The sequence below is a fragment of the Nomascus leucogenys genome, chromosome 12 (assembly GCF_006542625.1).
Source record: "Nomascus leucogenys isolate Asia chromosome 12, Asia_NLE_v1, whole genome shotgun sequence".
NCBI lineage: Eukaryota > Metazoa > Chordata > Mammalia > Primates > Hylobatidae > Nomascus > Nomascus leucogenys.
Window position 1 is genome coordinate 80,419,400 of NC_044392.1, and position 60,948 is coordinate 80,480,347.

At 41.7% G+C, this 60,948-nt stretch overlaps 1 pseudogene; it reads right to left on the reverse strand.

The window, feature by feature from the left end:
- Positions 1-37,418: 37,418 nt before the first annotated feature.
- LOC100596269 lies at positions 37,419-38,404 on the reverse strand (annotated as a pseudogene).
- Positions 38,405-60,948: the final 22,544 nt, after the last annotated feature.

Sequence of the window (60,948 nt, forward strand, 5' to 3'; positions counted from 1 at the left end):
TATATTCCGAGGCACCAAAGCCAGGTAAGGGAGTCCTTTATGGAGGAAGGAAAAGAAAAAAGTTGATTCTGAATAAATTATAACTCCAAACATATAATGATTTTTTTTTTTTTTTTGAGACGGAGTCTCACACTGTCACCAGGCTAGAGTGCAGTGGCGTGATCTTGGCTCACTGCAACCTCCATCTCCCGGGTTCAAGTGGTTCTCCTGCCTTAGCCACCCAAATAGCTGGGATTACAGGCGCCCGCCACCACGCCTGGCTGATTATTTTGTATTTCTAGTAGAGAAGGGGTTTCACCATATTGGCCAGGCTGGTCTCGAACTCCTGACCGAGTGATCCACCCGCCTCAGCCTCCCAAAGTGCTGGGATTAGAGGCGTGAGCCACCATGCCTGGCCATGATATTTTTTTCTTATGCAAGAATAAGAGCATCAGGTATGCAGGCAAGTAATATGACTATATATTTTATATTAAATTATATGACACTATATATAATAAATTATATTATGTTAAATATATTATAATATGGTATGTTATCTGAAACTCCTGTTGGCCTACCTTGGATCTCCATGCAACTGCCATGGAAGTTATGTAGAAAGCAAGGCACAAAAGGAGAACGTCTTTGCTGCTCCACAGTGTTCATGGAGCCTGTCAACATAGGTTCTCAGTCACAGTGCTCCCCACATGGGGCATGGCTCACAGAATAAAATTTGAGAACTGTGAACAGGAAAATCTGAGATCTGGAGGTCATCTGCAGATCGTGGCTCAAGATATTAAGCTGCCATGAGAAAACACATAGGGCTGGTCTGTGGGTCCTTATTCATAACTGTATATAGCCAGCGTTTGTACCTCACCCTCGTGTAAGAGTGAGATCTACCTTCTTGACAGCCTGGCATTTAATCCAGGCTGGCTTAAAAAAAAAAAAAACAACTTAGTAACCAATCAAATGTCCATTTTCTGGGAAATAGATAAACAAACTATGGTACATCCGTACAATGAAATACCACTTAGCGATTAAAAAAACAAACTACGGATTCACACAACAGCGTGGATGAATTATGTTCAGTGAAGGAGGTCAGACAGAAAGAACTACATACTTCATAATTACATTTATACGAAATTCTAGTAAAAGCAGAATCACAGTGACAAAAGGTAGATTGGTGTTTGCCAGGGTTGGGGAAAGTGTTAACTGCTAAGCGGCACAGGGAAACTTTTGAGGGTAATGAATATTTTCTATGTTTTGATTATTTGGTGACTTTTTATTGTGGTAAAATATATATATAGCATAAAATATGCCATTTTAACCATGAAGTGTACAGTTCGGTTACATTAATGACATTCATAATGTTGTGCAACCGCTATTTCCATAACTCATCACCCCAAACAGAAGCTCTGTGCCCATTGAGTAATAACTCCCCAGTCCCTCTTCACCCCACGTCACTTTTATTGGCTGTAAATTAAACCTTAATAAAGCTGATTCCACAAAATGTACTGTCTCTCTCTAGTCCCTGTGATAAATGTCCTCCTCCGAGGTGGGGTCATTTTATGGAGCAACCCCCTCTGGACTTTCCTCTGTTCTCTGGACCTGAGTGCCCAGGTCCCTGGCCGTCAGCCTCCCTTCCCAGAGCATCCAGATTCTACACACCCATGGTGTCCCCCGCATGTTTGAGGACTTACTCTTTGGCCCTTGTTCTGACAGCAGGCATCCTTTCCCTCTCTCCAGCTAATCATCTCTCAGTTAGTCTTTTTACCCAGCCCCACCTACCAACGTCTGTCTTTGGCAACATTACACAACACACACACACACACACACACACACACACACACCATATCTCTTCAGTCTTTTTACCCAGCCCCACCTATCAGTGTCTGTCTTTGGCAACAGGTACACAACACACACACCCCATAACGACAGCTTTTTCCTTCAACAGTGTGGCATGGCCTGTTTTGTGTCTTTTCTACTTCCAGGCCCCTAATCCTCTTACCTTTAGCATTTTTCCCTCCCTCACAAGTCAGCTAAGTCCAACTTGGACTTCATACTTGTATTCTTAAACAGTACAGACTGACTTAAAGGCCAGGTAAAGAGAAAGACATTGAGTTTCCTTTTAAAAGACGGGAATCCTTCTTATGTCATCCTTTCTATGACACTCTACTAATCATGCACTTCCAAGGACATGGAGCTGGCATCTTCCCAGTGTCCTGTCCCACTGATGTCCAGCAGTGGCCTCAGATCTGACTTGTTGGTCCTGTTGTCCTTTCGGGTGAGAAAGTAAAATGCATCTCTCCCTTTTGGCTCCCCTTCTCCTCCTCCAAAAGATATGTAACCAACCCTTTCTCTCTCATTTTTCTCCACACTAAGGACAAGGGTGGTCCTTAGTTAAAAACAGCATCCTGGCCTGGCATGGTGGCTAACACCTGTAATCCCAGCACTTTGGGAGGCCGAGGTGGGCAGATCACCTGAGGTCAGGTGTTTGAGACTAGCCTGGCCAACATGGCAAAACCTCGTCTCTACTGAAAATACAAAAATTAGCCAGGTGTGGTGGCATGCACCTGTAATCCCAGCTATCGGGAGGCTGAGGCAGGAGAATGGCGTGAACCCGGGAGGCGGAGCTTGCAGTGAGCCGAGATCGCGCCACTGCACTCCAGCCTGGGCGACAGAGTGAGACTCCGTCTCAAAAAAAAAAAAAAAAAAAACAAAACAAAAAAAAACAACAGGCTATAAAGAAATTATCTGACCCACCTTGTTTGAGTCATATGACCCCCCCATTCCAGACAGGGTCCTGCCCCATACCCAGAAGGAAGGAATGATGCTCAGGAGGCCAAGAAGAATCCAGACAGACAGGCTTTGCTGGGCGTCCCCATTCAGTCTATTAGCATTGGATCATACTCTTTTCATCCAGTCATATTTCTACATGGCCGTCCCTATTGTGGTGTACCTAAGCATAAAAATGGACAATTTCTCTTGTATGTTTGAGTCTTCATTCTGAAGGTGCCCATATATACATGTTAAATAGACGTGTATGCCTTTTTTCCAATTAACCTGCTTTTTACTAGTTGATTTTTTCAGAGAACCTTCAGAGAAACAAGGGGAAAACTCTCCCTTGGCCTCTGCAGTGGCTGGCCTTCAGCCCCAGCTTCACTCGCCAGCTCTGCCACTGACCAGTCACTGGCCCTTGGCAGTTCCCTCTCTGTGCTTCAGTTTTCTCTTTGGGAAATGAGGATTATGGTAGAGATTTTTCTTTGTGGTGCAAATGCACATGTGACAAAATTAGAGCAGCACCTAGTGTGTAGAAAGCTTAGTTACCAAGATGGTGGGCACTTCCATTTACAAACCAAAGTGCTGCTGCTGTGAGGAAATAGCATAAATATAGTTTATGTTTTCTTTGGCTGGCCAGCTTTAACTTTTTGTGGGTTTTTTTTTTTCTTTTTTGAGACAGAGTCTCACCCTGTTGCAGTGGCGCCACAATCTCGGCTCACAGCAACCTCCGCCTCCCAGGTTCAAGCGATTCTCCTGCCTCAGCCTCCTAAGAGCGTGCCACCACACCCGGCTAATTTTCTGTATCTTTAGTAGAGACGGGGTTTCACCATGTTGGCCAGGCTGGTCTCGAACCCCTGACCTTGTGATCCACCCTTCTCAGCCTCCCACCTTGATTTCCATTTTTGAGGTTACAATGAGACTTTATTGTTATTTCTCATATTACTTTATATTTGTAAATTAATAAAGCAAATTACATATATTTGCTTTGAAATTTGCTTTATTAACTTACAAGCAAAATTAATAAAAGTGATTTTTATTAATAGCCATGATTTTTCAAAGAATCACTAATAGCTATGACAGCAGGAAGAGCAATTCCTGGAACCAGAGGTGTTATCCTGTATCTGCTGCTTCTCCCAGTTCTGTAACATACCACAAGAGGGCGCGAGAAGATGCCTTTTGAACACAAGCAAGCCCCAGGCTGAAAGTTTTGTTCTTTAAGCGGTACCAAAATAGGCACAAGATGATGCTAATAGATTCCTTTTGAAAACCTAAGTGGGCAGTCTCGGTTTGGTTATTTAAATTATATAAAAACTAATACTGCAGTTGTCACTTTAATTAGAACAATACAATTCACGAGGTCAAGGGCAAACTTTTCAGTCCAAACATAGACCAAATATTCTCTGTTCTAGATCTAATCATAGGAAAGGTCTTGGAGTGAAAGTTTCTGTCTCTATTAATCAGTTTTAACAAAAAATATATTTTAAAAAATCATACTTAACAGGTGGCGAGTTAGCAGCCCTATTTCACAGAAAGGATGGAGTTCTTGGGATCTGCTCTAAAGAGCCCCTGCCTTGAGGAATGACTGTGAGGGGGGAGCTACCTTGGGGAGTTCTGGTTTCTTTTCATTACAAGTTTACTCCTCAGCAAATTAGAGACTTGCTAGAAGAAAAGTAACAGGGCATCTCTGGAGTCCTAGATTTTGTTCAAAGAAGAGCACGAAACATGATTTTAGACAACAAAAATGAAAGAGCAAGACTTTGTCATGTCTTTCCCTCTGAGCCTGAACTTACCTTCCCGTGGGGCGGGATGGCCCCCAGCAAGTGGAGAAGAATGAGGCTGAGGGACACATTCAAAGCAGAATGGATGCATAGCTTTTAACAATATGATACAACAGCCTCAAGAACAGGAACCTGGGGTCATTCAGATGTCCTAACAGGAGGAATCAAATAGTGGCAGCACCTTCAAATCGGTCAGTTCCTCAACTATTTACTTTCTCTTTTTGTATTTATGTAAAGAACAGGCTTGAGAACTATCATGCAGTAATGAAGTAAGGAAAAGCTCTGAAGTCAGGAATGAAGGAATCCCACTTTGTTATGTCAAAATTGCCAGAAGCCTAGACTAGAAGCAGGAGGGGGAGGAGAAAAGAAGCTAAGAGGAAGAAGGAGGCGATCAGGATTGAAAAACCACTCTAACCAGCAAGGTCTTAGCACCCTCCTACTCGGAACTCATATAATTCTCAAAACAACTCTACCAGTTTGGTGCTTTTACCTTCACTTGACAGATACAGAAACTGAGAATGTGAGAAGGTAAGTCACTTTTTCAAGGTCACGCAACTAGCAAGGGGTGGAACCAGGAGTCAACCCAGATAGCTAAGAAATGCCAAGTATGTGGAATTTTAATAAAAGCTGACAACAAATCATCCAGAACCTTTCATATTTACTCTGTGGCAGTTGTTGTCAGAGGAACATACAGAAAACAGGTAATTTGCTCTTCATTGCTGTGACTGACGGGCAATGACCACGGAGGATACAGATAGGACTATAGTCTCTTCCCAGGGAAGGGAGTCTGGCTCCTCTCTGGAGGGCCAGGGATGCTGGGTGGTTTCCAGTGTAGGATGGAAGAAGCTACTTCCACGCTCCGGGCTGCGGCCTGCCCAGCAGAAACTGCCTGGTTCCCTCCAAGGTGGTAGTTTCCCTCTGCTGTTTATTGATGTGCTATAAAAAGTGCTTGTAAACAACGCAAGTGCATGAACAACTTAATTAAAATCATTAAAGTAATAGCTTGTGAAAAAAAGTAGTAAAACTAATTATTATAAAGTAGCTGTGTGGGAGCATGAAAATTGCTGACATTCTTTAGGTCTAAGCTGCTCTATTTGGCACAGAAAACACAGACAGTTTAACTATATCCTCAGAAGGGATCTGAGGTTCCCCTCTCCCAACTTAGATTTTAACTGTCCTGTTTCTCAGTTTTTAATTTCCTCCTTGGCAACAACCACACGCGAATGACCCTCCAGTGGTTCTCACTCCGAGTTGTCCCTTCTGGTCAAGCATCTGACTTTTTTTTTTTTTTTTTTTAAAGGGAGTCTTGCTCTGTCGCCCAGGCTGGAGTGCAGTGGGATAATCTCAACTCACTGCAACCTCCACCTCCCGGGTTCAAGCAATTCTCCTGTCTCAGCCTCCCAAGTAGCTGGGATTACAGGTGCACCCCACCATGCCCAGCTAATTTTTGTATTTTTAGTAGAGACAAGGTTTCACCATATTGGTCAGGCTGGTCTTGAACTCCTGACCTCAGGTGATCCGCCTGCCTTGGCCTCCCAAAGTCCTGGAATTACAGGCGTGAGGCACCGCGCCCAGCTGCATCTGACTTTTTTTTTTTTTTTAACTCAAAGAATTATAAAAATTTAGAATCTGAGAAGCTCAGTGCTGAAGGAAACTGAAAACCTGCTGGTAAAATTATCTGTAGGATGCATGGCTCCCTTTGCAAACGTTCCCAGAGCGTTGCCACTTGATGGTTATCCAGCCTTTGCTGGAGCCCTTTCAGTGAGGACAAAATGACAGCTGTGGTAGCTCTGGCTGCTGTCGAGCGCCTTTTTGTTTTAAGTTACACTCAGTCCTTTTAGTGCCTGAGCATGACTTAATCTCTGCTTCGAGGCCATAGTGAATAAGGAAACTGCCCCTTCCAAATATTTGAAGGAAGAGCGCTGTCAGCTCATGCCTTCCCAGTGTCTGATTCAATTGCCAAACCAGCCAGGTGTTCCGCGCACAGGAGTGGAGCTCCAGCTGAAAGGTCCCACAGTTTACCTAGGCCCAGCCATGTTTACCTGAGATGGGCAGATGCAGCCCAGCTGAGAGCAGGGTCAGAGTCAGCTGAAAGGAGCCACAGTCAGAGCTGAGGGAAAATCTGAAAGGGGCCGGGCGGAGACCAAACTACACCGGTCGCGGTCAAGAGATCTTTATTGGAGGTATCGAGCGGCACCATGCAAGGAGGAGGAAGAAAAGAGAGAGAGGGCAGCTGGTGTGCTGGGTTTTATATCCCTTGGGCCTACGTGGATTGGGCTAGGGGCGGGCCCAAGGGAAGGCGGGAGATGCTTCTTTCTGATTGGCCCTCCTTTGGCGGGTTCAGACAGTGCCCGGTCAAGGAGGGGAGAAGAACCGGGAACCGGCCCCATCTTAAGGTACGGCGCCATTTTAAGGTACCCCATGTTACCTAACAAAATCGGTGAACATCAAGCCCAGACCTAGGATAGGGAACAGAAGAAGGACATCAAACTTGCTAGCTCAGAGCGTCAAAAGTAGAGGAGAAACAGAAAGAAGGGTCCAGAAAGGCAGTTCAGAACTAAGACCATGAACGGTCAATTTGTACAGGAGTTCCCCTCTCCAGGGTGAGTCACGCACATCTCATGGCCATGCAGGGCAATCCCCTCTGTCAAACAAACACCTGGTAGTTCTTCAAGTATTCATTGTGTGACAGGCTTTTGCTACTCCCTTTATTAGCCATTCTATAATCTTTCAGATCATTTCATAGAATAACTGGTCATTAGTAGGTGGAACCCAGCTGACACTTTTGGGTGATAGAGTGAGAGGTGCTTAAAAATATATATCAGAACACAGAGCAGACTTTCTTTGCTCAGGAAAAATCACTTTAGTGGACTCTCTTAATTATGTAAACATTATTTGATATAGGATGGGAGTTACATCGAATTACAACACTGCACAGCCAATAACTTAAAACCAAATATGGGATATCCCTGTGTTTAAAACTCACCTGGTCACTCTTAACCACTTATATGTAGAGTTCCTTACAACATTTCCACTTCATTTCACTGCCCTGAGCTCCTCCTTCTCACTTCTCTTCTGGCTTTCAGCCTTCAATTCTTTTTTTTTTTTTTTTTTACTTTTATTTTAGGTTCAGGGGTACGAGTGCAGGTTTGTTATATAGAGAAACTTATGACATGGGGGGGTTGTTGTACAGATTATTTTGTCACCTAGGTACTAAGCCTAGTACCCAATAATAACTTTTTTTTTTTTTTTTTTTGAGACGGAGTCTCGCTCTGTCGCCAGGCTGGAGTGTGGTGACATGATCTTGGCTCACTGCAACTTCTGCCTCCCAGGTTTAAGCAATTCTCCTTCCTCAGTCTCCCAAGTAGCTGGGATTACAGGCATGCGCCACCACGCCCAGCTAATTTTTGTATTTTTAGTAGAGACGGGGTTTCACCATGTTGGCCAGGATGGTCTCAATCTCCTGACCTTGTGATCTGCCTGCCTCAGCCTCCCAAAGTGCTGGGATTACAGGTGTGAGCCACTGCACCCAGCCTTAATATTTTTTTTATCTTCTCCCTCCTCCCACCGTCCACCCTCAGGTAGGCCCAGTGTCTGCTGTTCCCTTCTTTGTGTCAGAGTTCTCATCATTTAGCTGCTACTTATAAGTGACAACATGTAGGATTGGTTTTCTGTTCCTGCATTAGTTTGCTGAGGATGATGGTTTCCAGCTGCATGTTTCTGAAGAGGACATAATCTCATTCTTTTTTGTTCAGACTTCAATTCTTTTTTATTTTTTTATTTTTAGAGACAAGGTATCCCTCTGTCATCCAGGCTAGAGTACAGTAGCACGATCTTTGCTCACTGCAACCTCTTCCTCCTGGGTTCAAGTGATTCTCATGCCTCAGACTCCAGAGTAACTGGGATTATAGGCATGCACCAACATATATGGCTAATTTTTGTATTTTTAGTGGAAATGAGGTTTCACCATGTTGGCCAGCTGGTCTCAAACTCCGCCTGGTCTCAAGTGATCTGCCCACCCTGGCCTCCCAAAGTGCGGGGATTACAGGCATGTAATAGCTTTCAATTCTTGATACTTTTCTTATACAAATTAAGTTAGCTTTGGAGATTTCATCTTTCATATCCAAGGTCTTTTGCTAAACAAAGGATAGTCCTCTCTATGAACAATTCTATTTCCATCTTTAAAATTAATGGTTTTAGGCCTATTACATAAATTTTCTGCACTACTTGTATAGCATTTTAGAATCTTAATGCTAAAAGTAAAATTAGTGCAAGAGAGGTATTAATTGATAACTGAGTCTATTTGTGTTTTTGCCAAAGAATGAATAGATGTGTGTCCTCTAAGATCCTTCTCATAACTGTCTATCACTTTATGTATGATTTCAGCTCAATATAATTCAACAGTATTTATGGAGTCCCATTTAGTTCTAGAAACTATACTAAGTCACTCTGGGAGATTGCAAAGAAATGAAATTAGCTTCTGCTCCTAAGAAAAGGATATCATTGGCCGGGCGCGGTGGCTCACGCCTGTAATCCCAGCACTTTGGGAGGCCGAGGCGGGCTGATCACGAGGTCAGGAGATCGAGACCATCCTGGCTAACACGGTGAAACCCCGTCTCTACTAAAAATACAAAAAATTAGCCAGGCGAGGTGGTGGGCGCCTGTAGTCCCAGCTACGTGGGAGGCTGAGGCAGGAGAATGGCGTGAACCCCGGGAGGCGGAGCCTGCAGTGATCTGAGATCGCGCCGCTGCACTCCAGCCTGGGCGACAGAGCGAGACTCCATCTCAAAAAAAAAAAAAAAAGAAAAGGAAAGGATATCATTTACCCAGAGAAAAGGCAGGACAAAATGCAGATGACAGTGGGGATGGAGAGCGATAATCAGATAGTTTTAAACATGTTTCAGTAGCACTCAATAAATATTTTTGAGTGGATGAATAAACGAATGAAAAGGCAATGGTGTGAGAATTTCAAAAGGCATTTGGAAATTCCAGCCTCAGAAGGATAGTCAAGGAATGACCTGCAGAGATATGATAAATAATGGCCAGGTGCACTGGCTTTTGCCTGTAATTCTAACACTTTGGAAGGCAAAGGCAGGAGGGTCAGTTGAGGCCAGGAGTTCAGGACCAGCCTGGGCAACATAGTGAGACCCTGTCTCCACAGAAAAATAAATAAACTAGCCAGTCATGGTGGCATGTGTTTGTAGTTCCAGCTACTTGGGATGCTGAGGGGAGAATCATTTGAACCCAGGAGGACGAGGCTGCAGTGAACCTCGGTCAGGCCACTGCACTCTAGCCTGGGCAACAGAGCGAGACTCTGTCTCAAAAACGACAACAATAACAACGAAATGATAAATCATGGGCTTGAAGGTTTACATGAGGTTGTTCAGAACAGTGTGAGAAACTGAACAAGCCAAGTCTAGAATCCCTGGAGATACTTACAGGAACAGCCTGAGCAAAGAAAAAGAAGACTATAAAGAAACCATCAGAAAAGAGAAAACAATGTGTCAATAGAGGTAACACAGAACCACAATAAACTAGAATAGAATAAGATGGAGAAAAACTTTCTTCTTTGGTGGCCATCAAACCAGCTGCTTCAGCAGAGGAAGGGGGAGTAAAAATCAGAGAGAGGGGAGTTTCGTTTATGCAGGGAAGGAAAGAAGTGGGTGGTGGTGGCTCTGCACATTGGAGGAAGAAATGCACAGAGCCAGAGAAGACTTGAGCAGGGCTGGAGGCTGGCAGGAAGGAGTTACTGCAGCTGGGAGAGAGGAATGGGCTTACTGACAGAGCACCAACCTGCTGGAGGTCAACCGTCAACTGCTGAATCCGTAACAGTCGGGTTCTCTGTTGCCAAAGAGGTTTTAGCCTTGGAAAGAAATGGGGCACTGTGTTCTCAGAAACAGCAGAGGGGGCTAAGAAGAAAGAGTGTGTTTTGAGGGGAGAACAGGGAAATCAAGAGTGAAACTGTCCTTCCCACCATCTCTTAGAGTGAGAGAGCCAGGTAGGGCTGTTGTCCTTAGAGAGTGTAAAAGTTTTGAAAAGGCAGCAGAAAGTCAAAAGAGATGACCCCAAGGAAGTGAGGAAGGCGAGTGTTCTCATCTTTGGACTGACTACAGTTCATTCACAGCAATAGCTAATATTGGAGTTCTTATTTTTTCTAGGTGCTTGAACACAGAACATCTCACTTAACTCTTAGCACAGTCCTTAAGGTAAGTTTATTAAAATTCCAATTTTGAGATGGAGAGACCAAAGCACAGAGAGGTCGGGGTGGGGGTGGGGGAGAGATTATACCACTATGGAGCTAGGCTTCAAACCAGGTTGTCTCACTCCAAAGCCCATGCTCAGATCTCTCTCCTACTATAGGCTACCTCATCTTTCCCAGCACTTCTTACCAATATTATGCTCTCTCAGCCCTGTTCCTGATTCCTCAGCCCTATTTCCCGCTCCTGGCTGTGGGCCTTCTCAGAGGCTCTTCTTGTATCAGAAATATCCTGCCTGCCCAGCAAACCATTCATTCCAAAACCTCTTCAAGGATTTCTTCATAGGTACTATTTCCATGATGACTTATTTGCTTAAATGAATCTGAGATTGAGATGCTCTTGCTCACGCATACAATGCATTGCAATTGTACAACGCACGTGTGACAGATGCCACTAGCTTTCCGGTCATTGGATGCCTACGCTAATGGATACTTATGCATCTACGCTGATGTCAGCACATCCAGGGGGAGAGGACTGTTTAATCTGCTCCAATTCTTCCTTATCAGTCTGTATTCTATGATGTTAGTTAACAAATGCCATTTGCAGAATATCATGATGTTGCTAATAGGTGTCCATTTATTCATCTTCTCTATAAACTGTAGTATAGTGGCCAAAATTCAAAAGCCTAAAAACTTCTATAAGGATTTTATTCAGGAGGTCACTTTTCCTAAAACTTGATTGTTTTGTCTGCTGAACTCATATATTTCTAGGTATTTGGTAATTCCACCTTGGTTGCTTTATCTATACTTTAAATATTTCAATTGCTCCCGAGTTGCAAGGCTAGCATTTTTCTGCTTCTTCGGTAGTCCATTTTTTTTTTTTTTTTGAAAGGTACTAGATTTACTTGGCTCTGATTTCCCCAGGTATCTTTGTGATTCCTAGGAGCCATCCAAACGCTGCATGAAGGTAGTATTAATCTCTGCAGCTTTTTCTTCCCACTCAGGAGTTATCTTTTCTTGAGTTAATTTATTGGAAGAGAATTCCTCATTGTTCTTAATTTATCACTCTCTGACACTGTTTCCATTTCTGGTACATTTATTGGCCTCATGAAGGCAAGACCAAAAAATTAAAGTAAAATAAATTAAAATAAACCCGAGTTTAATGTTTCAAGTTCCCGGATGCTCCTCCTTACCCACAATCCCTTTAAGATATTTAAAGAATCTTGTATTGTTGAGGTGTCTTCTAAGGCTGCCTTCCATCACTGTCTACTTTACATTTCTTTTTTCAGTTCACTTTTAAAGCTTCTTAGTATTGTTTCAAATGCCCCCACCCTTTTCTTCTTTTTAAGTGTGCTGGTTTTATAAACCAGGAACCTTCTGTTTTCCCATGGTGACATTTAATCATTATCTTCTGTGTGATGCTTCTTCATTTATTAGTCTGAGCAGTTAATTCATTTGCTGGACACAGGATTTATAAGAATCTTTAATTTGCCTTATTATCCACTTTGTTTGCTCAGTCAGCCCTTTGTAATAGTATCATGTTTTTCTACTCCTACTTAGCATCTTCATTCCACTTCATTCTATGAAATCAACTCTCCCCCTTCTTTTGAATGACTTAGCTGCTGTGGTCTATCTTTTTTGCCTTTCTCTCCATGATTTTAGCATCTTGGCTGATTAAAGAAGAGCTTCCTCTTAGCTTTCTGCCTATTGACTTTTAGGATTGAAGTAAAAGACAATTTAATTTTGGGCTCATGGCATATCTTCTCTTGTGCCCATAATCATGTGTGACAAACTCATTGGCTTAAAATAAGCAAATTCTTATTTTCATAAAACAATCATACTTTTTTCTATCATTTCCTACTAGTTATAGGACATTTCATCCCCTTAGGTCATCTCGATAGTCATCAAAATTATTTTTAAACACTTTTACATGTTTTCCTTTAAAATAGTTCATTTTCATGAACAATTTCTTCTTGGTCTTAAAACATCTGCATTTGCTGATACTTGTGTTTTACATGTTCCTTCTTATGTTTCTAATGGAAATATTTTGCTAATCTATAGAAGCTTAAACTTCTGTCTTTTTTGGGGGGGGTAACTTTTTCTAAACTAATGTTGCAGTCATTCTTATCTAGAATTCATCATATTCGTGGCACAGTCTCAAATAACTTCATGGATAAAGATAGCTGCCTTGGAGTTAGACACTCCGAGGCATGAAGGGGTTAAATTATGAGCGCAGCGATGGCGACCTAACAAGAAGGCGGTAATGGAACCCAGAGAGGCCAGCATTCTTAAGTCACTTCTCCCATCCCTCTCACCCCGCCCCCGCCGGTTCATCTCTTTTGTTGCTGGCTAGTTTCCTCTGATTGTAATTCATTCTGTATTCCTTCCTGCCCCTCTGTCTTGGCTAATTGTTCTTTCCCACACTACCGGGTTTTAATTTCCTCAAGTTATCGCCTTATCACCGGAGTTTACACTTCCTCAGCTCTTTTGGGCCTGTCTCCCGCTCACCACTGACTTTTGGTGACACTTGCCCGACCGCTCAATTTCCACTGTACCTTAGTTTGCCGATCGCTGAAGTGGGACTGTTATTTCTCACACTTCTCCCAAGGCAGCTGCATCAGAGTCCAGTCATTTTAGGACAGTTTTGCCAGTTAAGAACTCTGTCTGAGCTCTGTGGTGATTTTTCATGGACATTCCAATGAGTTCCACTAGCAAAGCTGGAAGCTCCAACGATATGCCATCATTCTCTTCCCCAGATCACTACATTCCCCCAAACAGCCTTTTGGTTCTGTTTACCCTTATTTTTAACTTTGAAAGGAAATCTAGCAATAAAAATTCTATTTTGCTCTGAGTGGTACATTCACTGACAAGCAATTTTCTCCATGCTTTAAAAGTTGAAGTGACATTTTGAGCAAACTCACTATCTCAGAAAATGTCTTCACGACATGGTGCTGACCTAGGAATCCCATCAAATGCACAGACTCATCAATTTTCTTTACATTAGGTTCAGAGGAGAATCTTAATTTTCTAAAACTACAGTCCATGCCTTCTAAAAATCTCTTGTCATTATCGCATTGTGAGGGGAGGGAATTCGATATTAAATACAGACCACTTTGCATTAATTCCAGGGTGTCAAGAGTTAAAGGGAACACACAAACCCAGTGTTGCTATTTTGTTTTATTTTGCTCTTACGGGATGAATCCTTCCTTTTCCTCTTAGTGCCTGGGGCTGGGGAATGAAGTGTCCTCTGCCTGAGGAGGTGGAGTGGAGGCCTTCGTTTTAAGACCAGGGTTCTGATTACACCTGACAGGGCTGAAACTTGATGCCCGCAGAGCTTACTGGTATCTTATCTTCTTCCACCAGCCAGGATTACCGCAGGAATGTAACAGAAGTTGTCACTGATTCAGTTTTTATATGCTTAGTATGTAAACAAAAAAGCAAAAACAAAAACAAAGTTCTTTTTTGCCCTCCTTGAAAGTAGCTCGAGAGAGAGTTCTTTCCATCTTTTAAAAAATAATGGTCAACATGAAGAGTTTTGTTCTCAAGGCTAAATCTTAATTCTCCTGCAGAGAGTCTCCTAGTTCAAGAATAATCACATTTAATAAAAAGTCTACCTCAGAAAAAGATTCACAGAACCTGAGCCATGGCAGTGATTTTGTGGTATTTGGATTCGTGTCTATAAAAATATTTGTACACCAGATGGTGGATTGTTCGACGCATTCATCCCAAACCAAAAGATTTTTTTTTTTAAACTCACGCACACCAAACACTGTGGAGGTTGGGGGGGATCATTAATTTTTTTCGCAGTCATGCTGCATGAGTAATGGTAAAAGCAACAGCTAAAACAATAAGATTACTGTGTTGAATTCTTAATGCATTGTCAGGTATAAAGACTTCAGTAGTGCTGAAAATATTTTCTCCCTCTGAACAACACATACCTTACGTACAACTCACTTTGACAGTTTACCAAGTGTACATATTTTCTAAAACAAAATCATCCTGCTGATGGAGGAAGTTATATGGGGTGACCTACTCAAGACTGGATTGGGAAGCATCCAAATTAAACATGAAGCCAACAGCCTAGGGTCCCAGTGATTCATCCAACATAACTTTTTCTCTGCAGGTTGATTTCATTTTTAACAGTCAATTCTCAACTAACTACTCTAATGGGTGGGGAGATATACATGATAAAACCAAAACAGGATAACAGAAAACTAACTGTGCAGTGTCTAATGTTGGCAAGGGGGTTGTTATCTACGTCCCACACCATGGCCACTCCATGGATCTTGGCTGTTCATTTATTGTCATGTTATAGCAAACGTGGACTATTTCCTGAAGGAAATCTGGCCCCTACCCATGGGTACACTGTAGTCTGCCTCTTTGAGGACGTAGGTCTATACAAGTACATGGCCTGGTTAGGAACCTTCACTTTCACAAGTGGATGCCAAGTTCTTAGGTATACATCTGCATCCAATCAGAAGTATAGAGTTTCAGCTGTTGGGTACCTGCCAGACAATTTATCCTTGACTTCTCTGCTGCTTAATTCTTATGGAAGCTTGACTGGAGAAAGCAACATTTAGGGAGAGATGCAGGCCATCCATCTTTCTTTCTTTTCTTTCTTTCTTTCTTTCTTTCTTTCTTTCTTTCTTTCTTTTTTTTTCTTTTCCTTCCTTCCTTCCTTCCCTTTCCTTTCCTTTTTCTTTTCTTTCTTTTTTTTTTTTTTTTTTTCCAAGACGGAGTCTCACTCTGTCTCCCAGGCTCAAGTGCAGTGGTGGTGATCACAGCTCACTGCAGCCTTGACCTCTTGGGCTCAAGCAATCCTCCTGCCTCAGCCTCCTGAGTAGTTGGGACCACAGGCATAAGCCAGCATGCCCAGCTAATTTTTACATTTTTTGTAGAGAAAGGGTCTCCCTATGTTGCCCAGGCTGGTTTTAAATTCCTGAGTTCAAGCAAGCCTCCCACCGTGGCCTCCCGAAGTGCTGGCATTACAAATGGAAGCCATCACACTTGGCCTTCTTTTAGATATTTTAGATATTTTAAACTTTATCTGTGGATCAAGTCAGATAATTAAAAAACTTCATTTCTGAACTGCATCATGTCATTCCCTCAGAGAACTGAATTTTAAAGGACCTCACTTTGTCATTAGGCCCTAGGTTAAAGGCTCCTTGAGTGATACCATAAGAAACAGCTGTTGGAAACTCATCTGCTTTAAGTGTCATTCATGACATCAGTGTCCCTTTTGAGGACATATGGGAGAAACGTCTTTCAGGTCTTAAGGCTCCTGAGACCGTAGTATGTATGTTATAAAACACTGTGAATCCTATAACTGGTCTGTTTTCTTCATTGCTCAGAGCCAAATTTGTGATCCCCCTCCAGAAACTACTTGAGTCTTTACAGTTGGAATTTCCGTGTCGTGAGTGGTTTTATTTCTTGTTTCACTTTACTGCCTTGCTTGTATTTTTCTCTTTGTTCTAATTAATTTCTTTTGTTTCAATCATATTGCATGATTTTTATGTTACCTAAAATGCATATCAAATGAGGTGGCGATTTGAAATCATTAAATCATCCTTATGGCATTTCCTGAGCAAATAGCAATAAAAATATACCTTTGGAGTGTAAGGGAGGAAAAATTTCTCACCCATTGCTGGGTTCATGGCTGAGGCATCTATAACAAAAGACAGATTAACAAAAGAAAAGCATATAAATTTATTTAATATGTAAGTTTTATATGGCATAGCTTCGGAAATGAAAATCCAAAGAGACAGAGAAACCTGTGGGTTTTTATGCTAAGTCTGATGAATAAGTGGATGATTGTGGAGATGATTAGACAAAAGCTGTATGATCTAAGGCTAATAAACTAGGGGGAACTTAGCAAGGCTTGTTTGTTCAGATTCTTCTCTATGTCTCCGTGTCTTCAAAGATAGGGGCGTTCCTTCCCCCTGGCTACAGGGTGGGCACCTCTGGAAAGAAGGTTTTATGACCTGCTTCTAAGAGAAAGGCAAGGGGAAGGTGAGCGTAACCTTCCTGCCTCTGGGGTTTTCTGAAGTGCCAAGGTGCCATATTTTGGGGTAGTGTGTCCTGAACCCTACAAGGGGATACTCCCAAAAGTATAAATAATTTGGGGAAAACTTTAGGATGTTTTAATTATCCCAGATAATTGGGAATTTGATATACAGTGACACCTTAATGAACGAACTCTCAGGACAAATCTAGTTTTAATTAATTTGACTGAGTTGCAGAATAAATTGAAGGACATGCTGATCTCAGACAGGAAGGCACCGTCACTGGTGGGAAATGTTCCTTGAACAGGGCTCGTCTGGGCCAAGGACTGAAACCAAGGCCTGCTTCATTGGAAAAATTGAAGGAAGGAGGGAATTCATTCCCCGTAACACAAATTAATGCTTCACTCCCCCTTTCAAAAATCTTGTCTATAGTATTATTATGCTTAAATTTAAGTAAGCCATAACATAATCCTTCTATCCATCCCTGATAATGGAGCTTATTTATGAAGATAAAGTCTACCAAATACCTTCAACAATGTGCACAGCACTGAATCAATGAGTCAGAATCCCTGTCCTCAACACCCGCTTTGAGCCCTTTTCTTTGTTCATTCATTCAAACAGTATTTATTAAGTATCTGAAGGGAGGGCTATGACTGTGGCAGGGCATCTAAGTTATAATGGATGAGGGGCAGCAAAAAAAAGCCCACCTGAGGAGGTGGCATTTAGATTGAGGTCGGGAGGATGAGGAGTTGGTCCAGAGACAGGGAAGGAAAATACAGTCCTGAGGATGAAACAATGTGTGTGAAGCCTGGAGGTGGGGAGGGGACTGCAGGGGCGGCTGGAGATGCGTGTGGGAGGGCCACAGGGTGAGAGGGTGCTGGGTGAGGTCATAATATGGAAGGCATTTCCTCTTCTCCCAAATGGTCTCGTGGCCACACCTTTCACCTCCTCCAAGCCTTTGCTCCACCCACCTTCTCAACGAGGCCTCCTCTGTCCCTCCCATCTCACTTGCAACACCCCCTTGCTCCAATTAGTTTCCATTGCATCTATCACCTTCTAACACAGAAATAATATGTTATTTATTCATTACCTTTCTTGTTTGTCTCCCCCACCTCAGTCCTACCTCCCTCTAAGCTTCGGTGAGGCAGAAAGTTTTGTCTGCTTTGTTTACTGACATATCCCCAACATCTAGAACAGGGCCTGGCATTCCGGCCCTGGTCTTCAGGGCCAGGTCTTCAATCAATAGCCGTTGAATGGAATTGAATTGAAAGTTGATGAATGTTTTAAGCAAGCATGTGGCCTTATCTTATTTAAATGTTTTGAAGGTAACTCGAGATTCTGAGCAAAAACAATGCTGTAAATCCAAAAGACACTTTTCTGAATTGCTCTGTATCAACTCTGGAATCTAAAACCAAGGCTTGGCTAGCCAGATGTTAAGCTTCTTCCTAACCCTTCTTTCCAAGTTACCCGAGTAGAGAGAGGGAAAGGTACAACATGGTTATTGTGGAGGCTTTAGGCACAGGGATGAGAGCCCCAGAAAGAATGCCAACCACCCTATGCAGTCAAGTCAAGCCAGAAGCATGGACTGTGTGCATGCCTACCAACAAAGCCCAAAATAACGGGGATCAATTAAATGGCAGGTACAGAAGTGTGTTTGTGTCTCGATTCTCCTCCTTGTTGGGGCTTGCTACTGCCCTGAGGAAAAAACTGTTTACTTTTCATATCAGGTTTAAACAATTTTTATTTTTAGGCTTCACTCAAAAGGAAAGCAATTTGTACTGGATAATTCATTTTAAAGAAGTCTGTTGAGAGAAATTGCCTCAGGATGGGGCGCTCAGATCCCATTAAGAGGAGATTTATTGGTTAGCACAGGCTTAGAAAAGGTTGATTCATTCATTCGACAAATATTTATTGAACATTTTCTGTGTGCAAAGCCTTGCTGGAAAGTTAAGCGTGCAGTCCTTTTACAGATTCCTTATAAAGCTTACCTTCCAGTTGGGGAAATAACATATGTGCACAATAAGTTAAATAGAGAGGCAACAATGCAAAGTGTGCCCCAAAGCAGCCTGTGATTAAATGCGAAACAGGTGGTGGAGATCGCTACCTCAGACAGTCATACAATTTTTTTTAAAAATGATTTTTTTCCTAAAGCTAAGTGAATTACATTTAAAGAACCAACAGTTATTCTGATATTATGCCTTTCATGCTTTTTGATTAGTAAATGTCTTTTTAAAAATAAGATATTGTGATGGTGGTAGTTGTTTTTTAAGTTCTTATTTGACAGAATAAAAAATTGATAATCAGATGTACTTTATTATTTTGTTTTTGTTTTTTGAGACGGAGTTTTGCTCTTGTTGCCCAGGCTGGAGTGCAGTGGCGCAATCTCAGCTCACTGCAACCTCCGCCTCCCAGGTTCAAGTGATTCTCCTGCCTCAGCCTCCCGAGTAGCTGGGATTACAGGCATGTGCCACCACACCCAGCTAATTGTGTATTTTTAGTAGAGACGAGGGTTCTCCATGTTGGTCAGGCTGGTCTCGAACTCCCAACCTCAGGTGATTTACCCGCCTCGGCCTCCCTGTACTTTATTATTGTTTTTAAAAGTCTTACTAGTCCATTTCAACCCCTCTCAAGCTAGAAACTGCTGCTATTGAGGCAAACAGGATTGCAGCCAGGAGGGGCTCATGGACTGGCATAGTAAACTGGCTGGGTTTTTCATGGTCAGAATGGAGGCAGATAGACATCCTAGATTAAGTAAGTCACAGCACATTTTTGTGGAGTTGAATTCAATCAGATTTTACGTGTAGCAAAGCCACAGATGTGACAATGGGGACGGCGGGTGGGAGTCGGTGAAGAGCACCCCCTGCAAAGAGCATGCACAGATGACTCTTGAGAAATCAGGTTGAAAGTTGGGGAAGATTGTGGAAAGCCTTGAATATTCAAGTAAGGACATAGACTTTGGAGATATGGGCAGAATTTTATTTAATTTTTTCAATTTTTTCCTTGAATTCTGAAATATGTCCTGATGGTCAGCATTTTTATGAACAGTTTTAAAGCAGACCAGTGATATGAAAAAATAGTATTTTTTTATTTTTTATTTTTATTTTTTGAAACAGAGTCTAGCTTTGTTGCCCAGGCTGGAGTGCAAATGGCATGATCTTGGCTCACTGCAACCTCCGCCTCCCAGGCTCAAGCCATTCTCCTGCCTCAGCCTCCCAAGTAGCTGGGATTACAGGCACCTGCCACCACGCCCGGCTAATTTTTGTATTTTTAGTAGAGATGGGGTTTCACCATGTTGATCACGCTGGTCTCGAACTCCTGACCTCAGATAATCCACCCGCCTTGGCCTCCCAAAGTACTGGGATTAGAGACGTGAGCCACCACGCCCAGCCGATAAGAATAGTATTTTTAAAAGATTAAACTCAATATAAACTATGGACTCTGGAGATAATGATGTATCAATGTAGGTTCATTGACTGAAACAAATGTACTGACGTGGGATGCTGATAATCGGAGAGGCTGTGTATATGTCTAGGGACAGGAGACACACAGGAACTCTTTTTACTTTCTGCTCAATATTGCTGTGAATCTAAAACTGCTCAAAAAATAAAACCTATTGTAAAAAGGATTAATCTGGCAGCTGAGTGCAAAATGGATAGGGGGTGGGGCAGATCGAGAATATAAAGTCACAAGATACAAAATTAGGTACAAGCATCTGTCCTGGAGCTTGAGATTTATTAGCTACATGACAAATCCACTTTTAGCAGGGAGCGACTCTAAAGGCAGGGAACCCCGCCAGGAAGCAATTGTAATATCCCAGACCCAAAATAAGCAGGGCCTCGAACAAACTGTCAGCAAAGAAAATGGAAAACAGAGAATGAGTATGGGCATGAATAGGAAGGAAAACCCATGGTACTTGGTGATTAATAAGGTCTGAGGGAAGCGAAGGGTGGGCAGAGTGACCCTGGGGTTTGACCAGCTGGGTGATAACTGCACTGCAGTCAGAAATGGGGAAATCAAGACAGAAAATTCTGGGCAGTGGGGGAGAGGGACACGAAACTGGGGAGGGGTTGACTTTGGGTGAATGGCAGCACCTCTCTGAGGAGGTGGGAGTCAGTAAGCAGCATTTCCTAAGTGCCAGGCACAGCGCGTATCCTCAGCATCTGTATGGAAGCCATACAGGGGTGGGAATGACTTTTTAAAGTGGAGAACCTGAATCTAAAGAAAGCAGCATCCTCAATAGGAGGATATTTTCAGTCCTATGACGTTTTCAGTTCTGTTCTCCTATTGGCTCCAAGAAATCTTAGAGGAATAGAAAACTGTATTATTTGCTCCAAGAGTCAGAATAAAGACAGGAAGCGGTGGTTGCTGGTCACCTTTTCCAGGAGTGGCCCAGAGGATGTTTACAGGAAAGATTCCTTTCTGCCCTTTGACTTGTAGGACTGTCAGACTAGAAATAGGGACTCTAATGTAGAAGTTGAGCAGATTCAGAGAACAGGTGAAACCGGAGAGGAACTCCCCAAGAGAAAAAGCACCCTTGTACATCCTTCAAAAAGAAAGAGAAAGAAACTGTGGAGGGGGCAAGAAGAATCTTCCTTAACATAGGATGACATCTCTGTTCCTTTCTCCTCTTTGGCCTTGCCCTTTTCTTTTTCCCCTTTCCCAAACTTCCTTCTATCTTACCAAACAAAAATATGAAGTGAGGATACGGACAGGAAAAAACCTGTAAAATAAGTGTTTTCCCCAAATCACAGGTTATTTTTAAAGACCAGCCAATCATGCAATTGTTGCTATTACAGTTACATCAGGTGAAATTATAGTATTTACCAAGACCACCTCTAATTTTTTTTTCTTTTTTCTAAGACAGGATCTTGCTCCATCACCCAGGCTGGAATACAGTGGTGCAATTATAGCTCACTGCAGCCTCAAATCCTGCACTCAAGAGATCCCCCCACCTCAGCCTCTCAAGTAGCTGGGACTACAGGGATGCACCACCATGCCTGGCTAATTTTTAACTCTTTCATAGGAACGAGGTCTTGCTGTGTTGCCCAGGCTGGTCTCGAACTCCCGGGGTCAAGAGATCCTCCCATCTCGGCCTTCCAAAGTGTTGGGATTACAGGCATGCACCACCACACTTGGCTACATGCCTAATTTAACATGAGCTAGAGTTAGGTTTGGCCATCCCTAGTGTTCAGTGGGGTTGTAGAGTTAGCCTCAAATGCCAGAGTGAAAGTCCTTGCCCATCACTCCCTCATGGGGTAACCATGGTGGAGCTGCCCAATTTCCTCATCTCAGAAGTGAAGATAATAGCATCAACCTCATAGGGTTGTTGTGAGAATTGCATGAGGAAACCATGGAAAGGAATTCATAGAATACTTAGAAAGGCAGTAAGTACAGGGACAGATTTGGGTTTCAAAGGACTTGAAGACTATACAACTTTGGAAGCCCTCTTTAATAAAAAGAAGATAAATCTTACCTTTGCAAGTTTTATATGAATATGTGACTATGTGAACACATTGCTCAGGTCCTCCCCTCGCCCGCACACAAGATCTAGAAAAGGCTTATTAAAGCGAGACGTCCTGAAGCTTAAGCGTCATCAGCTTCAAGTTCAACCCACCTCTGAATAAATGCTTCAAATAAATATTAGCCCTTGCTGTTATTTATTTATTTAAAAAATGTTTATGGAGCACTTACTATGTGCCAGGCTGTGAGCTTGCAGCTAGAAGTTGGGAGTGTTGCACATCTGGAAATTCTATGCCCTAGCTAAGGGAAGGTCATCAAATATCAAAGCGAACCAAACTCCTTATCTAAAGAATGTGGTTTGATTTGACAAAACATCCCAAAGCTAATAAATGGCTGCAAAGCACTTTGCAGACCTCTTTAACAGCAACATTGCACCAATGGAATAGATGAGCTATTTGTGGTTATTTTATTTGTCCATTTAAAAAAAGTGATAAAATAGATCTAACATAAAATGTACTATCAACCATTTTTAAGTGTACAGTTCAGTGTTATTAAGTACATTCATATTGTTGTGCAACCATCATTATATTCATCTCCAGAACTCTTTCTTTTATTTTTTGAGACAGGGTCTCGCTTTGTCACCTGGGCTGAGAGTGCCGTGGCAAGATCATAGCTCACTGTGTCCTCAAACTCCAGGGCTCAAGCAATCCTCCCACTTTAGCCTCCCTAATAGCAGGGACTACAGGCATGTATCAGCACCCCTGGCTAATTTTCGTATTTTTTTTTTGTAGAGATGAGGTCTTGCCATGTTGCCCAGGGTGGTCTTAAACTCCTGGGCTAAAACAACCTGCCCACCTCGGCCTGCCAAAGTGCTGGGATTATAGGCCTGAGTCACCGTGCCTGGCCAGAACTCTCTTTATCTGACAAAGCTGAAATTCTGTTCCTGTTAAACAATAACTTCCATTCCTCCCTCCCCCAAGCTTGTAGCAAACCACCATTCTACTTTCTGGCTCTGTGATTTTGACTACTTAGAGTAGACAAACACTCTTAAGTATAGTATTTATATCTTAGATCTGTAAGTATCCACTCATAGAGTACCTCATAAAAGTGGAATCATACAGAATTTATCTTTTGGTGATTAGCTTATTTGACTTAGTATAATGTCCCAGAATTCATTTTTGTTGAAGCAAATGTCAGAATTTCCTTCCTTTTTAAGACTGAATCACATAGTTCATTGTATGTATATACCACACTTGGCTTATCCATTCATCCATCCATGAACATTTGGGTTGCTTTCACATTCTAGCTATTGTGAGTAATGCTGTTGTGAACATGGGTGTTCAGTAGATGTTATTTTTATGTTGCTTTAGAACATCTGTGTCTTTATGATCACTGATTAGAATGTACTTGGACTATCGCTTTCCTCTGCTCACATATAAGTTAAATAAAGCAGTCAAATACCGACAAACCAGTCATCAAACTTAAGTTTGGAGAAGTCAAGTGGGTCAGGGGAGCTTTGAACTAAGACTCAGAAGATTTGGGTTCTGGTCCCAGCAATGCAGTCAGTGTTGGCTAACTATGTAATATGGTGGCAAATGATTTCATCTGGCTGGGCCTCAGTTTCCTCACCTGTCCTGTGAGTGATTTGGACTAGGGTTTCCTTTCTAGGATGATCAGCTCAACTTGGCCTCCCAAATCAAAGAAAATCCTGTGTCCTTGGAAACCCCTCAATCCAGGGGATGATTGGTCACCCTACCTTTCAGCAAATTCTCAAATCTGACACCAGATTTCAAAGAAATGTGCTACATTAAATGAAATCAGGCTATTTATCTCTTCCCCACCCCCCAGGAAACATCAGAAGGGAATTCAGCAGCCTAGTCAGACTAGGACAAAATTCCAAATGTGTAATTTTTAACAGGCTTTTTGGGAAAGTGCTGATTTTAGATCCTGTTAAGAAGTCATCCCCCACAAATATTCTGGTTAGGGAGGTTTGTATGTTAACGATTAGACAAGAGCTGTTAAATTTTCAGCTGAGCAACTTAAAATATTTCTTACTTTTAATAACTAGTTTGACTTCTCATGGAACTAACTATAAAACAGGTAGGATTTTTTTCCCCCTCAAAGTGCACACTTCTATGTCACAGAGGGAAAACAACAATAAACCAACTAAATAAAAGTAAGGTTGACTCTGTCTGATCTGCAACTGAAAGGAAAGGTCAGCCTGGAATATGTTGAAACTCCCCTAGTCTTATACAGGAATGTGGTGATATGCCTGCCTGAAACCCCAAATAAGCCCCCTTTCCTGGCAAGATGATCCAGCCAGATTCCAGCAGCAAACAGGCAGGGCTGGTGTGAATGAAGCCAATGAAGATTCAGGGGACTGCGTGCGGTGGCTCATGCCTGTAATCCCAGAGAGCCAATGTGGGAGGATCAATTGAGCCCAGGATTTCAAGATCAACCTGGCAACATAGTGAGACCTTATCTCTACAAAAAATTAAAAATTAACTGCGTGTGGTGACATGCGCCTGTAGTCCCAGCTACTTAGGAGGCTGAGGTGAGAAGACGGCTTGAGCCCAGGTCAACGCTGCAGTGAGCCATGATTGTACCACTAGACCCCAGCCTGGACAACAGAGCAAGAACCTGTCAAAAAAAAAAAAAAAAAAAAAGATTCAGGAACTGTTAATTTCTAGATACGAAAAAGTGGCCTGATTTATTTGGACAAAAGAAGCAGTTCAGCTCAATTATTTTGGTTGCATATTTGTACATTATTTGAGACTATAAGCCTAGATCTATGGGCAGTTACAGTGCATTACTGATTTGATTGGATCCTGACAGAGGGCCTAAAAACCATCACAGGCCTACAAGGACAACTTTCTCCTTACAGACACAGACATGAAACGACAATTCCCTATACCAATTATTGTTATTATTATTATTTGAGACAGGGTCTTGCTCTGTTGCCTAGGTTGGAGTGGAGTGGTGTGATATCAGTTCACTGCAAACTCCACCTCCTGGGTTCAAGAGATTCTCGTGCCTCAGCCTCCCAAGTAGCTGGGATTACAGGCATCTGCCACCACACCTGGCTAATTTTTGTATTTTTAGTACAGACAGAGTTTTGCCATGTTGGCCAGGCTGGTCTTGAACTCCTAACCTCAAGGGATCCGCCCACCTTGGCCTCCCAAAGTGCTGGGATTACAGGTGTAAGCCACCATGCCCAGCCCTATATCAATTATTATCTTCTATAGACAATGGTTTAGTGACCCCTTTTTATGGTTTATCATAATAAAATCTCTACTTATAGATCAGATTATATTTTATAAAAGCTATCCACACATATATCACCCAAACCTCATACATTAAGATAATGCATGTAAGGTGAGATATTATTCTCCTTGTTTTATAAATGCAGAAGTAGAAGCCTAGAGAAGTTAAGAGTCTTGTCCCCAGACACAAAATGTGTAAGTAGCTCAAGCCTAGGTCTTCTGAATAAAAATCAGGAGACTTCACCAACATGCAAAGCAAAATGCATTGTGCTTTTTAAATATTACTCCTAGCATTTTTGCAATCTTTCTCATGCTATCATCTTAGATAATGATTAACAGGCATTTAGAGAGAGCGTTAAAGTAAAAAACTATTTGGCAACACACAGGTTTAAAGAGCTAGCAAGAGAAAGAGGAGCCAGCAAAGGGGTCTGTCTGAGTGGTGGTCAGGGAATAGGTGGAGGACTTGGCCAACTCAGTGCTGCCTCTTAAGCAGAGGGAAAGGAGAGAGAAAACTTCATCTGTAAGTGTCATAAGTGAGAAAGACCTGTGGGTTCTTTGTTCAGGGAGCTACTGATGACTTCAGGGAGCACAATCCCCCACAATCATGGAGTCTTGGGTTCAGTTAACCCCAATACTTATTCATGTCACTGATGCCCTCCCAGATGGTCACTGCTTGCCTAATGCAATGACTCTGAGAGGCAGCTTTCTGAAGCAGCCTTGTGCTTTTGAACAACTTTAACTCCCTGGAAGTTCATTCTTAAACCAAGCAGCTGCTATGTTTTAAATGATACTATTGTAAGTGTTAGGGATCAGAGTAGTAAACAAAGTGCTCAAACTTACTGCCTTCAAAAAGTTACCTTCCAGTGGGGAGATTTATTTTGTTTTATTTTATTATACTTTAAGTTCTAGGGTACATGTGCACAACGTGCAGGTTTATTACATATGTATACATGTACCATGTTGGTTTGCTGCACCCATTAACTCGTCATTTACATTAGGTATTTCTCGTAATGCTATCCCTCCCCAAGCTCCCCACCCCCCAACAGGCCCTGGGATGTGATGTTCCCCACCCTGTGTCCAAGTGTTCTCATTGTTCAAGTCCCACCTATGAGTGAGAACATGTAGTGTTTGGTCTTCTGTTCTTGTGGTAGTTTGCTAAGAATGATGGTTTCCAGCTTCATCCATGTCCCTGCAAAGGATATGAACTCATCGTTTTTTATGGCTGCATAGTATTCCATGGTGTATATGTGCCACAATTTCTTAATCCAGTCTATCATTGATAGACATTTGGGTTGGTTCCAAGTCTTTGCTATTGTGAATAGTGCTGCAATAAACATAAGTGTGCATGTGTCTTTATAGCAGCATGATTTATAATTCTTTGGGTATATACCCAGTAATGGGATGGCTGGGTCAAATGGTATTTCTAGTTCTAGATGCTTGAGGAATTGCCACACTGTCTTCCACAATGGTTGAACTAATTTACACTCCCACCAACAGTGTAAAAGCATTCCTGTTCCTCCACATCCTCTCCAGCATCTGTTGTTTCCTGACTTTTAAATGATCACCATTCTAACTGGCGTGAGATGGGGGGAGATACACTTTAAACAATAAGGGTAATATCAAATAGGAACAAGTATTTTGAAGAAAAACAAAGCGGGGTGATTGTGGGGAGAAAGAGGGTCTTGTTTCTTAGTCAGGGAAGTTTTCTCTGAGATGATGCCATTATGGAAGATGCCCTAATGAGAGAAAGAAGCAAGCCACGTGGATGGATAACTAGGGGGAAGAGCATCTCAGGTAGAAAGTACAAAGGCCTTGGGGCAAGGAGCAGCAGGAGGGGGAGAAAGGGAAGGAGATTTTCCAGAGCAACTAGAAAAGTGAAGTTGTCATTTACTGAGATGGGAAAGTCTATAGGTTTAGGGGCAAAGATCAGAAGTTCAAGTTTTGACACATGGGTTCACACACTCATTAGACATCCAGGAGGATGTGTTGAGAAGGTGATTGAGGTCTGTCTGGGGTTCAGGGAAGGGGCCCATACTGGAATTTTAATGTTTATGACTTAGCACATAGCTGGTACATAAAGCCACAGACCAAATGAGATATGGCTGAAGAAAGGATGGGGTCTGAGGCTGGAGCCCTAGGCACTCTCCCATTCAGAATTCAGGAAGCTGCAGCACCCAGCAAAGGAGATTGAGAAGGGGTAGTCATTGAGGTTGAAGTACCTACAGGGAAGGATGACTCAGAAACTAATGAAGCAAACTTTAAAGAAGAAGGCAGGGCCAGGCAGGACCAGGGTGTGGTGGCTTACACCTGTAATCCCAGCACTTTGGGAGGCTGAGGTGGATGGATCACTTAAGGCCAGGAGTTCGAGAGCAGCCTGGCCAACATGGTGAAACCCTGACTGTACTAAAAATACAAACAATAACTGGATGTGCTGGCACATGCCTGTAATCATAGGTACTTGAGAGGCTAAGGCAGGATAATCGCTTAAACCTGGGAGGCAGAGGTTGCAGTGAGCCAAGATCACACCACTGCACTCCAGCCTGGGCAACAGAGTGAGACTCTGTCTTAAAAAAAAAAAAGAAGGAGGAAGGACATCTCTGTTCCTTCTTCTTAAGTTTGTTGTGAACCTAAAACCACTCAAAAAAACAAATAAAAATGAAGAAGAAGGAGGAAGGCAGGATCAGATTTGTACAATGCTAATAGGTCAAGTAAAATGAGAACTAAGAGCTGGTCACTGGACTTGGCAATGTGGAGTTCATTGGTTATCCTGACAATGGAGTTAGGGGGATGTGGAAGGATGGGAAGGAAAGCCTGACTGGCGTATAGTCAAGAGAAAATGAAGGAAGAGTTGGTGAAGACAGCAAATATAACAACTTTTTCAAGGAATTTTGTCACAATGAGAATCAGAAAAATGAAGTGGCAACTGGAAGAGGATATGTGAGACAAAGGTGTTGTTCGTTTGTTAAGGGTGGGAGATATCACCATATATTTGTATGTTTATCTGAATAATCCAGTAGAAAGAGAGAAACTGATGCAGAAGAGGGGATGATGGTAAGAGCAAGGTCATTGCATGGGGGAAGAAGAGACACAGGGCCCAGGTGAGGGCTGGCCTTGGAGATGAACATAGTTACAGAAGGAGCCTTGCATTGTAATGGGAGGGCAGACAGCATATGAGGATACAGATGTGGACATTTAGTGGACTTAGTGGTACATATGTGGAAGCTCTCTTATTATGCTCTTATTTTTTCAGGGAAATAAGAAGCAAACCAAGAGTTAAAAGCAAGAGGGCTTGAGAAGAGAGAAGAATCAGTGAAATAATCTCTTGAATGGAAGAGTGAGTTGACTGAGGAAATCAGCTGGAATTGCCAGGCAGCACGAAGGGTTTGAGATCACTTAAAATTTGATGTTATTGTTGGGTCTTTAAGATTAAGCACCAAACTCCAGACCCCACTTTGCTCTTAACCCTCAAACATGATCTTCTTTAAGACATAATAACATCATTATTTTATTTGATCTGACAAGCATTTGTGTTGCACCTATCCAAGCCTCTGGTGCAGAGGTGCAGTCGAGGGCATGTTCTTTCCAGGGACAGACTGGTTGGTGGGTAGAGACAAGAGAGAAAGAGAGAGAGAGGGAGAGAAGAAAAGATTGATTCCATTGGGAGTTTTGCCTTCATCCTCCATGAACAGAAGGAAATCAATGCTCATCGAAGGCAGCAAGCTCCCTTTAGAAGGAAAGACATTAATAGCTGGGAAATGTGGCTTAGATTTGACCTTTCACTTACTGAACACCAGAATTAGACAGGCTTACCCATCTAGACCCAAGCTTCAGTGAACCCTCCCAGACCTCTCCAAGGTAGGCTTCTCTGAAACTAACAGCATGGAGGAAATAGGTCAGGAAATGAGTGGCTCCTTGTAGGCGCTTGTTGCCAAGAGGAGAGAGGCAAGGAAGGTGTCCCCATCTGGTGCAGGCTCAGTTCTCCTTCCAAAGCCACTAATCAAGTATGTTATTCCATTTGGCAAGAGTGCAGTAGAGAAGGGCAAGTGGGAGAGTAGAAGGAAGCCAAGAGTGTGACACTAGTTCATGTCCCCACATGGAAGAAAACAGCAGGCATGGGGAAGAAAGATTCCCTTTCATGAATTGAAACTGAGGTCTTGGACCCTGGGTGGCTGCCTTGTCCCATGCCTGGGCCTTTGACTCCCCCTTTCCTGCCCCCCTTTATCACTGAAGCAAGCACCAAATGGGTGAGAGAGTGAGAAATTTGAGGGTATAAACACAACATTGATTACCATGTTGGCCTTTGAAATCTGAGCTAACCAACGAAGAAAGTGAGATAGCAAAAAGGAAGTAGGATTAATCAATTGGAGGCTCAACTGAGGTCAAAGAGCGGTTGACTCAGAGGTTTTACAGGGATTGTGCTGGAAAGATCACAGCCTTTCACATATTTGGAAATTACTATGGTGGTCCTCTTGAGTCTTTTTGCTTGGATTAAACATACTCAGTTCCTTTAGTGGTCCTCATAGGGAAATGTTTCCAGTATATTTATAAAGAGCATGTTTGCTTTCTATTGAGCACGCTCCAGCATGTGCCTTTGAAAGGGTGGCACCTGGACACTACTACATGGCTTCATCCAGCTGGGGGTAGGCATGGAGTGCCCATTTTCCCGGGCCATAGACGCCTTTCTTCACCTGGGACAGGAAGCTGAGGATCTCCTTCCTCTTCACTGTTTCCCCACCCTGTGAACTCAGCTTGAGCTCTTTGTCTACTACAACCCCTGTGTCTGTTTTGCCCAGGTATTGCTGCCAGGTGAGGACTCCACCACCCCATACTCGGGCAGTTGTGGCAGTTTTCTGGGGACCTCATGTGTACCAATATTAAATAGCAAGGATTGGAGGAGTGATTTATCTGTGGGTCATTTGAACTCTTACTAAAATTCTTAATGACATTTTTATTCATTTCTTAATCATTTAGTGTTAGTCTCAGAAGTTTTTGGTGGTAAAGGGAATGTATGTTTACTCATATCTATTTATTCAGCAACCACAAATGTTTACTGAGCGCCTTCTAAAATATCAGTACTGGGCTACAGACATGGCCCCTGTGTTCATGAAGTGTGCAGCATAAGACCCAAAGAACATCCCTTTGTTTTGTATTTTTGAATAAGGGAGATCGCCATTTACCCAGAGACCTGAACTCATCTATAGGAGTTTCTTCTTCTGCCCTCTGGTTGTAACAGAGGAATTGACTCTCATGTCTTCGAAAGATAGGCTCTTTATTTCTACCTTGGGACCTATCGTCTCTCATTCACTCTTTCTCTCCTGCATCATCCATCCCTCCCTCTCATCTAGGTGATTCTCTTTAGCGTATACATCTGCTCATATTTCTCACCTTCAAAACCCCCTTATCCTTGTCCCACATTCTCCTCTCCAGCTACTGATCTATTCCTTTACACTTGTTCACAACAAAAAAATCATCTGTGCATAATGTGTCTGCGGCTAGAAAAAGCGGGGACATGTTTGGAACAGCTGTGAGTGTTACAGCAGAGGGCTGATAAGCGAGGAGGAACACTTTCCAGAGTGCAAGGCACTGACATCAAAGCACTCTGCAAACATTTTGATAGGAGGCAGCTGTGTTATAGCAAAGAGGGCCCTGACCTCCCCTCTCAGAGGACCTCTGCTGAGTCCTGGTTCCACCATCCTCTCACTGTTGTGATCCTGATCAAGTTACTTAATTTCTTTTGAGCCTCAGTTTCCTCATCTATCAAATGGAAATAGTTGTGGCTCTCTCATAAGTTTGTTGTGACTATGAAATAGGGATGCTTGAAAGTATGAAACAAATGTTAGGAAGTATTGTACAGCAATAGTTTCCTTTAAAAGAAAATGGCTAATCCCAGTTGGTCTGGGTGTCCCCGCAACAAGAGCCTGAGCCAATGGCTCCCCTGTTGTACACTTGGGAATGTGATCCCAGGGAGCAGGAGAGAGGAGGAGGAGGAGGGGAAGGAGGCAGTCCAGTGCAAATTCGGATCACTAAGTTGCTCAAGGCTGCAGGCAGCCTTGACCCACACAACCTCCTAAGGAAACTTATGAAATGTGTCTCAGAACTGTCCATCCTGGGAACTGAAAGGGGCAGCATTTACCCAAAGGTTCCCATTCCCATCTATCAGGGGTGGTCCATGAGCACTGACTCCCCTCTCTTCAGGGTTACACACACATAAATGCCAAGTGGACACCACAGAGCCTCAGGGGAGGAAGTGAAAGGTAGAAGGTGCAGGAGGAGACAAGGCCATGTCAGGTTGTACCTTTGAAACTGGCTCAAAATGGGATCCTGGCGCAGTGGCTGGACTAAGAGGTGAGATCAGGAGGATTTGAAATGGTGCACAAGATACAACCCCATCCAACAGAAAGAAAAACCAAAAAAATGATGACGTGACTTGGCTTGGGTATTTTTAGCAGGGATTATGTGCCATCTCTGTAGAAAAAGAGGGTAGGACTTACACATTAGTTTTTAACCTATTTTTCTAGACACTATGTGTTTCTGTAGAATTAAGGAATGGAATCTCAAATGCCCCACCTGGCTTTTTGCATCAAATTGTAATCAGAGACTGCATGACCTAATTGGAAGAGACCCAGACCAAGATCTTGGGGAAACTACTCAATGTCTCTGAAGCAGGGGATGGGGAAGGTGGGTAAATTGGGAACCTTACGACTACCATCTTTCCTGCCTACTTTCTAGTGTTTTGGGGGCTTTTGTGGGGAAGGGGAGAGGAGGTTCATAAAATAACCTATGAAAAATTTTTTTATAAATGAGGAAGGATTATTATCATTTGGGTATTATTAAGTATTGATGATTAAAGTCTATTTCTCCCCAGGACTGTAGCACAATCAAAGTAATTTGAGTTCAGTCAAGTGAAATCAATAAGCCTAGAGCACATACTTTGTGCCAGGCCCTGTGCAATCCATTAAAGATAAAAAGATGCATAAAGAGGAGGGACAGAGAGTAATGTTAATTCTTGGGTACTAGGCATGACTGCTATTACAGGAAGAAAAAGAAGGAGCATCAGTGCTTTGCTAGGCAGAACTGTACAGAAACAAAGTCTTGCTTTTTCTTGGGTTATGTCTTGCTTTATAAGGCCTTTCCCATTAAGAAAATTATAACTACCCTCTTATATGTCCATTTAGTACTTTTGAAATTTTGTTTTATATTTAATGTATAGCTTTTAAAATCTATTTAACTTTTCAAAATTGATAAGTAGTAGACATATAACTGTATTTTTTTCAAATGGATGGCCAACTTTTCAACACCATTTGTTAAATATCCTATCCTTTCTCATCATTTTGAAATGCTACCTTTATCTTATTTTACCCTTACATGTGGTCTCTGGTCTGTGCCATTGATGTATTGTCTATTCCAGCAGGAATTTAACATTATTTAATTATGGTAGCTCTATAATTTGTTTGATAACTGATAGGTCAACATTACTCCCATTTTTCTTGTTTTTCTCATTTTATTGATTATTCTTATGTATTTACTTTTCTGGACAGTGTTTATAATTGCTTTATATTCCATTATAAAATCCCATTGGAGTTTTGGTTATGATTTGCCCATATTTTCTAGAGGAAATATTATTCAAAGTCACATATTTAGAATAAGATAAAAAGGAAGTGATAAGATGTTTGAAGAGAATGACAATATGAAACAGTTGTGAAGAATGGAAGAGCTGGTCCATCAGATTGTCCTGTAGATAAGGAGGCAACCAAGTATTTATAGTGGCATCAATCTGCAGTTTAGGTGATTTTCATCAATGTTCAGGCACTCAGGAGCAGGCGTAAAGAATGATTTGGCTGGTCTTACACTGGGATTGGGTTTGGCAAGACAAGCATAGCAGAAGGAGAAAAGGGCAAAAAAAAAATGAAGATACTTTTATTTCTTTGTCTTCCTTTCAGTAAAGACAGAATAGAAGTAATTGTGTTTGTCTTTCACCAAATAATAATATATATGAATAAATGAAGAGAGGTGTAATTTTTTTGTTTTGTTGTTGCTTTAAACATCTTTATGTAAGATGTTTCTTGTGGACAAGAAAGCTAAATTACAACTGAACTTCTTATTGTATAAATAATTTATCTTGTGTATATATATATTTTTTGCCATGTTACACTTGAGATACTTTCTTTTGACAGGAGAGCACTTTTGGTGTAAACCCCTATTTTTTGAGTGTGCATATTTTCCCCTAACATTTTCTTTCTTTGGAACTAAGCATTCTCAAATGTGTTCCCAGGGGAATCTGGAAATGTTGGTGCATATCCATTTGGCAGTTTGGAGATTTGTTAGAGTGTGGGAAAATTCAGAGGTTATTTTCAGGTTATGACATCTGAATATTTCTTTGCAGGTCCAAAGCACAGTTTATTTTTAATACTGTAAAGATACCACAGTCCTGATCCTCATTTTAAGAAGAAAATGCTGCCATCTTTAAAGAAATATAGCTTCACATAAAATCCTGAGTTACAAAAGTGAAGACCTAAAATTCAGATGAAACATAATAGTCTACTAATGTTTCAAATTGCCTATTGGTTTATTATGTTTTCCCTTACTTAGGCAAGTAAAGTTAAGAACTATTGAAGTTCACGGCCATGAGGGCACATCCATGGATATCATAAAGCAGCCCGTTTACATTTTCTGTCTCTGTGAATCCAGCCTTCAGCAGGGTGATTGACAGCTTCAACCTGGGGAAAGAACGCAGTCTTTCCTCTGGGACTTCCCAGACCCAAGACCGTGCCCATCCCCATCACAGCTCTCTAAGCCCGACTGCCTGTGAGGTGGAGAAAGACTCAAAGAAACTGTGCCAATCCCAATGATACCCAGGGCCTGACTACTGCAGGGAAGCAGAAATGATGCCTTGTAAATTGGTTATAAAATGGCCTTGTCCAAAGGTATGTGACTGCTGTTTTCATAGTTCCCGTCAGCCTCAGAACGTTCTCCATATTTCTTTCAGCCATGGGAAGCAGGTCTCATGCAATTCTAAATGAGTTGTTGTTCCAGTCTAGACTCTCACTGAACCAAAATGTGGTCAGGCAGAGTGATTGCCTTTTTCAAGAGCTGCCAGCAACCTCACATTCAACTGCTCTGTTCATGTATCATATGTATGATTAACCACAACTTATTCCTTGAACTTTGAGGTAAGACAGTGAAAATAAACTTGAACCATCAATGTATTCTTAGCACGTACCACCAATTAGAATATTCGCATTTCAGATCTGATTCCTTTTGACACCTCTACTCCCACTCTCTCCATTCAATCATAAATCCAGTCAATTTGACCTCAAAATATATCTCTTATATTCATCCCCCCGCCACCTATCGGCAATGCCAAGTTCTTGATTCAAGTGTTCCTCACCTCTCATCAGGTCCATTACAAAAGCCTAATAAATAGTCTTGTTCATCCTTCAAAAATGTACAGCTGCTTATAATACCTTTCTGCCTAATAGTTATCTATGGCTCATCTGCCCAAATGGTCTGAATTCCTTCAAGTTCTGGTCCTTACCTGTGTTTCCTGACCCGTCTTCTGTCATTCTCTCATTGGTGCTTTGCGCTCCTACCACACAGAACTGCCTTCACTTCCAGTGCTGTTCTCTCTGCCCAGAGGTGATATTCAACATATTTAAAGAACAGAAACTGACCAATCAGAACAAACCCCATGACCACTCAGGACTGGCACACAAGAGCATCCTGGTGGATACTGGCTGATGCTGCCATTTCCAGCACCGTGGCTTTGATTCTTTCCTGGGCATGTCTGCAGATCCTTTACATGGTCGACAGAGGACCTTTGAGCAGGGGCTGGAGGTGAGTGACAGCATTATTTGGAAAGGTTTAGGGGCTTATACATGATTAACATTTTCAGTACCTATGTAGAGACTGAAGTATTTGCATAGTAGGCACTATTTGCAGAACCTAAAATGACCTCTTCTGTTTTTTGAGATATTCTCAAAATAACCACTGCCTCATCTCTGGTTGCTCTGTAAACACTTTTGCCTGCTTCTGTTTCTCAGAATGTAATCAGCAAGAGACATCTACCTCTCACACAGGCTCACCAGCAGATTTGCGATCTTTTCATTTCCATGCTGACTAGGAATCATTATGTCCTAAACTGACCTAAAAGTACAAGGAGAAACTCCAGTGTCTTTTCCAGCAAAAAGAAAATAATACATGCTTTTCTTAAATCCAAATCATGACTGTTTGAACTAGTCATCATTAATCATACTTCCTGCATCAGCATCCTTAAGAAATTGTTATCAAGTTGCTACTTAATGCAAAACACTAACCTGGCACTGAGGGAAATTTAAAGCAGTAATAGGTACAATACCTGCTCTCCACTGCTGTGGGGCTAAGACATGAACAGCTGAAGTAATAACTTTGATTTAAGCAGTACATTATGTGTTGCTATCAAATAATAAACGCTGTAGTAGTGAAGAGGAGGAAATGACCCGTCTCTCTCCCATTTAGGTGAGGTTTTCTGAAGGAGCTGGGTCTTGAGCTGAGCATCAAAAGATGGGTAGAGGCCAGGTGTGGTGGCTTATGCCTGTTATCCCAGCATTTTGGGAGGCCAAGGCAGGAGGATTTCTTGAGCCTAGGAGTTCAAGACCAGCCTGGGCCACATATTGCGATCCCATTTATGCAAACCAATAAAAAATTAGCCGGACGTGGTAATACACACCTGTAGTCCCAGACACTGAGGAGGCTGAGGCCAGAGGATAGCTTTAGCCCAGGAAGTGGAGGCTGCAGTGAGCCGTGCTGGCGCCACTGCACTCCATCCAGCCTAGGAGACAGAGTGAGACCTTGTCCCCCCCATCTTCCAAGAAAGGTGGGTAGAGTTTCAACAGTGTTCCAGCAGAATAACTAGCATATGCTAAGAGCATAGAAAACACAAAGGAAGGTAAAGCAGAGCCTTGACATCAAAATGAGGCTAGAAAAGTAACTGGGGTCAGACTGCAAAAAGAATTGTATCAGGAAGAGGCATTTGTGTTTTAGACCACAGGTAGATCCCTTAAGTTTTGTTAGGCAGAAGCTTAACATAATCAAAGCAATATTTAAAAATATTAGGCAGTGGTAGCTGGCAAGCAGAGTGCTTGGAAGTAACACGGAATAATAGAAAATAGCAGGGCCTTAGTACTCAAGCAGTGGGTTTGAGTCTGGTCTCACCACTTTCTAGCTGGGTGAGCTTGGCCCACTTACTTAACCCCCAAATCTCCACTTACTCAACTATAAACATGAAGATAATAATATCTGTAGGGCTGTTATGAGAATAATATTTCACATTTATGAGCACTTACTACGTATTCACTCACACTGCACTAAATACTTGACATCTGTGGTCTCATTTAACCCTTATGTCACTTCTTTAAAAATTGTGGTAAAATATACATAACATAAAATTTACCATTTTAACCATCTTTAAGTGTATAGTTCAGGGGTTTTAAGTATATTTGCACTGTTGTGCAACCATCACCACCGTCCATCTCTAAAACTCTTTCATCTTGCAAATCTGGAACTCGGTACCCATTAAACACTAACTGCCCATTCACCCCACTCCCCAGCCCCTAGCACTACCATTTCACTTTCTGTCTCTATGAAGTTCACTTCTCTGGGCATTTCATATAAGTTGCATTATACAGTATTCGTCCTTTTGTGACTAGCATATTTCACTTAGCATAATGTCCTCAAGGCTCATCCATGTTATAGCATATGTCAGAATTTCCTTCCTTTTTTTTTGGCTGGGTACAGGAGAATTTATTAATGTTATCTGACAAGGTCAGGCTCCCTAGGTCCTTCCCTTTTCAGGGTGTCTGATGTAGAAACAATGAGGAAGGGAGATTCTCAGTGTGGTGGAGGACTGTGTGGCAGAGACTTCCCAGCAACTAAAGGCTTCTCTCTTCCTCTCATGCTCTTGTTGGGGCTGGTGGTCTGGGGGCTCTTACTTCTTGGAAGCCATGTGGATCATGAAGGTTATCACTTTGTTGCTGTAGCCAAATTCATTGTCATACCCGGAAATGAGCCTGACAAAGAGGTTGAGGGCAATGCCAGCCCCAATGTTGAAGGTGGAAGAGTGGGTGTCACTGTTATAGTTGGAGGAGACAGCCTGGTGCTCAGTTGTGGCCCACGATGCCCCTGAGGGCCCCTTCTGATGCCGCTTCACCACCTCCTTGATGTCATCATATTTGGCTGGTTTCTCCAGAGAGCAGGTCAGGTCCATGACTGACACATTGGCAGTGGGTACATGGAAGGCCATACCATTGAGCTTCCTGTTCGGCTTGGGGATGACCTTGCCCACAGCCTTGGCAGCACCAATAGACACATGCAGGGATGACGTAATGGAGAGCCCCATAGCCATCACAACACAGTTTCCCAGAGGGGCCATGACAGTCCTCTGGTTAGCAGTGATGGCATGGACTGTGATCCTGAGTCGCTTCATGATGCCAGAGTTATTATGGATGACCTTGGCCAGGGGGTTAGGCAGCCGGTGGTGCAGGAGGCATTGCTGATGATCTTGAAGTTTTTATACTTCTTATGGCTCATGCCCATCACGAACATGGGGGTATCAGCAGAGGGGGCAGAGGTAATGACCCTTTTGGCTCTCCCCTCTAAGTGAGCCCCAGCCTTCTCCATGGTAGTGAAGATGCCAGTGGACTCCATAACATAATCAGCACCAACATCATCCTGTTTGATTTTGGTGGGATCTCACTCCTGGAAGATGGTGATGGGATTTCCGTTTTCAGCCTTGATGGTGCTGTGGAACTTGCTGTGGGTGGAATCGTACTGGAACCATGTGATTCCATGGTAGACCATGTAGTTGAGGTCATTGATGGTGATGATATCCACTTTGCCAGAGTTAAAAGCAGCCGTGGTGACCAGGCGCCCAGTATGGCCAAATTCATTTACTCTGGCCTTCACTTTCATCATGGTGTTTCAGGGACATGGCTGGTGCCTCACTAAAGACTGGGCCATCTGTTGATGGGAGGAGCTGAGAGGCTGAATTTCCTTCCTCTTTAAGGCTGAGTAATATTCTACTGAATACTTTACATCACTGTTTTATCATGAGAAAACTGGACTTAGAGAGGTTAACTCATCCAAAATAAGAGAGAGAGTAAGAGAAAGAGCTAGGATTTGGGCCAAAGCAATCTGATTCCACAGTGCAGCCTAATTTCCCTTGTATATCCTGATGCAGGTAGGTTAAGGGCCTAGCACTGCACCTGGATCAGGATGGCTGTTGCAGAAAGGCATTCTATTGTTTTTGATTATCCAGCACCTCTTCCACAGCTTATCTGGGTAACACAATTCCTCTTTTCCTTGAGGAACTCTGTCTATGACTGTACCCTCATCCCCCCCAGCCACAATACAAGGGGCAGAAATCTGAACATGTTGCCCAGGCCAAGAAATCAGAGCCTTCCTTCCCTCCCCATTGCAGTGACAGATTCCACTTCATTCCACAGTCACATGGGTGCAGAGTCCTTCCTGGTGCTATGAGGAGATTGTGAGTCAGGAGTTATAGGTGTTCATTTTAAAAACTTAGCAGGGAGATGGCAAGAAAGGTGGAGTCCTGAGCAACATCTGAGCCCCTGGATCTAGACACGTCTGAAGCCAGTTGTCCCCATCAACTTCCCTACAACGTGATTCCAAGTTTTTGCTTTTAAGCTAATTGGAATTGTGCGTCTGGAACTTGCAAGAGAAAGAAACCGACTAATTCACTAGATTAAAAGGCCCTCATGGGAATGGAAAGGAAAAAACTAACAAGAGGTATTGTGAAGCTGTGTGACGTGAAAAAGAGGAAAACATCGCGAATCTTTCTGTGGTTCAGATACCTGGTAACCAAGAATACTGCTATTACTGAGAAGGTGGAAGAAGTTGCTACTTTGGGTAGAGTTAAAAGAGAAAGTTTCTGGTCCTCCCAGGAGTCCAGACTACTAGTTAGCTTCCAAAGGTAAAATGCCCAATGTCACTTATGTCTGCTAAGCACTTCATCCTCTTCAGAATCTCAAACTCATTAGTGTGTCTAAGGTCTGATTGGGATAGGGCTTTTGGACTCTGATCTTTATCCCCAACCCTGCTCAGTAACCTGGTATGAATTCTCCTTCCAAATATAATTTACTCATTAATCTGCTCATTCATTAATTGAACACAGGCTTGCTGAGTGCTTATGTGTATAGAGGACCTATATGCCAGGTATTAAGCCTATATGCCATAGTACCTATATGCCAGGTATTATGCCAGGTGCAAAGAACACAGTGATGAGAAAATAAATATGGTCCCCTATCTTCAAGAAGGTTGTAATCTAGTGGAGAAATCAGACATAGGATGGATTATCACCCACATGAATATAGTTAAAAATTGTATTACATTCTATGAAGATAATAGAGATTCATAAGAGGTATATGGGGGGATCTAATTCAGGCATGGGAGAGTAGGATGATTAAGGGATAGCTTCTCTGGGAAAATAACATTCAAGCTAAGGTCAGGTCAGATGACGTCAGCACTAAAATTAAAAAGAAAGGTGGAAACCAGAGGTGTTACTCTCACCCACCCATAAGAAACAAGTGATTCACCCACCAGGAATGTCAGACGGAGAAGCTTGAAACTGGTTTCTTTAAAGTGGAGCTACTTAGGGCTCTTAGAGCAGGGACTAGCAAATCAATTAAGTATTGTAGGAAACTCACTGCCTGTTGCCCAGTCACCTCTCTGTGACTCTGCTCATGTATTCATCCATTCACTCATGCATTCAAGAAATAGTTAAGGAATACCCACAAGTGAAGGGCATTGTACTAAATGATGAGGCTTCAGGAGAAGCAAGACAGCCTCCAGCCCAGCTCTCAGCAAGAAGAAAGAGGTACAGGTGTGCCCGCCTTCAGACGGCTCCAAGAGATGCCTAAGCCTTTCCCTTAGGGAATCTGCTGCACACTGGCATATGTGCATGTTTCATAAGACTTCTATCTCTGGGCCCCAGTGCCTAACAGTCTTGTACACCTTTTTTCTTTCATAATTCAGAGAGTTAAATCTAGTTCTCCCAGTAGAGGAAAAGGTCCTGTCTACACATAAAGCTAAGAAAGAGATCACATGTGACAACATGGCAGGCTGACACCAAACACAGCGTGGCTGCCCAGTCCCTCCAGATAAACATAAGGAAAGGTCATCCAAACACAGGAAGACAGCCGCCCCCTTCCCTTTTCCTTTACCCCCTCCCCTTCCTCCCTCTGGCTCCTTTATCCCCAGAGGGTGGACCCAGCCTTTCCCAAAGTTTATTCTAAGAGCTCCAGGCTCCCACAGTGGAACGTGCTGTGGACGTGGGAATACAACAGCCTAGCCAAAAGGGAGAACCAAAAATATAAACTGAGTTATTTAATAGATTTCTGTTCCCCCCAACTGCCGAAAAAATTGTGGCAGAAATGTCTGGTACTACTGTTTTTACTGTCCTCGATATGTCAGCCCTTCCTAGAAGGTGGTCTTGTAAAGTTTATCGCATTTGTCAGCAAACACTTTGCAGAGAAAAGTTAAGCTCTTTCTTAGGATTTCTGTGCCACTCACATAATCCACTCAACAAATGCAATAAATGTTAGGGAACAAAGTCCAAAAAGCCTTGCATTTCAAATGCCAGCGATGAGTTTAACAAAAGTACAAGTAACACAAAAACTGAAGGAAAAAATTAGAAGGCTGAATTTCCTCTAAATTCAAGATGGGAATTTTGTAAATAATCAGGAATCCCAGAGTCCATAAATAGAAAGTCATTTTATCTTTTACTGACATGCTGATCAAAACAGTGGTGAGAACATAAGCTTTGGATTTTACTTGCCACTTAGGAGAAAACAACATTAATACTGCAGGATTATGTACCTCGATGATTATAAACCAGCATTTGTGATGAAATGTGCAGTACTAATTTCAAAACAGACCCAGTGTTTGAAAGCAAAGCATAATGGTGACCTTTTTCATTAGCTGTTGCTCAAACAAAGATATGTTCCAGCAATATCCGATGCTTCCTTCCTGCCGGGGCCTCCACCCAATGCAATTTAAAACACTTGTGTTCCATCCAAACTAGAGCTGAGAATGTGCTGTTGTAGCTGAGCTTCAGTAGCATTGTGTTTATAGTTTATTATTACTTTCTAAGTTTTTTAATGTTTTGTTTTCATAAATTTATTGTCATGAGTTGGGTTTGCAAGATTAAGCATGTGAAACCATGTAAATGAACTCGTTATATATATATTTACTCTTCTACTTTTCCATCTTTCTATTTTTGTGACAAATAGCATTATAGGTCCTTAACCATAAGAACAGAAATGTATCTCATTTCTCTTTGGGGTTTTAATGAATATATTGCAGGCAAAAACAAAACCAAAAACAACTTTTAAGGATCACACCTATCTTGTTTTGTGTAAAATGCTATAAACACAAACCTAAGGACAGAATCTGAGAAACAAAAAGAGAGAAATTGAGAGACCACTTAAATACAGGTAATCCTCATGTCTCTAATGTCCAATGCTCTTGCAATCATTAAAAGTTGAAAACAGTCAAAGCCAAGGCAATTTCCCATGGAACCATAAATAATGAAGAATTTAGATGCTGAACAAAGACCCAATGCTCAATCTCTGTAGAAAGACCATAAACACTTAGTACAGCTATAAATTATATAGACCATTTATATTTTCTATAATGGGTATAATATTGTAATAGAAAAAAATTAAATGCACGTTACTTAAAATAATTTTGCCTCTTTATACTTGTGCAGTATAAAACTTTCTAAAGTATACGTACATAATTTAGAAAGAGCTACATACTAATCAATCCCATGAAAGTGTATTCAGGATGGTACACTGTCACAATCTACAAGAACAACAAGTATTTAGAATATCAATATTTGCCACTGAATATTATTTCATTTAACTCTAAAAATAAGCAAGCAAAATTCTTTTTATCATTACCATTTTGAAAATGGCATCTCAGAGAAAATCGATAGCTTTCTCAGAAGGAGCTTTATTGGCTCATGGAACTGCAGTTTGGAGGTAGTGCTGCCCCAGCTGGCTGGATTTAGAGGTTCACTATGTTATTTGGGCTCCAAGTTCAGCACCTCTAATGTTCTCTCAGCTCTGCCGTTTTCTGTGTGGTCATTGCATTCTTAGGCCAGCTCCCCTCATTGCTGCAGCCGTTCTAGGCCTCCCATGCTCATACCACATGCAACTCAGAGGAAGAGGGAGTCCCAGCATTCCCAACAAGAACCCCCAAGTTCCTGATGAAACACTCTATGTCACGTGCCCAGCTCTGACCAGTCAGTTATTGAGACAAGGGAGATGGGTGACTGACTAGTCTAACTCCCTCTGGAACTATCTGCCCTTCTTTAGCAATGTTGCTAAGAATGGAAGATCCCCTTTGTCCCCAAAGAAAATCTGGGCACTAATAAGAAAAAAGAAAGGGGAGCGGGTAGTAGAACAGCAATAAGTGACTGCCTACTTCAGTACTTCATAGGAGTTATGAGGATCAGATAACATGGATAGAAAGCAGTTTGCATAGTGCCCAGCTCACATAAGTGCTCAAGAAGTGTTAGCTGTTGTCCTTGGAAGCATCACTAGAATGCTGCTTTTTAATGCTCATTAGCCATTACATAAAATCTTAAGAATTGAATAATATGTGTGACAAAAAAGTACTGAGACTTTTAAAGAACTCATTGGAACATGTACATACCATGAGTATTGTCACATAAAGCAGTCTTTCTGAGAAAACAAATGAGCTGTCACATGCTGCTGCTAGGCTCAGCGTGTTGTTTCACCTCTGTGATGGGTATCTGCAGCTACTGTCTTCTCAACACCCCTATTTTGCTTGGGAAAACTTCTTCTCACTCACCCCTTCGACACTGGAAAGCCTGTCAATTACAAGACTTCCCTCTCCTCTGTGTCCTCTTCCTCCAGGGATGGTCACACAAATCAGATCTGGCCAAAACTTTCACCATTCTCATCCTCCCTGTGCTATGTCTCAATAGATGTCTTCACAGAAAAAATGAAATCCATAAAAAGCTATCTGCAAATATAACCCGTGTTCTACTACTTCTCTCTTCTCAGAATAACAAAGTTATGGTTCCTATTTAAGTTCCATTCAACTATCTGAGACTTGAATCTCAATCTCTTCCAATTTGTCAGAAATATGCATTATCAGTTTGCCCTGCTCTAGCTAGTGTCTCTAATCTCAGTAGGCTGGATGGCTGTCTGTTTGCCTCTCCAGAGCAACTTTACATCCTTCTCTACCCAGCTCTGTGTTGGGGGAGGCCAAAGTCTATATAAACTGTATCAACAGACTTCTCTGCCTCTACTTTCTGGTAGGGTTTGGCTATGGGGAAGCCCCAGCAAGGTACTTGAGAGAAAGAAGAGCAAGAGATAAGAGTACAGTAGTCCCCCCTGATCCAGGGGATATGTTCCAAGACCCCTAGTGGATGCCTGAAAGCAAATATAGCATTAAACACTATATATACTATGTTTTTCCTATATGTACTTACCTATAACCTTTAACTTGTAAATTAGGCACAGTAAGAGTTTAACAACAATAACTAATAATAAAATAGAACAATTATAAAAATATGCCAGGATCACTACTCTTGTGCTTTGGTGCCATTATTAAGTGAAATAAGAGTGACTTGCACACAAGCACTGCCATACCACCTCAACAGTTGATCTGCTAACTGAGAGAGCTACTAAGTGACTAGCGGGCAGGGAGCGTAAATAGCATGGATATGCCGGACAATGGGATGATTCACTTCCCAGGCCGGATGGAGCAAGATTTCATTGTGCTACTTGGCACAGTGCAGAATTTAAAACTTATGAATTATTTATTTTTGGAATTTTTTCATTTAATATTCTCAGACTGTGGTTGACCATGGGTAACTGAAACCTTGGAAAGAGAAACCATGGATAAGGGGAACTACTATATTTATTCCTCTGCCTTCTTCCCAGAAAAGTCCTCTTGGATTGGCTGTTTCTTTTGACCAAAGTCATTGTCCTCTCAAGACAGCCTTCTTCCAGGTTCTGGTAATTGCTCCTTCCCCTCATCCTTTCAAATCTAAGGTAATTGTTCCACTGTTTCTTGCCTCAGGGTTCTCTACAATCCTGTTGGTTCTCTATATTGTAACTGCACTGTTGTAAGTAGTTCCTTCCTCAAATATCCCAATGTGGAATTAGAAGATTCCACATTGTGTGGAGTTAGAATTCCACATTAGAATTAGAGTAGGTATTTCATCTGTTTCCTGCTGACCGATACATTCTCCCTCTCCAATGGATTCATCGCATCAACATATAAGCACACGCAAGTATCCAAGATTCACAGATCATTAATCTTTTCCCGATATCTAGTTTTTTCTAGCCTACACTCTAAATTACTTCCTAGATCTTGTCATCAATTAGAATTGCTCCATTTCTGAAATCTTAAACTACAATTTAAATTGTACAATGTCTGAGTACAATCTTCTTATCAATGTGTGCTTTTAATTGCATCAAAGTCACTAAGCCCCTTGATTCTTCTTCTACTTCACCCCAATTTCTCAGCTTCCTTTAGTTTTTATTTCCTTCTCTAGGCAGCCTAAAAACAAAGCCCCATCCTTTCAATCTTTCTCTTGCTTAACACTCTCAATTCCATTCTTCCTCATTCTTCTATATACCCACTTGGCAAAATCCCAATCCTGGTGAACCCAGCTACCCACCTTCTCTAACCTATACACGATGCTGATGAAGGTAGACCAGATAGAAATTGGTATCACTATTCTTTTAAGATCTCCAGCCTTACCTCCGATCCTTCTAGTTGGCCCTAGTTAACATGTTCTCCCTTTCTCCTAGCAATACAATTTCAAACCTTCTTCTTGAACTGAAAGGAGGGGTCTACATTTGTCATTTTACCTTTCTCACCTCTTTTCTCACCTTAATTCACTCCAATATCTTTTGGTCTCACTCTGTCTACAGAAGCTGCTTTTGCCACAGTTAGCAATAAATTCTTAATTTCTCAAAGTAATTGAATTTTCGGCCTTTTCCTTATTTGGCCTCTCAAGGGCATTTTACACTGTTGTCTGTTTTCTTCTCAAAACTCTTCATTTCTTGCCTTCCAGGATAATATTATTTTCTCCCCTCCACTTATCTCTTGAATGTTAGTATTTTCCAGGGTTCCATCCTTTTCCCTCCTCTCATCTTCTCATTTAATGATCTTGCCATTTAGCCCTCTGCTCATCTCTTCTAGGTGTTCTTATTCACTGCCAATGGTCACTAGCATGGACAACATATACACCTATCATCTCTAAGTCTAGGGGCCAAATTTTGCTCCAAAGTTCTAAAGTAATATATCCAATTGCTGGCCAGGTGTGGTGGCTCACACCTGTAATCCCAGCACTTTGGGAGGCCTAGGTGGAGATCACTTGAGCCCAGGAGTGTGAGATAAGCCTGCTCAACACAGCAAGACAGTGTCTCTACAAAAAATAAATTTAAAAAATTAGCCAGGTGCTATGGCACGTGCCTGTAGTCCCAGCTACTTCACTTGAGCCTGGGAGATGGAGGCTAGAGTGGGCCACAGTGGCACTCCGGCCTGGGCAACAGAGCAAGATTCTGTCTCAAAAAATATATACATATATGTATATTTATATGGTAAATATATACATATATTTATATGGTAAATATATACATATATATTTATATGGTAAATATATACATATATATTTATATGGTAAATATATACATATATTTATATGGTAAATATATACATATATATTTATATGGTAAATATATACATATATATTTATATGGTAAATATATACATATATATTTATATGGTAAATATATACATATATATTTATATGGTAAATATATACGTGTGTGTGTGTGTGTGTGTGCACGTGTATGTATATATAATTACTGACCCTTTTGGCTGCATGTCTGACCAATACCCACAACTCAATATGTTCCAAATTATATGATTAATATTATCCATTCCACACTCTGCCCAAATCCTTCTCCTTTATTGAACAGCACCTGTGATATGTGAAATATATATTTGGTCTTCAGCCTATTTCCTGTCATACAACTCCTAAAATCCTTAGAAACTCTACAATGACATCTTTTTGTGCAGTAATGATTGGCCAGTGGCTGGCAGTCCCTAGGTATCTTCTGGTTGGAGGCTGATCACCAGAAAGACCAAGCCACGATTAGAGGATTGGGACTTTCAGCCTAAGCTTCTAACTGGGAGAGGGGAGAGGGGCTGAAGATAAAGCCAATCACCAGTGGCTAATGGTTTAATAAATCATGCCTATGTAATGAAGCCTTCATAAAATCCCTGGAGGACTAAGTTTGGGAGCTTCCAGATAGCTGAACACATGGAAGTTCCTGGATGGTGGCAAACCCACGGAGGGCATGGAAGTTGTGCACCCTTTCCCTCACACCTCCCCTGCTATGCATAGCTTCATCTGTATCTGTATTCATCTGTTCTCACATTGCTATAAACAACTGCTTGAGAGTGCGTAATTTATAAAGAAAAGAGGTGGGTCGCTTCCAAGATGGCCAAATAGAAACAGCTCTGGTCTACGGCTCCCAGTGAGATCAACCCAGAAGATGAGTGATTTCTGCATTTCCAACTGAGGTACCTGGTTCATCTCACTAGGACTGGTTGTACAGTGGGTGCAGCCCATGGAGGGTGAGCTGAAGCAGGGCAGGGCATCGCCTCACCCAGGAAGTGCAAAGGGTTGGGGGATTTCCCTTTCCTAGCCAAGGGAAGCAGTGAGTGGACTGTATCTAAAGGAATGGTACACTTCTGCCCAATTACTGCGCTTTTCCTATGGTCTTTGCAACCGGCAGACCAGGAGATTCCCTCCTGTGCCTGGCTCAGTGGGTCCCATGCCCACGGAGCCTTGCTCACTGCCAGTGCAGCAGTCTGAGATCAACCTGGGGCACTGGAGTTTGATGGGGGGAGGGGAATCCGCCATTGCTGAGGCTTGAGTAGGTGGTTCTATGCTCACAATGTAAACAAAGCAGCAAGGAAGCTCAAACCGGGCGGAGCCCACCACAGCTCAGCAAGGCCTACTGCCTCTCTAGATTCCACCTCTGGGGCAGGGCATATCTGAACAAAAGGCAGCTTCTGCAGACTTAAAACATCCCTGCCTGACAGCTCCGAAGAGAGCAGTGGTTTTCCCAGCATGGCGTTCGAGCTCTGATAACAGACAGACTGCCTCCTCAAGTGGGTCCCAGACCCCCGTGTAGCCTGACTGGGAGACACCTCCCAGTAGGGGCCAACAGACACCTCATACAGGCAGGTGCCCCTCTGAGATGAAGCTTCCAGAGGAAGGATCAGGCAGCAATATTTGCTGGTCTGCAGCCTCCGCTGGTGATACTCAGGCAAACACAGTCTGGAGCGGACCTCCAGCAAACTCCAACAGACCTGCAGCTGAGGGATCTGTCTGTTAGAAGGAAAACTAACAAACAGAAAGGAATAGCATCAACATCAACAAAAAGGACATCCACACCCAAACCCCATCCGTAGGTCACCAACGTCAAAGACCAAAGGTAGATAAAACCACAAAGATGGGAAGAAACCAGAGCAGAAAGGCTGAAAATTCCAAAAACCAGAATGCCTCTTCTCGTCCAAAGGAACACAACTCCTTGCCAGCAAGCGAACAAAAATGGACAGAGAATGAGTTTGACGAGTTGACGGAAGTAGGCTTCAGAAGCTCAGTAATAACAAACTTCTCCGAGCTAAAGGACCACATTCTAACTCATTGCAAGGAAGCTAAAGACCTTGAGAAAAGGTTAGATGAATGGCTAACTAGAATAACCAGTGTAGAGAAGAGCTTAAATGACGTGATGGAGCTGAAAACCACAGCATGAGAACTTCGTGAAGCATACACAAGCTTCAATAGCCAATTTGATCAAGCGGAAGAAAGGATATCAGTGATTGAAGATCAAATTAATGAAATAGATAGAGAAGACAAGATTAGAGAAAAAAGAGTGAAAAGAAACAAACAACGCCTCCAAGAAATATGGGACTATGTGAAAAGACCAAATCTAGGTTTGATTGGTGTATCTGAAAGTGACAGGGAGAATAGAACCAAGTTAGAAAACACTCTTCAGGATATTATCCAGGAGAACTTCCCCAACCTAGCAAGGCAGGCCAACATTCAAATTCAGGAAATATAGAGAACACCATAAAGATACTCCTCAAGAAGAGCAACCCAAGACACAAAATTGTCAGATTCACCAAGATTGAAATGAAGGAAAAAATATTAAGGGCAGCTGGAGAGAAAGGTCGGGTTACCCACAAAGGGAAGCCCATCAGACTAAGAGCGGATCTCTTGGCAGAAACCCTACAAGCCAGAAGAGAGTGGGACCAATATTCAACATTCTTAAAGAAAAGAATTTTCAACCCATAATTTCATATCCAGCCAAACTAAGCTTCATAAGTGAAGGAGAAATAAAATCCTTTACAGACTAGCAAATGCTGAGAGATTTTGTCATCACCAGGCCTGCCTTACAAGAGCCCCTGAAGGAAGCACTAAACATGGAAAGGAACAACCGGTACCAGCCACTGCAAAAACATGCCAGATTGTAAAGACTATCGACACTATGAAGAAGCTACATCAATTAACAGGCAAAATAACCAGCTAGCATCATAAAGACAGGGTCAAATTCACACATAACAATATTAACCTTAAATGTAAATGGGCTAAATGCCCCAATTAAAAAGACACAGATTAGCAAATTGGATAAAGAGTGAAGACCCATCAGTGTGCTGTATTCAGGATACCCATCTCATGTGCAAAGACACATATAGGCTCAAAATAAAGGGATGGAGGAAGATCTACAAAGCAAATGGAAAGCAAAAAAAAAAAAAAAAAAAAGCAGGGGTTGCAATAAAACAGACTTTAAACCAACAAAGATCAAAAGAGACAAAGAAGGCCATTACATAGTGGTAAAGGGATCAATTCAACAAGAAGAGCTAACTATCCTAAATATATATGCACCCAATACAGGAGCATCCAGATTCATAAAGCAAGTTCTTAGAGACCTACAAAGAGGCTTAGACTCCCACACAATAATAATGGGCAACTTTAACACCCGACTGTCAATATTGGATCAACGAGACAAAAAATTCACAAGGATATCCAGGAATTGAACTCAGCTCTGGACCAAGTGGACCTAATAGACATCTACAGGACTCTCCACCCCAAATCAACAGAATATACATTCTTCTCAGCACCACATCGCACTTATTCTTAAACTGACCACATAATTGGAAGTAAAACACTCCTCAGCAAAGGTAAAAGAACAGAAATCACAACAAACTCTCTCTCAGACCACAGTGCAATCAAATTAGAACTCAGGATTAAGAAACTCACTCAAAACTGCACAACTATGTGGAAGCTGAACAACCTGCTCCTGAATGACTACTGGGTAAGTGACGGAATGAAGGCAGAAATAAAGTTGTTCTTTGAAACCAATGAGAACAAACACACAATGTACCAGAATCTCTGGGACACATTTAAAGCAGTGTGTAGAGGGAAATTTATAGCACTAAATGCCCACAAGAGAAAGCAGGAAAGATCTAAAATTGATGCCCTAACATCACAATTAAAAGAACTAGAAAAACAAGAGCAAACAAATTCAAAAGATAGCAGAAGACAAGAAATAACAAAGATCAGAGCAGGACTGAAGGAGATAGAGACACAAAAAACTTTTCAAAAAATCAATGAATCCAGGAGCTGGTTTTCTGAAAAGATCAACAAAATAGACCACTAGCAAGACTAATAAAGAAGAAAAGAGAGAAGAATAAAATAGACGCAATAAAAAATGATAAAGGGGATATCACCACTGATCCCACAGAGAATACAAAGTACCATCAGAAAATACTATAAACACCTGAATAGACCAATAACAGGTTCTGAAATTGAGGCAATAATTAATAGCCTACCAACCAAAAAAAGTCCAGGACCAGACAGATTCACTGCCGAATTCTACCAGAGGTACAAAGAGGAGCTGGTGCCATTCCTTCTGAAACTATTCCAATCAATAGAAAAAGAGGGAATCCTCCCTAACTCATTTTATGAGGCCAGCATCATCCTGATACCAAAGCCTGGCAGAGACACGATGCAAAAACAGAATTTTATACCAATATCCCTGATGAACGTCAGTGCGAAAATCCTCAATAAAATACTGGCAAACCAAATCCAGCAGCACATCAGAAAGCTTATCCACCACAATCAAGTTGTCTTCATCCCTGGGATGTAAGGCTGGTTCAACATATGCAAGTCAATAAATGTAATCCATCACATAAACAGAACCAACAACAAAAACCACATGATTATCTCAATAGATGCAGAAAAGGCCTTCAACAAAATTCAGCAGCCTTTCATGCTGAAAACTCTCAATAAACTAGGTATTGATGGGACGTATCTCAAAATAATAAGAGCTATTTATGACAGACCCACAGCCAATAGCATACTGAATGGGCAAAAACTAGAAGCATTCCCTTTGAAAACCGACAGCAGACAAGGATGCCCTCTCTCACCACTCCTATTCAACACAGTGTTGGAAGCTCTGGCCAGGGCAATCAGGCAAGAGAAAGAAATAAGGGGTATTCAATTAGGAAAAGGGGAAGTCAAACTGTCCCTGCCTTTGCAGATGACATGATTGTATATTTAGAAAACCCCATCATCTCAGCCCAAAATCTCCTTAAGCTGATAAGCAAATTCAGCAAAGTCTCAGGATACAAAATCAATGTGCAAAAATCATAAGCATTCCTATACACCAAGAACAGACAAACAGAGAGCCAAATCATGAGTGAACCCCCATTCACAATTACTACAAAGAGAATAAAATACCTAGGAATCCAACTTACAAGGGATGTGAAGGACCTCTTCAAGGAGAACTACAAACCACTGCTCAACAAAATGAAAGAAGACACAAACAAATGGAAGAACATTCCATACTCATCGATAGGAAGAATCAATATTGTGAAAATGGCCATACTGTCCAAGTTAATTTATAGATTCAATACTATCCCCATCAAGCTGCCACTGTTTTTCTTCACATAATTGGAAAAACTACTTAAAATTTGATATGGAAACAAAAAAGAGCCCGCATAGCCAAGACAATCCTAAGCAAAAAGAACAAAGCTGGAGGCATCAGGCTACCTGACTTCAAACTATAGTACAAGGCTACAGTAACCAAAACAGCATGGTACTGGTACCAAAACAGAGATATAGATCAATGGAACAGGACAGAGCCCTCAGAAATAACACCACACATCTAAAACCATCTGATCTTTGACAAACCTGACAAAAACAAGCAATGCAGAAAGGGTTCCCTATTTAATAAATGGTGCTGGGAAAACTGGTTAGCCATATGTATAAAGCTGAAACTGGATCCCATCCTTACACCTTATACAAAAATTAACTCAAGATGGATTAAAGACTTAAATGTAATACCTAAAACCATAAAAACCCTAGAAGGAAACTTAGGCAATATCATTCAGGACATAGGCATGGGCAAAGACTTCATGACTAAAACACCAAAAGCAATGGCAACAAAAGCCAAAATAGACAAATGGGATCTAATTAAACTAAAGAGCTTCTGCACAGCAAAAGAAACCATCATCAGAGTGGACAGGCAACCTACAGAATGGGAGAAAATTTTTGCAATCTACCCATCTGACAAAGGGCTAATATCCAGAATCTACAAAGAACTTAAACAAATTTACAAGAAAAAAACAAACAACCCCATCAAAAAGTGGGCAAAGGATATGAACAGACACTTCTCAAAAAAAGACATTTATGCAGCCAACATACATATGAAAAAATGCTCATCATCACTGGTCATCAGAGAAATGCAAATCAAAACTACAATGAGATACTATCTCACACCAGTTAGAAAGGCGATCATTAAAAAGTCAGGAAACAACAGATGCGGGAGAGGATGTGGAGAAATAGAAATGCTTTTACACTGTTGGTGGGAGTGTAAATTAGTTCAACCATTGTGGAAGACAGTGTGGATCAAGGATCTAGAACTAAAAACACCATTTGACCCAGCAATCCCATTAACTGGGTATATACCCAAAGGATTATAAATCTTGCTACTATAAAGGCACATGTACACGTATGTTTATTGCAGGACTATTCACAATAGCAAAGACTTGGACCCAACCCAAATGTCCATCAATAATAGACTGGATAAAGAAAATGTGGCATATATACACCATGGAATACTATGCAGCCATCAAAAAGGATGAATTCATGTCCTTTGCAGGGACATGGATGAAGCTGGGAACCATCATTTTCAGCAAACTATCACAAGGACAGAAAACCAAACATCACATATTCTCACGCATAAGTGCGAGTTGAACAATGAGAACACATGGACACAGCGTGGGGGACATCACACACCAGGGCCTGTTGTGGGGTGGGGAGCTGGGGGAGGATAGCATTAGGAGAAATACCTAATGTAAATGACGAGTTAATGGGTGCAGCAAACCAACATGGCACATGTATACCTATGTAACAAACCTGCAAGTTGTGCACATGTATCCTAGAACTTAAAGTATTATAATAATAATAATAATAATAATAGTAAAAGAGGTTTAATTGACTCACAGTTCCAGATGGCTGAGGAAGCCTCAGAAAACTTACAATCATGGTGGAAGGGAAAGGGGAAGCAAAGAACTTCTTCATATGATGGCAGGAAAGACAGAGCTAGCAAGAGCAGGGAAAACTGTCTTATAAAACCATCAGATCTCTGAGAAGTTACTCACTATCATGAGAACACAATGGGGAAAACTGCCCTCATGATCCAATCATCTCCGTTCCTCAATATGTGGGGATTACAATTCCAGAGGAGATTTGGGTGGGGCCACAGAGCTAAACCGTATCAGTATTCTTTGTAATATCCTTTATAATAAACCGTAAATGAAAGTGTTTACTTGAGTTCTGGGAGCCACTCCAGCAAATTAATCAAACTCAAAGAGGGTAGTGGAAACCTCAACTTGAGCCAGTCAGTCAGAAGTTCCAGAGGCCTGGACTTGTGACTGTTGTCTGGTGGGTATGGCAGGATGTCCTGGGGACTCAGCCTTTAACCTGTGGGATCTAACGCTACCTCCAGGTTGATAGTGTTGTAATGCTATCTCCAGGTTGATAGTGTCGGAATTGAATTGGAGGACTGGAGGACACCCAGTGATTGTGACTGTTGTGTGACAGCAGAGGAAAATGCAGTTTGAGTTTTTCCACATTTACCACATCATATTCCACTTTCCCAGTCACTGGTACCCAACTTTCTGAGATCATCTTTGACTTCTAATGTACCAAGTCATTTGATCACCAAAGACCTTGTTTATTCTATTTCCTTCTTAATTTTTCTGAAATCTATTCATCCTCTCTGTTTCTTCTGACCTCACTTTTAAAATTTATTTATTTTTGAGACAGGGTCTCACTCTGTCACCCAGGCTGGAGTGCAGTGCCATAATCTCAACTCACTGCAGCTTCAACCTTCCAGTCTCAGGTGATCCTCCCACTTCAACCCGTCGAGTAGCTGGGACTACAGATGTGCATCACCACGCCTGGCTAATTTTTGTATTTTTTGTAGAGATAGGGTTTCACCATGTTGCCCAGGCTGGTCTTGAATTCCTGGTCTCAAGTGATCCTCCTGCCTTGGCCTCCCAAAGTGCTGGGATTATAGGCATGAGCCACCATGCTCAGACTAAATTTTTTCTTATTTTCAATCCATAGTATATGTTATGGGTTGAATATTTGTGCCTTTCCCAAATGCATACATTGAAGCCCTAAACCCCTAATGTGACTGTATTTTTAGGCCATAATTACAGTTAAATGAGATCATAAGAGTGGGGCTGATAGTATTGGTGGCCTTATAAAAAGAGGAAGAAATCTTTCTCTGCCATGTGAGGTCACAGCAAGAAGGCAGCCATCTGCAAGCCAGGAAGAGAACCCTTAACAGACCCTGACCATGCTGGCACTCTAATGTAAGACTTCCAGCCCTCATAACTGTGAAGAAGTCAATTTCTGTTCTAAGCTACTCAGTCCATAATATTTTATTAGGGAAGCCCACACTGACTAAGACAGTGTATTACTTGCTGTCTCCTAGAACAAGTCATGTTCTTTCAAAGTATTTTGTCTCTGTGTCCTTGCCTTTCCACCGACTGCTCACTGGGGCTTGAATGTAGTTCTTTTTTTTTTTTTTTTTTTTTTTTTTTTTGAGACAGAGTCTTGCTCTTTCATCAGGCTGGAGTGCAGTGGTGCAATCTTGGCTCACTGCAACCTCCGCCTCCTGGGTTCCAGTGATTCTCCTGCCTCAGCCTCCCAAGTAGCTGGGATTACAGGCATATGTCACCACGCCCAGCTAATTTTTGTATTTTTAGTAGAGACTGGGTTTCACCGTGTTGGCCAGGATGGTCTCCATCTCCTGACCTCATGATCCCCCCACCTTGGCCTCCCAAAATGCTGGGATTACAGGCGAGGCGAATGTACTTCTTTTTCTCTACATCAGTATATTCCCTCTCCTTCTTCATGTGCAAACACTCATTCATCTTTTAGGAATCAACTTATGACTCACTTCCTCCAGAATGCCTTCACTGACCCTTCCAGGCTGATATTCTTCCTCCTTATATCCATAGCTTCCTGAGCTTAACTTTATTATAGCTCTTATCATGCTCTATTATAATTCCCTATTAAATAAACTGTCTCTCACACTAGCTTGTGAGACCTTTGAGACTGGGACTGTATTTTTTTTTTTAACCTGTATCTGCAGGAGTGAACATAGCACTCAACTCATTGTTGATGCTCAATGTGTATTTGTGGATGAATGACTGACACTCATGACTGCCTCGTTCCATACTCAATCTACAGTCAACGAAACACACTGTCCAACTCTATTCATTGCCTTGTGACACAGCTGGTTGTGAATGTGTGACTCTCACTCAGGAAATTATGAACAGCTGGAAGACAATCATTTTTATGTTTTGTTTTTGTATCAGCCATGACACCTCACTCTGTGCCTTGTACATGTTAGGTAGACAATATTTTTTTGTTAAAGAAATAAGTATAGTTGACAAAAAAGCTAATGCACTCTAAGCCTTCATTAACAGATGTTCAGTGTAAAAAGAGTGTACTCCTAATGACTCTTATGTGGATTGGATCACATCTGAAGTATTGTGTTCAATGCTGGGCAACAACCATACATTCCTTCCTTCAACACATGTTTATGGAGTGCTTACTCTATGCCACTACCTTTCTTCTGTGCCCAAGGCTTAGAAATCAAAGAAACTTAGGTATTGTCACTTAAACTGTGTGTACCAGACAGGATTGGCTAGATTTTGTTATAGAAACAAACAATCTCGAAGTATCAGTGGCTTACCACATCCTAGTTTTGTTTCTCATTCATGCTTTATGTGTGTCATGGGCTGAATGCGGCTTTACTCCACACAGTATTCACTCCAGGACCCAAGCTGCCTCCATCTGGAACATTGCTGATTTCACGGCAGACAGAAGGCATAGCCAACCATGCATTGGCTCTTAAAACTTCTGTCCAGAAGTAACACACATCATTTCTGCTCACATTTCATTGGCCAAAGTCAGTGCCATGACCATGCCTGGATTCACACAAAGAGGGGCAAATGGGGTGAACAGTAATATAATCTACTACACTATGTGATCTAACCTGTTCAAGTCCCCATTTTATCATTTGTAAAATGATAATAATAATCTCTGCAATGAAGACTGAGGTAAGGATGCAAAATAATATATGTAAAGCGTTTGGCACATTGTAATCTGTCAGGAAATTGAAGCTATTTCAATTTAAATTCTATTCAAAAGTTTAAAAACTCTGATATTCAGTATAAGAAATTACTATAAGTAAAGCTCTCTAAACACTTAGCAGTAAAGTAAATTAGTTCTCCCTTCCTTTGAATTTTTTCTCTGAAAACCCACTTAAACTATCTGAATTATGTTTCCAGCCCTGGCTTGATGTTTTTTTCCCATTTCTGCCTTTCGATTTTTTGCCAGAATCAATATAACCTATGAAGAAATAGATTGGGTGAAAATTCTGTGATTTATTGTTCATTTTTTTCATGTTTAAGATCTGTTTTTCAAACAAGTAAGCAACTGAGTACAAGACCATTTTTCACACTTTATTGCATCACTAGAAACTAGCTCTATTCCCCATCCAGAAAATTTCTGGGTACCGATAAGGATGTTTGGAAATGGGATTGGGACTTTATGCTATCATTTGATAGTATCCACTGATTTTCTAAGTTTATAGCTACATTTTAGCAATATTTATTTTTAAATGCACCTTGTTTGTTTGTTAAACTTCATACCATTTTCTGCTAAATTACGCAAGAGTGAAGAGCATGATGGTATGACTTAACATGTAGAGTTACACAGATCCTGGTAATATTGCTTCCAGATTCATCCACTGAAAACTGAGTGCAATAATAATTTACTGCTTTTTCATTACTCTCCCTAGAATGACTAAAAGAAATTCTATATGCAGAGTTGAACATTCTTTCCATGAGATAATCGATTCTAGTTCTTTTAAATATTTGGTAACCATTTGAGTTATCAAATATGATTTTTTAAAAAATAATTATTGAATTGGGGGCATTTTAAAATAAGTCTTTGAAATCTATTATATACCTCATTTGAAGTCAGGGACAGGAGTGGTGCTTGGGAGTCACAAGGGTAGCACCTTCCAAGACTTCTCTAAACCACTCAGCAACCCTGTGAGCCACGTGTGCATGGTAACCAGGTTATCCCTCAGCAATGTAATCTTGTGCAGAATATCCTTAATGATGGCTCAGTGTTTAGAAGATAGAAAGCAATGGTACCCAGGTGGCCATTCAAACTAATGGCTGGCTACTTGCTATAAAAACAGAGAGCCTCCCTGTTTATAATCTCATTAAAATATACTCAATAAAAAATCTTACAGAGTTGACATTGGCAGTTTAGAATAATGCTTTTATGTATTTTTTTTCCTTAAGGTTAAAAAAGGGTTGCTGACTGTTGGTCTGTGTCTTTGCTAAACTTTATAACTTGGGATTTATCTATAAAGCTCTAAATACTAGGGCCAAGACTGTCAAGAAAGAGTAGGAGGGATAGGAGGGAAAGACATCCTTCCTTACTCACAGAGGCAGAAACACTAATTTGAACTAGACTTGAGTTATTTAGATTCACTCAGATCTGAAGTCCTCATTTTTGCCTGGAGACAAACTACATAGAGAGGGGAATCATCTTAATCAGCTTAGGCATGGCCCATTCCTGGTTCTTCCTCTGCAGTATGAAGCAGTCCATAGCTCTCTAAGCTGCCAGGCTTCCCCTCTCATCATCCAGAAGAAAACCTCAGGGCCGTGGACCTCTAGGCAGAAGAGAAGAGGGTTAGAGGCCCTGACAGATACTATGGGGCTCTCAAATCTCATTCCCTCCTTTTTTACTTCTCTTCCATTTTTACTACTCATTGGCAAAAATACACTTTGACCACATGCTGTGGCTCATGCCTGTAATCCCAGCACTTTTGGAGGCCTAGATGGGAGGATTGCTTGAGGCCAGGAGGGTTGGGCAACATGGCAAAACCCTCTCTCTACAAAAAATTCAAAAATTAACTGGGCTTGGTGACATGCACCTTTAGTCCTAGCTGCCTGGGAGGCTGAGGTGGGAGGATCACTTGAGCCCAGGAGGTCAAGGCTGCAGTAAGCCAGATTGCACTGCTGCACTCTGGCCTGGGTAACAGAGGGAGACCTCGTCTCAAAAATAAATAAATAAATAAATAAATAAATAAAGCACTATCACTTGAAACCAGTGATCCCCAAGCCTATTGGATTACAGAAACACCATGGAATTTTTTTTAAAAAAAGACAAGGTTGTGGGCTCCAGCCCAGACTTATAAGATCAGACTCTGGGTGACAGGGCCCAGGAATCTATGTTTTTAAAAAACATAGATTTTTTAAACATAGATTTTTCATGGTGATTCTGATTGTCTGCCAATTTCAAGGAATATGGAGAGAATTTCCAGCTGTGGCTGCCTTGATCTCTGCCCTTGGTAAAAGGGCTCAACCTATATAGTTCCCCTCACACCTACAGCATGCCGTGGTAGATGCTGAGGAGTGCAAACAAAGAATGTCCCATGCAGGAGTCTCAGTGATTGCATGTTCATCACAATGACAGTACTAAACTCTCACATCCCCAAGGGAAAAAAATATTCCCCAGCAATGCTGCCAAAATTGCACTTACTACTCAGAATTGAATTTCACCCACCCTGGCTGCACTCTGTCCTACTGTTTATACTCTATAGCATTTGCCCAACTTCATGTAACTGGTCTCTAATTGATTTTATCCAGAACTCCCTTTTCCTTAAGTGCTTGTGAGCAGTACCTACTGGGGGAGAAGTCTGTGTGTATATAATTCAAATTCTAGTCACCAGCGATAACGCTATTATGTGTGATTGCAATTCTCTAAATTCTTTCAGCTTATTTCCTGCCACCAGAGTGACAAATGCTTTGATATGTTCCTGAGTTTCTGTGATGCTCTGCCATGAAGTCCTGTAACTCATCTCACTGACGGTGTTGATCTCAAGGTTAACTTTACATGCTGAGCTGTTCCTGGCAAGAGCAGCCTCTAGCGCACCTCCTGCCTTGTGCTTGCCCAGCGAGATATGATAGCACAAGGGCCTTAATTCCTTCCCTATCATGCTGTCTTGTTTGGCAAACACAGAGACTTAGTGTAATCTTAGAAAATTATGAATCCTTCTTTTAGAAAGGGGGTTTAAATGTATGTATACATGTATCAATGTGAATATTTTACAAACGCATATGTGCGAATACATGCATGTGTCTATAGGAGTGTGTGTGATACTAAGGTGCATGTATACACCAATATACCTTAAGATGCAAATATTCCACTGTTTTTTGTGTCTCAAAGAGCAACATTATGACCATTTCTATGTCTAATAATCATAACAGAACATAGTTGTCACTTGTGGAGATATAATTACCTCTTGAAAGGGTTGAAATGGTTCTGTCACTGGAAGTGATATTCATCATTGGGAAGTGACTCCTAGAAATTCAGGATTGATGGCAGAGGTAGCACAGGAGAATGGAAGGGAGGACGTCAGTCTTCTCTGCTTATCCCACCATTTTTCCATTTGTGAGGTCATTTGACAACTCCATCCTATCCTCTTAGTTATGTGGACCATGTAATAGTTTGAGAATTGAGTTGTAATTTGCAGAAAAGAACCAGGATAAGCTCTGGCCATTCCACCATAAATCCTGACCACAGCCAGCTATTACACATCAGACATCAAATTTCCCTTGTGCACTCACCATTCCTGCCCTTTGCTACAATTTGGCTCTCATCCATGTATTCATTTATACAGACATGCATTTCATTTATTCATTCAATAAATTATTGCACACTTACTACATGTGGTACTGTTCTTTACTATGTTCTGCCAGGATCACTCTTCTCCTCCTTTAGAAATTCTATTCATCTGTCCATCTCTTCTAGTTAGACCTAATTTTTCCTCCTCTTTCCATCTCTTAGTACTTGTGCATTCTGGTAGATTTTTAAAATTTTAATTTATTTTGGTTGCATTTTGTTTGATAATTAGTTTTTTGGTCTGGCTTTCTTCTCCAGCTGAAGAGAAGCTCTTGGAGGACAGGAAGATGGTCTGCAGCATTGTGTCTCCCACCCAACCTGACATAGCCTTCGGCAGGTAACCTTCCACAGCAAAAGTCCCTTGAATTGAAAAGTGAGTGAACTGTTAAGGAACCTGGAGAGGAAGATGGAAAGGTTGCAGGCTTCCAGGGATCTCACTTGTGTCCTCTTGTTAATCTCACCCACAGGCCATATAAGCTAGCCATCATGAGTGTGGTAGACTCATGGAATTCACCATCAAGAAGTAAAGAAATTTAATTTCCATGAAATGTACACTTATAAGTGGTTAAATGATAAATATTATGTTACATATATTTTATCACAGGAAAAAACAAGTACAGAAATATTTTGATCTGGAGTTGGGGAAATAAAAACTAAAAGAACAAACAACTTGCAGGCACTAGCAGGAAGGGAGGCTGTTTCAGGAAGATGCTGTAAAAAAAAGTTGGAACCAGATTAGGGAAACCCTTGGCACAAAAGAGCAATGCTCATCAAAGTCCCAACAGAATGAATAGAAAGACTTTGAGGGAAAGACTCAAGGTATAGTGAAAGCCCAAGTCAAACCCCTAAAGGGGTTACTCAGGGCACTGGAGTGGGAATGGGTGTAGAGGTGTGGCCCAAGGATAAACACAGAAATTTAGGCCAGAAAAGAGAGTGTATGAATATACTTATTCAGTGAGTCACAGAACAATGAAGCATCAGTATGCATTCAACCAACATGGGCTAAAGGCCTACTCAGGCCACTTTTAGCCATAGAAGAAAAGATGCAGTCACTTCTTCATGGAGCTCCATTCTACTTGGA